Source organism: Onychostruthus taczanowskii, unplaced genomic scaffold (assembly GCF_017590055.1).
Source record: "Onychostruthus taczanowskii isolate IOZ18803 unplaced genomic scaffold, ASM1759005v1 scaffold54, whole genome shotgun sequence".
Classification (NCBI taxonomy): Eukaryota; Metazoa; Chordata; class Aves; order Passeriformes; family Passeridae; genus Onychostruthus; species Onychostruthus taczanowskii.
Genome location: NW_024503013.1, coordinates 1,284,226 through 1,356,314, shown reverse-complemented (window position 1 = coordinate 1,356,314; position 72,089 = coordinate 1,284,226). Strand labels below are relative to the sequence as shown.

At 37.7% G+C, this 72,089-nt stretch overlaps 2 protein-coding genes across 3 annotated transcripts in view; one reads left to right on the top strand and one right to left on the bottom strand.

Annotated features, from left to right (window-relative positions):
• The window catches only part of SMCO4 (single-pass membrane protein with coiled-coil domains 4), a 28,556-nt gene extending 12,785 nt beyond the window's left edge, over window positions 1-15,771 (top strand). Inside the window, exon 2 of one of the 2 annotated variants that reach the window (XM_041417092.1) lies at window positions 14,783-15,771. In XM_041417092.1, coding sequence (XP_041273026.1) covers window positions 14,822-15,001 — 180 coding nt within the window. In that variant the 5' untranslated portion in view covers window positions 14,783-14,821 and the 3' untranslated portion in view covers window positions 15,002-15,771. Of the gene's footprint in view, window positions 1-14,688 lie in introns of both variants that reach the window. The other variant, XM_041417091.1, reaches the window with a different exon arrangement.
• A 6,607-nt stretch (window positions 15,772-22,378) lies between these two features.
• On the bottom strand, window positions 22,379-63,789 carry DEUP1 (deuterosome assembly protein 1). Its single transcript, XM_041417053.1, has 15 exons — window positions 63,707-63,789; window positions 63,422-63,521; window positions 63,119-63,183; window positions 58,747-58,918; window positions 57,315-57,410; window positions 51,629-51,763; window positions 48,730-48,843; window positions 46,093-46,305; window positions 41,211-41,356; window positions 40,488-40,593; window positions 38,767-38,964; window positions 37,692-37,778; window positions 34,988-35,187; window positions 28,456-28,756; window positions 22,379-22,549 (listed from the first exon to the last, which is right to left on the bottom strand). The coding sequence occupies exons 1-15, from the start codon at window positions 63,787-63,789 to the stop codon at window positions 22,379-22,381; spliced, it is 2,187 nt and encodes a 728-aa protein (XP_041272987.1).
• Window positions 63,790-72,089: the final 8,300 nt, after the last annotated feature.

The window sequence follows — 72,089 nt, the reverse complement described above, 5'->3', positions numbered from 1 at the left end:
TTTCTTAGTCTTGTCTCTTCTTCCCCATTCAAATTAGTTGCAGTTTTGGAGGAAATGAACATTTTCCTTTTCTTTACACTTACACCAAAGATGCAAAGGACAAAATTCCTCTTCTTCGCTCTCAGGAGTGAAGTGCTGTTTTATAGTACCCTCAGTTTAAATATTGGGGGTTGCTAATCTACTCCTTGCACCACAGACAGTTCTTATATAGAGGAACAGCTTATTTGGAGCAGTATTTGCAGAACCATTTCAGTACATCTCACTCACTATTTCCATGTCAGTACTGCAACATTATATAAGCCAGTTTCCATCCACTTAACTCTAGGATAAATGTGGTGATTAATATTTATATAAAAGCTTTCATGTTTCCACAGTGAAATTGTCTCACTTTGAAAAGAAAAGGTGTCTTTTTCCCTGTTGACTTGGTGTGGAAAAAGCTTGCAAAGGCTTCCAGCAGCACTGCATCCGAGACAGGCATCAGCAGAAGAACTGAGGTCATCTTTAATTCGGTATTTCATTTTGTGAAATTGCCTACTCCAAGAGAAATAAAACATTTACATGTATATTAACCAGTCTTTGCCAGCTCTTGGAATAAAGCCAGTTCTCTCAGGGCCAAACAAACGCTCTGAGTGAATGAGTAATAATCTGCAATTGTCACTCCTAATTTATGGATGAGTAGATAGAGCAATGTTTGCCATTTTAAGTTGTCCTATTTGCTTGAAAGACTAGAAATCATGATTAGCTGTTGGCTTGGAGTATCAATAGCATGTCGGTTTATAGCTGATTTGCTCAGTATAGCTGTTGCAAAAGTTCAAGACCTCCACACATTGATAAGAAGCAATTGTGAAAGAAGATGAGAACACATGAAGGTTACAGATGTTTTGACACAGTAATTTGGAATCCACAGCCAGAAACTGAAGGATAAATGGCATCTCTTCTTTATAAATGACATGCAAAGTCTCCCTTGCCTCGTTTATTTTCTGAGGAAATCTGTATCGTTAAGAGAAAATTTAAAAATCCATGGATTCCCAAGATAATGTCTGTATTGGCTTGTGTTGTTGATAAGTAAGAGGAGAGCATACTACTGATTGTCTTACAATGATGTTTCCTGTCTCTGAGCCTTTCCATTTGCCTAATTTTCCAAAAAATGCAGTTAAAAGCAGTTTTGAAAACTTTGTTTTACATATTCATGAGCATGCTTTTGTCATGAAGTTAACAATAATCTTGCCATGATTGGGCTGAATAAAAACAGCAATCAGACTCTGTTTTGATGATAAAGAGGTGTGTTTTTAATGAGAATATTTAAAATCCTACCTTGTAAAGCCCATATTATATACTGCAGGGAGTCAAATAGCACAGCCTCTCTGGAGTAGGAGTTTATGGGAATGAGAGTCACTCTTGAGATTAAATTGTCTGCAGAGTATCCTGTGAAGTCTTCCATGAGGTCTCCCGACTGGTTGTGGAGGAGGCTGCTCCATCACACCTAAATATGTAGGCAGGAGATGGATGAGAAGTAGGAGCCTCAGCTGTCAGCCACTAAAAGCAAAGACACACAGTGCAGAAGTGAGACCCATCACTGATGTCGGTCTTCTTTGATGGATGCACTCTTCCATCCACTTCTTTCAGTCTTTATTTTACTTCCATGCAGCTTTTCTTCTGTGTGCTGGTTTGTCTTTATTTTAATTTTCTTTTTTTTTTTTTCCTGCACACTAAGGGGGCTGTCCTGCACTTTCTGTCTGGGCTTCATTATCTTGCTCACCTATTTGCACTGCATCATAACTTTTTTCTTCCTTTCCCCCCACTGCATTAAACTTCCTATCTGTCATCTTGTCAAATGAAATAACAGCAAGAGCAGGTGGTGTTGATGTTGTAGATACCAGGATGTCCACATTAATATTCTGTCTGTAAGCTATGGAAGACAGGCTCTGAAGAGGTGCCTAAGGACATGATTCCTCAGCCCCTCTTGAAAGGTCAGACACAGGACTTAACTTCTGCACTGTGTAGCCTTAGCTGTCACTTGGTGTTTGCAACCACTTGGATAAGATTAAAAACTAATATATCCCTCTTTTGAGAGAAGGTCAAATAATACGTGATTCAAGTCCTACACGTACTGGATCATGGCAGGAACCTTTAAACACCCATTCCCTGCACATGCACAGCTCCCAGAACCATCCATGAGCTCCAGTGCTGACTTGACTTCCACTGTTGGGGTTCCAGGAGTAACTTGGTTTGATTGTTGAGTGCCTGCTGTTAAATTGACAAGAAGGATCTACTGAGTACTCCAGCAAAATGATAAATATATATATAATACACATATCAAATGTGGCTGGTTTAAACAAGGAAGCAAAATGAGTTGTATTTTTAAGAGCTGGTCAGTAGTATCTTAATAAAAATAGGGGGCTACCACAATAGGAATAGGGTACTACAATATGAATAAAAAAAACCCCAAACAAAAAACACTGAAGGAAAAAAAAAAAAAAAAACCAAATGCCAAACCTAACAAAAAAGCAGCACCCCAAGAGAAAAAAACCCCACAACCAATCCACTGAGCAGCTTGGAGCAATATTTCTTGAAATTGCTTTAAAATAAGAAACTAGTTAAGATTAATCCAAATCAGTCAATGCACAGTAAGATAGATAAGTGCTTAGATCTCAGCAGCAGCAGGTGCTAGCAGTATTATAAATAGAAAGCAATATAAATTGAGGTGCTTATTAAATTTGCCTTTATGATGCTTTGAAGAATTGCCCTAGAACAGAAAAGAAAAATTACCATAGGCTCTGGATTAGAAAGATGACTTAAATAGCTGTGCTGCCAAAGGAAACAGAACATAAACTAGAATAAGTGATAGACTTGTTCAGAAAAGGTTATCTGACAGTGATTTGTCTCTAACATGGAGAGGTTGGCCAAGAGCTTTGGAGGGATGTGATTGAACACAGGAAGGCTTAATTTTTTTCATCAGTTTTAATACGGTATTGAGTTTTAATATATTTTCCAGGAGATTGCACTGTAATCCTTTCTAGCACTCACATTTCTCAGGTTTTTCCTTGTTTCCCTCTTCCTCTTCCCCCAGCTGACAAGACCTAATTCTACAGGAAATGTTCATGTTTGTGAAATGGACTAGTTCAGAATTTTTGCCGCTTTTTTGGATAAGACCATGGTGAGGAGCCTGTATCTTACTCAGAACTTTCTAATATTCTTGAAATACTGTAGGGCCTCTGCAGAGAAGTGGCTGAGCATAACAGCTAAGGAATCGCCAAGTAAACCAGATCAGAGCAACAAGCTCAACTGGCACACTAATAAAAATAGATCAAAATCTGCAATGGTTTTTTCTTTAACAAGATACTCAAATTGATTTCATTTGGCAGGGAGCATACCAGGAAATCTTAGCTTGGGAAAATAAGTGTGCTGGGGAGGAGTGAATTGCTCTGTGTAAGATCTGCTGTCCTACTTTTTAGTAACAAAACACAGGCATCCTTTATGGTCTGCAGTGTCACAGTTGCTCTTGCACCCTTCTGGTTGGGTCACTGTCTTGGAAAATGCCTGGCACAGAAACAGCAAGGGCATCTAGGCTGGAAATGGTGATGACAGAATGAGTCATTATCACTGAGTGAAGGGGGAAAGGGAACATGTGTGGATAACTGGACTTCTGGCACCCATACCCGCATCTCCCTGCCCTGCATGCATGGGCTTACGCAAAGAGATTGTGTGCCATACCAAGCATTCAGTATTTTAGATATCATTAGGAAATCATTGCAACCATGTCCTTAGGAGTTGCAGGAAAAGGACAACTAAGGCAGTGCACAATCATGACTACCCTTGGAACAATGCAGCAGGGAGAGCAGCTTAGTCTTGCACTGAGCTTACTGGGGTTAATGCAGTATCCTGTGTCACTGGTGACTCTGAGAGTGACGCTGTGAATGTAGCAGATTGCTTTAAAAACAGCCCGAGTGGAAAAGGAGGCTGTACAGGACTAAAAGAGAGGGGTGAATGTGACTAGTGTGCATAGGGGGAGGTGATGTTTTGGTCTTGGTAAGTGCTTTAAAAGGAGGTCACTTGTACTGTACTGTGTTGAACTGTGGTACTGATCAATAGTTGCTTGCTGAGTGTTGTAGAGGAACTTCTGAGACATCCTTCTCTGACTACCTGGGATTGTTCATAATGGACTGTGTTACACACATGGCTCCACAGCATTTGCTTTTGCTTCCAGGTTTTTGAGCTGGGGGAAAGTCTTGGCAGTAGAACTGTAAGTAAGAATATATAAATAAATAGGTGGTGCAAGAATCAGTGTTGCAGAGCTGATCAGGCAAAACAGGTTTGTGTTTATAGGGTGGCTTTGCTGAGCAATTCCCTTTGGTTAGAATGTGCAAAACCTTCTTTCTGTTTGTAATTTTATTAAGTCTTAATTAAACTTTCTGCATTTAAATTAGTTTACATTAATGTCACACTGTCTTATTATGTGTATATTGACAGACACTAACAGGGATTTGATCAGCCTAATCCAGCTGTATGTAATTATGTGCCTTCCCCTTAAATAATTGCGAAGAGTCTATCAATCATGGCAGGAAAGCCTACTGCTTTATTATAATGTGGGATTGTTTAGTGAAATGTAATAAGACTTCAGGTTTAAGCTGGGGAGTAAACAGAATGAGATTTTACTGAGACCAGTAGTAGGAAGAAAAACTTCCCCACCCATCCTGTGTTGCAAATCTCAGTTCTTATCTTTCCTCCACCCACCCCTCTTCAAAAAAAAAAAGGTGTTCTGATTGCATTGTTTTCACACTGATGTTGAGAACGTTTCTGTAACTGAAAGGAATTTGGGAAAGGTGTGGATTTCTGGCTGCTGGAGGAAGAGCTCTAGCCTAAAACTGTAGTGCTCGTCCAGTGTAAGGTGGAGGCTTTTATTTCATTCATTGATCACTTGATGATATCATTGATATCCAGATGAAATGAGTGTGTAGAAAGCAGCAGAGGTGGGAATGAAATCTGCCAAATGGCAGCACTGCATAAGCTCTAAAATAAAGCTTAGAAAGCAAGTAAGGAGAGGAGTAACAGGTACCCACTTCATAGATTGTATTTGGGTTGATTTCTGTGTGATTTAGTTACTCTCTAGTGTCATGCAGTCTGTCCCTGTCACATGTGGAAGCAGGGAGAGACAGGCATGTTGCCAGCAGTCTTTCCTCAGCCTCCTACTGAAAAACTATCCGTGCCAAGAAAAGCTTGAAAAACCAGAACTTCAGACAAGCCCCAAAGGGGATGATGAGTTTGAGATCTGAATCTCTCATTCAGTGTGTTCTGACATTGCATCAGGCTTGCTTTAAATCTGTGAATACCTCTAAGGTACTGTATAGAATAAAATGGTAAGTGCTTTTGTCAGTGCAGTGCTGTCCATTTTCCGCTGTGGGACTGTCTGGAGGATTTCAGGAGCCCATGTGCATGCACATCCATCTTGCACATTCCTGTGCCAGATAGTTCTGTATGTTTGAGCTGTAAGAGCGAGATTTCCCTTTGTGCCTTCTGAAGAAATAAACTGTTTCACAAATAGTTCTGATCCAGCATACACAGATTGTCTTGTGGTCAGGAAGTACACATTTCTGGATGCTCTAGATTTGTGCTATCTCGGACAGTTCTTCTAGCTTTTCTCTGCTGTCAGTCACGCTGCATCCTTCCCCTCTCCAGTGCGCACACAGGTGCACACACACACACACACCTGCCGCCCAGGCTCAGCTCTTGCCTCTGTGGTTTCTGTGGATTTAGATTTAACATTCCATCCTTGCTTGCTGTGGACATGGATTTTTCTGCCTGCTAATCTTTAGCCTGCACTGAATTTTCGGTGCCAAAGTTTTAAAGACAGTAGAATTGTAATGAAAAGCAGCGACAGTCCCTCAGCTCTCCTGTTTGCATTGCAGAACTGTAAGATCAGGCTTCGGACTTGCTGCCATTGTGCCTGGCACACGCCTTGGGGCTCTGTCTCAAAGGCGTTTAGAGTGGTGCTCTCACAGAGTGACTGTGTTGGGAGCCCCTTAGTTTGAACAGGGGAAGCACCAACCAGACCTCATGTAGGAAAAGTGTGTTTCCCATCCAGGTCGTCGTCATGTCAGAAGATGAGCGCTGCTACCCTCTGGTGACAGTTCAGCTTGAGGTGTGGGCAGTGACACTCGGGTGGGCTGACACAGCTGAACTGGAAAACAGAAACATTGCTTTCACACCAGACTCCTGTTGCTGCCCCTTCTGGAAGATGCCAAAGGTTGGTCTGGGAAAGCAACACTTAAATTTTGAGGAGCTCTGACACAGTGACTAGGTTATTATTTATTTAGTGTAGCTGTTTACAAACTGACTGAATTTATGTAAATACACTGGAAAGATAAATGTTTTGTATCCAAAGGAGACTTGTCAGGAACAGCTGAGAAAATTACCTTTTATGAAAACAGCTGAGCAAACACATAATACCAAGTCATATGCTAGATGTTGTGGTTTACTGCATTTATGTGCAAGATCATCTGTAGCTGTGGAGATGCAGAATGCCAAACTCTTCTTTTACAGCCCCCACTAGGAATTTAATTCATGCAGTGGCAGAAATTATGTGTTTATTTTTCTTGTGTTTTCAGTAAACATTAGTTGTGTTTCTTCATTGGACTGCCTGTTGGAAAAGTTGGCTAGATGTTGGTTCTCTACCAGGAAAAATACGGGTTATTTATCCACCTGTTCATGGTACAAAAGAACTCGCCTATTTATTTATTTCGTTTTAATTGCATTCTGCTCCGTTTCTTTGCTGCATTCAGGGCAGATAGGATGGCACTGCAGGTCACCTGGCCTCTGTTTAACAATGCCTCCCAAATGCAGAAATCCACAGCTCTTTGTTTCTAATGGAGATTGCTTGCTCTACCCAAGTCCTTAGAATGGTGTGAATCATACAGAAATAGCTTTCTGCTTCGGCGGCCTTGCTCTCTCTGACTTTCTGGCAGCATTCAGTGATGGCTTTCATTTTCCAAATGCTGTGAATAGTTTGGAGACTCTCAAAGCTGCATTTACAGAAATGTGATGTTGCAGTAATGATGGGTCAATTCAGCTTTAGAAAAAAAGCCACCACCTCTCACTAAAAAATAATGTTAAACTGACTTCAAACAGAATCGTAATAGTTCCATATTGCTTGGTGTATAATTAAAAGCTTTCACCCTTGAAAACAGGGTTCTTTTTATTTGCTAATTGTAATTCCTTGCTACAGTCAAATAGACTGAGGTAAATTTTTATGATATTAAGAATTGGCCTCATGCTGTAATGTGAAAATCCATTTTTCACAGAGCAAAAATTTTTCTCTTAATGCTTTTCTTCATTTTTAGCAGACTTTGAAATCATGACAGTGTCACTGAAAGACAGGATCCAAAATTTAGCATTTCAAGCATTATCTTCAGGTATGCATCAATTCTGCCGTGCAGCTTCAGTTTAGAAGGAATGCCTGACCCAGAGCATTTTGATCATGGAGAAGGAAAGTTTTTTTATTTTTTTGGCTGTTGCTGCAGTCATTGCTTGCTTTATTAGGGGATGGCTTGTACAAATTGAAAATTGGGGTTTTTTAAAATTCCCCCCTTTAGTGGTTGCACAGAACTGTGTTCCAGCACCATAAGAAGCTCTCCTGTAGCTGGAATATTCACTTTGTCATGGAATCACTTTTGTGTTGCTCAGAGTGCGTTGTCTGGGGAGGTTTGGGAGAGGGATGGAGGATGTGACTAGGATTGAAGGATTTTACTAATCCTTTGGGCAGGCCCAGTCTTTAGGGTTCAGAACTCATAGTCAAATTGGCAAATCTTTGCTCTGTCACTCACAAAAGTGATTACATAAAACAAGATTTTAAAAAAAATGTATAATTTTACTTTCAGTGTTAAAAATGAAGTGTAATAATTGTGCTTGAGTGTGATGGAAATACTGCTGGACATTTACCACTGCAGTTGCCTAAAAACTGTTAAAGTCAAGCTTTTTTGCCTTTTATTCTCCCCAAAATGCTTCCTCCAAAGAGTCAAGCTTGCAAGGCACCAGGTGCCTAATGGGTCTGACACAGGTGTAAACCTGGGCAGGTTTAGCTTCTGTCTCTGTGTGGGAGATGAATTCCAAACTGCTCCAACTGCTGCTGCAAGTTCTACCCAGGTAACAGCCACACTGGGTGATGAACATGTTCTCCAGAGAAGATGGAAGGGTTGTTACTTTTTACATACCTGCCAGAACTAAAATGTGAAGTAAAATAGAGTTGGACCTTGGTGGATGGAAAGGCTGTGTACAGAATTGTACTCTCTGGAGACCTCATCTAGAGATCCATGCACCAGTATTCCTCCTTGTACATCTGTTCCAGACTCCTATTGAAATAGTTTTCAAAATTCCCATTTAGCTGCATGTCTAATCTGGCCAAATCACCTTAGAAAGTGATGCTTTCCTGCAATGGCCAGACCTTAGAGTTTCAGGAAGGAAAATTCCCCATCCAAAATGTGGTATGTCACCTCAAGGTAGTAGTATTCTCTCAGACGACCAGTGACAGGACAAGAGGACATCAGGGGAGGTTCAGGTTGGACAGTAGGAAGAGTTTCTTCACAGAAAGGGTGATTAGACATTAGAATGGGCTGCCCAGGGAGGTGGAGTCAGTGTCTCTGGAGGTATTTAAGACTGGATGTGGCACTTAGTGCTATGGTCTATTTGACACGGTGATGTCTGATCACTGGTTGGACTTGATCATCTCAGAGGCTTTTTCCAATCCAGCTGATTGTGTGATTCTGTGATTCTGTGGGGTAGCCTAAAATAAGACTTGTCCTTTAGTAAATAGGACAAGTTTGTGTAACAGTATTACATGCAGTTCAGTCATTCATTAAAAAACCCCAAAACATTTGCCTGCTTTCAAAGCTAGGAAATAAAGCATCTCTATTGCTTAGACCCCACTTTTGTTAAGGATGGAAAAAAGAATGATATTACTTCAGCTAACTTGTGGGGTTTGGGCTCCCCATGCTGGGTGGGGCAGCACATCAGGGTTCCTTCTGCTCTGTCAGAAGCTGCTGTCCCTTTGCAGTGGTCACCACCTCCACTGCAGGGAGCTGACGTTCCATAGGCAAGGTGGATTAAAGCTTTGTGTGGCCCTGCACTGCTGCTCTGGCTGCACAGAGCCCCTGTGTCCGTTCTGCTGGGATTGTGCAAGGAGAGGAGCTGTGCCATGGCCTGGGGCTGCGGCAGCACTCAAGGAACGATTCTGTTTCTCTGGTGGGAGGGATGTCTCTGTCATGAGGATAGGGAGTGCTCTTGTTTTAGTGACCACACAGTGCTGAGCAGTGGTTCCCTGCTGGCCAGGCTTCCTCTTGCCCTTGGTGCAGGGTCCCTACCTCCTCTTTCCAGCTCTTGGGCCCAATGGTTCTTCCAGCCTCCATGTGGCAGCTCTGGTTGCATGACCCTGGAAGTAAACAGCCCAGCAGCAAACATAAGTAACAAGCTGATAAGTCTGTTGATTTGGCTTCTTCTCAACTCTGATGCTGGTGTGTCTTGGTGATTGGGAGCTACTGGTCTGGGGGCTTTTTAATGCTCAAATAATCTGAACAGTATTGTCTGCTTAGATGTCTTGTGTCCTTTTTTCCAGCTGCTGGCAGATAGTCTGAATACTGTGTGTCCATATCGTCTGCTGGTTTGTTGTTTGATTTTATTTTTAATGTCTCAGTAAGATCCATACCCCTAAGGGAAAATTTAAATTATAAAAATTAATTCCTGTCAGATTATTTTTTTGAATTTCAAGTTGTTCTGCTGTTCCAGGAATGTTGCAGTGTTGGTAGCAGGATCATGAAGCCAGGTTGAGCCAAACTGGCTTGCATACACTTGGGATTTTGGATTTTGAGAAAAATTAGTCAGTTTAACATGGTTAATACACTCATGCTGTAAGGTTGGTGATAATAAGTTCTTTAGACATCGAGACATGCAATTACTCCAAGTGCGGATAAACAAAATCTTCTGTGCATGTGTTGCATATGCAAATTTGGAATACTTCAGAAGCAGTGGTCTAGCCTGAGTTGAGGCTGCCATTCAAGACTTGCAGGAATAGCCTTGTGTGGTGTGAGGAGCTTTTAACTGCAGATTACTGAAGCTCAGGGTTAATTTTACCAAAAAAAGGAGATGACAGACTGGCATAGATGTGGTTGGAAGATTGTTGGTATATTTTGAAGGATATCAGTCAGGTTCCACTACAGCGTTCTGGTATAAAATTGTCCCTCCTTAGCCACGATTTACTTGGTCTAAGAAGCTGTCAAATACTCCAGCATTGGTATGAGTGACTTCAGTGACTCAGTCCAGCAGTTCATGTTTTTAGGTTTTGACATTAGCTCTGCGGAGACAGTGCAGAGTAACTTAACCCAGATGACAGAATGAAGAACACTTTTGTATATAAAAAGCAATGCTGATGATGGGCAAAGAGGCATGTAATTGCTCTAGTAGGCAACCCAGAATACTAAGTTAGTGAATTTGTATTACATTGAAGAATGAGGAACAATGAAGAATGTTGTCTTTAGGTTTCTCCTCAGTAATTCAGTAGCCTGATTTTTTTTACTGTTTTTTCTCCTGGAAACCTTAGCTCTTCAGTGTCAAGCTGGGGTAGGCTTTGTGAGATAGGCATTTCAAACAACTTTACCAACTCAACACTCATTTTCTTGACGTGGCAATAGGATTGTTTCTTTCTAGCCAGCAGGTTTCTGCTTTTGGGGGAAACTTTGCTATAGTGAACTTAAAAATAATCTCATCACTCCATGCAATTTTATTATTGAATTTTAAATTTCAAAATTGATAGAAATAAGGTGAAGTTACCATGTCTGACTAGTGGCAGGCTGCTGTCTTAGTGTTGTGGACTACAGGTATGCCACTTTTGCTAGAGTGTTAATCCCTTCTGTTGATGTTCTGCTTGTGTCCCAGCTGAGGGAGTTGCTAGGTTTCCAATTAAGGCAGTAATTGAACCAGTTTGGTGATCACTTTCCCCTTTGCCAGATGTTTGGGCCAGTTGAGCAGTTAATACTGATGGGAAGTAGCCTTAGGAGGATGGGATGTGTGCAGCCTGTGGCAGAGAGCCCTCCCCTGTTCCGGGGAGACTGGCGTGGAAAGGAGACTCAGCTTCTGTCTGAGGAGGAAAGGTGAGCTTCCAGTTCTTCTGCAGCAAGGTTCCAGTTTGCACGAGCCTGTAGTACCTGTGGGACAACACTTTCTCATTGACCTTTTGATAGTGGCTTGCTCTGAGATGTTTTAAATGAGCAGTGCTAATGAGACTGTTAATTACACCCATCCCAATGCTGTATTACTTCCTCCCTCTCTTCACTGGCATTCAGCCTTCGCAGAGCGCAAGCAGGGTGGTTGCTGGGTGAGGGAGGATGTAGCTCAGTAATGTCAGATAATTTGTTCTCATGGACTGTGCACGCCACAGGGACCAAGACCCTAATGTTGTAATCCTGCCCCTGTCACTGTGTTGATGTGCTTTATGGATCTGTTTCTTTCTTCCCATAATTTTTAGTAGTCAGTGAAGGCCCTGGGGGCTGGTGAGAGGCTTGACAGTGTAAAGCACTCAGAATGTGCTTGTACAACATGGGCTGTAGAGTTAATTCGTATCCAGCTGAGCACTGTTTTTTCAGGGCTGTTTCATTCCAGGATGAACATAACAGAATTTACAACATCTTGGACTTTTCCTGTGGGAAAGTGTTGTCTCTTGCAGCAAATGTCCAATCCTGGCGGTCATGGCTGGGCACCTGGTGGCAGCAGGACCCTGGCAGCAACTTGCAGAGATTCACCACTTCCATTTTATGGTTCACTTAAGATGACCCCTAAGGCTCATTTCTCTGAAAACTCTGGGTCAGTTTCTCTATGAGTCCATCTCTGCCAGTAGCAAAGACAAGTAACACAGCCTACTGGATATGTATTTGGAGATTGATGCCAGCTTCCCAAACTGGAGAGTGTCAGCTTGCAATTCAAGTGGTGCTGACGTTTGCGGGAAGGTTTTCTGTTCTAAGCTGTCAGATGTTATCCAGTGTATGTAATTAACTTGGTGTAATTCTGCTTCAGAATGAAATATTCATTCAAAAGAGACTTAAAAAAAACCATCCTGATGTTTTTAGTGTCGGGGTTGTAAGTGATGCTGCACAGAGCAAGGCATACATTTATCATTAGAGAGATTGGTTTCATGGCAATTCCTCTTTGTTACTGTGGTACACAGAAAGTTCCAGAGGCTTTTACTGTCCATCACTTCTTAGGTCTTGTGGGTAATCCAGATACAAAACCCACAGACATACATTAACAGTGGAACCAGAAAATAATACCAAAATACAGCCTGAAATGCTCTGGTTGGCTAATTATCCCAAAGGACAAATGTAAAACTTTATTTTGAGTAGTAATTTTTCTGGAGTTTGGTAATAAATCTTGTGAGCAGAGCAGGAGAGGGAATGGAAATGGAAGGGGTGAAAAATCTGTGTTGCCCCAGAGGACATTCAGAAGTTAGTCAGGGAAGTGATAAAAACACTACCAAACTAGAAACTCATGGCTTACAGGTGGTGTATATCAAAAGTTCCTCTCTGAGTCAGGGAGTGTTGAAGATTTGCTGAGAAGAAATTTATGGAAGTTTAGAAATTTCATAGCCCATTTGATTAAAAGATGGGAACAGAGTGTTGTGTGTAGTTGCTCCATCCAATTCCTGCTTCCTTCCCCATCGTGAAGTTCATTGACCACTTCTGGTCTCTAAATCTGTTACGTATTTTCATTCTAATGCTGTATCGTGCAGAAGGAATTGATTCTTTTTAAGACTTGAATTTTATTGTTTCCTCTTTTGAAAAATATCCTAAGCACCAAAATTCCCCTTCTGTGCTCTATCAAAATTGAAATGAAGGGTTTGCCTCAGACTGCAAGCTGAATTTGCTAAGGTTATGATCAGAAAACAACTAACTGAAAGATGTATAGGCAGGGGATATAGAATTGGTGAATCCAGCTGAACACTGAGATCTCGTCATGCTGGAGCCTTTTTTTTTTTTGTTGGGAATGGAATTTTTATGGTTGTGTTGGTTTTGTTTATTTGTTTGGATTGCATCCAGGAAGGACCATATAAAGCTTGAAGTATTGATTCTTTGCCTTGTTGCTGGTTTTCTAGTACTAGTCTGGTTACTTCTATGAGTCCAAGTTTAGCAGAGTTATTCCACATTGTACCTTAAATGATGCAAAGTAGTTGCCTGGATGAGATTCACAGCAGGCAGGTTGTTACCTGTGTGGAAGGATAAAAAGTCCTTTGTAGCTGCACATAACCTCTAGGTCAGGATTCTTGTTTTGTGAGTGTTTTTAGTTCCGTTTTGCTTTTGTGATGAGGCTGATGAATGAGATTGAGTGGCAACACCAAAAGAAAGGATCTCACTCTCAGTGAAACCTCTTGTTTTTTGAAAAAGTAGTCATAAGACAAGTTGTAGCATCAACCAGAGATGACACATCAAGAGGAAATCGTGTCTGGGGTGAACTGAGCTTTGCACCTTTGCTTGTTGACATATGCTACTCACCTACAGCAGCAACTTAAAATCATCTTTACATTTTGATATAAAAAAGAGGGAAAGAAAAGAGGAAGTTGCAGTAACCCGCTAATTTCTACATACGTTTTATTCTGAGTATATTAGAGTGATGGAAAAACCTGAGTTCATAATTTGCTTCAATTCAACTCAGTATATGATACCAGTAATTATTACCCTCCAAATCTGTGTTTATTTATGTGTGGCCTGTGTCCAGCTGTTGTGCCATGGCAGAACTGGGGGATGTGGTGGAGAAGAATATAATGAATGGCTGGCATCCACCCTCACTGTGCAGCCTGGGAACTGCAAGCTCCAGGCAGCTCAGGGGCAAAAAAAAAATTGGGCATGGAAATACTAAGCCCCTACTAAGTCTCATTTCAGAGAGGCTTTCATACCATGCTGTGTTTTTGTTAATCTCACTTTGTAGATACTACTGTATTTAAAAATTGTCTAGGAGATACTTCAGAATACCTACCTTCTACTTTATTGATGACTGCTTGTCTACACCAGTGGTTAGCAGACTTGTTATGCCTTGGGCTTCTTTTCCGTTGTCAATGACAGCTGCAATAAGAGTGACAGCACTGAGTCACGTTATGATTTAGACTTTGTTGTGTGGCAGCAGAACCAGAAGTATTAAATTAAGCAGCTTTTTCTCCCCATTTCTTCCTGTTGGAGTACCCTTTATGCCAATAAATACCTGTTGTGGATGATGAATGCTTGTGGCAGGGTGCGTGCTTGCCCCTCCTTGTTCTGCAGGTTTGTGGGAGCCACAGTCCCTGAGCAGGGAGCCTCCTCCAAGGGCAGCTGGAACCCTGTGTTGATGCAAGACTAATTCAGATTATTTTCATTAAGTCTTTAGCTGTATTACCTTGTTTGCCTTGGAGGATAAAATATATGGTGCTGGGCTTTGTTTCTGGCTTAACAGAATACAATATAAGTTCAGGGTTCTTGGACTGATACACACCATGATGAACTGCTCTGGTTTTTATGGGGAAAGAGTTGTGTGGATGAGCTGAACTCCATGATCCTGTTTCCTTGAAAGAAACTGCATTGGTGTCCATTGGATGAAAGACTTACCAAGTGGAGGTGCAAATGTTTTTAATGACTGGAATATGTGTAGATCTTGCTCAAAAGAATTGTTTTCTTTCTTTTGCAGTTTCTTGCACAGCCAGCCGCTCAGCAGAAAAGGAATTCTTCAGCCTCTTGTTTCAAAAGACCTTGAACAATCTTCTGCTGTTCCACTCCCTTAGGTCCCACATTTCAGCAAGAAAAAAGATCCAAAGAGGAGAATGAGGCAGCTTAGAGGAAAACCCAAAAAAGAGACCTCCAAAGATAAAAAGGAGAGAAAACAGGCAATGCAAGAGGCCCGGCAACAGATCACCACCGTGGTGCTTCCCACACTGGCTGTCGTAGTACTGCTGATTGTTGTGTTTGTTTATGTAGCGACTCGGCCCAATACAACCGAATGATGCAGCTTTTCAGACTCTCTAGCTTTGGGATATTAATTTTACCAAGATCGAAAAGAAACTCTCTGCGACTCTTTTAGTACTTTGCAAAGGATCTTGCTGGTATTTTCAGTCTTTCTCTTGGCTAGAGTCCCACAGATTCTCTTTAGGAATGTAACATAAAACGTATTAGTGAATGTGCCAGTACGTTTTATGGTCCAGTTATGTGCCTTTCAGACTTTTAAAAATGGTGTTTTTCTTAAAGCTGTTTGAAGCTCTATATTGTAAAAGGAAATCGTGTTCTGCTATAAATTTGTAAAAATCAGCTTTCAGCTTTTATCACTGTTACAGATAATGTTGCTCCCATGAGCTCTTGTATGTCTATTTCAGAATTTCCAAAGAAGTACATTTCTTCTTTGTACTTAATGTCATATGAAGTGCTTTGATTCAGAAAGGATATATTTATTTTTTGAATAAAAGAAGTCTTACTTGGAATCTTCAAATTATTTTGCAAAAAAAAATGTGACATTGTGAGAGCCTACATTGTGTAATAATTTTTTCATCAACCACTATATAGTTCACTCAAAAAGAATTTCTTTTTGGTGTGAGATGCCAACATGCAAAGTGAATACTTCAGGACCTGCTGGATGGAATCTTACAGAATTTGGGCAGGAAGATTCTGCCAGGTTATGGTGAAGTAACTAATAACAAACTACATAAACACAGATAGTTGCTTATCTGAATGTTTAATATTTGAAGCTGTGTAAGTGGCAATAAAAAGGTGGTTTTGCATACAAAATGTTGATTATTTCTTTTATTAAGAAGGGACAAGTAACAGTGTAACTTTGGTCTCTGACCTGTTTGCTGAAGTGAGCTGCTGTCCTGTGGCATGCCCCTATCCCCTCATTGGAAGGAACCTGTGAGCGCAGCTTGGGCAGTCTAATTTTAGGAAATTAAGCTACAAATTCTCATCAAAATGCCTCAGTGACCCTGTATTCTACTACAGCCCTTTCTCATCCAAGTATTTTAAGGCACTCAATAGGCATTAACCTTCAGAAGAATTTGGGGAAGGAGATTGAGAACTCTTCACTGCTGCTTAAATGCAGGCCAAGCAAGGAAGAATGTTGATGCTACGGTGCACTGGTGCATGGCAGGAAATATTTCTATGCTGAAAGTTAAAGATCCCTTGAGTCTTTCCCTCGTGTAGTCTTTTGGCTCAGGCATAGTCCCAGTAAACTCAGTCGGACTCTTCACTGAGGTGCCAATGAAAGAGGGGGCTGTGTTTCCTGCATCACCCCCATGAACTGCTCCTGTGCAGAATGCTGCTGCCAGCCAAAGTTGCTTTACAAAAAAAAAAACACTTCAGGTGAGCAAATCCAGGTCCTTGCAGTGTACTTTTCCCTAAGGCCCATGTTCCCACAGCAGGGTGAGCCTATGGCTGGCTATAAACCGTCTCCACTGGGAATGATGCAGATACCTGATGGTGCGAGGGTGGCTGTGGCTCCTGACGCGGTGCTACTGCTGTTGGGAGTGTCTGGAATAAAACTGGCCCTGAAGACCGAGATGTTTCTGAAATACAAAGTTTGCTAGAACCTAAAGAAAGAGTTTGGAGGTACTGTGAGGTTGTTCCCCCCCGCAGCTTGCATCATAGCTGGGATATGTGCACCACGAACAGCGCAGACAGCGTGGCCGGCGTGGTCTGACTGCAAGAGCGTTTACCCACAGAGCGGCCAGCGGGAAGTCTGCTGGCAAACCCCTGTGCTCAGCGGGCCGTGTGCTGACGCTGAAATTATCTGTGCTTTGCACTGACAACCATTTCCTTCAACTGGGGAGCTCTGAAATGATGAATCTGTAATGGTAATTGCTTAGTCTGTCGTCTCCCAGCTGTTTCTGTTCTCCTAGGCACCAAATCCTTGTCCTATTTTTATTTTATCCTCAGTCAGGGATGGCTGCAGTGGAGCTCTGGTAGTTTGCACCTTTTTTAACTGAGCTGTTCAGCTTGAATAAAATTTGTGCCTGAGCAAGTGACCAAAAGTGTGTGCAATTTAAATATGCATGTCCTGCAGGGTACTTGGTGTCTTGGGTGTCTAGAATAGAAGTGCAGTTTTTGATAACCTCTTGCACAGATTCCTCCTCATTGTCCTCTTCCATAGATTCTTAACCAGGGATTTCTGACCCTTCTTGTTCTGTAATACTTTGTGATGGCTCCAGTGAAGTTCTTGTGACTTTCCCATCTCTGACTGGTGGCTTATTTCAGTTCCTTCTACCTGCAGGGCTTTTTTATGAGCCCAGGCAATGATTTTATAATTCAGAGAGCCTTCCCTGAAATTGTTCAGAGTCCTTGTGCGGTTTTGCCCCACCTTCATTTTCTGCAAGAGTTGAGTCTGTGACATAAGAGCAATGAACTGATGAACTGGCTGATAACAAGTAAACAGGTAAAAGGTCAGTTGGGTTAGACAACATTTATGATTACTCTTCTAATGAGATGTTACATTTCTGCTGTTTTTTTCTTACGCCCTTTATCTCTTGTCATCTGTAAACTCTTCAGGTCACAATAATAATATTTTCAGAGAAAAATGTCTATTAATATGAACCTATAGCTAATTAAAGATGTGTATTTCAATTCTCTGAAATGTGCAGTTCTCTGAGTGCTAATTGAGAGGAAAATAGTGTTATACTTTCTGAATGGTTCCTTATGTAGAAGCTGGAATTGATTTCACAGTTCAACTTCAAAAAACCAAACTATTTTTTTCTCTAGTAAACAATAAGGTTGGATTCTGACATTTTCTACCAAATTCCCTTTTACTAGTACTGAATATGAGAATGTGGATTTGGAAAAAAGGTATGAAGCCTCTGCAGACAGAAGCTGTCAAAAATCACTGAGTAATAATGGGGAAATAAATAAATGGTGGTTGCTCAAATGTCAACTTGTGTGAGCGTCTCAGCCAAAGGTGTAACTGTGCCTCTGTTTTTTTAACTGTATGTGTTGCTCCAACTGTCAGTTGCCTTCAAAAATGTCTTAGAAATAGGGTTTCAAACCTTTTCCCAGCATACAGTAGCTTGTGGGCAAAATTGAATGATTTATTACAAGCATTTTCCAGAAAATTCATGCTGAGACACTTCTACAGCAGTGTCTTATGATTTCCAAGAGTGCTCATTATCAGGTGAAGTCATTAAAAACCTGCCATTTCCTTCTGATAAATCAAGTTATAGAAGCAGTTTTTAAAACCTGATTTTTCAAAGCATAAATCAAATCTGAGTCAAATACTTAAACATCAAGGTTTGAATGGAGTTTTATAAGTGCCTGTGAAGTGCTAAAAAAACAAAGCGATCGTGTCAAGTATTCTTGCAGTGGGAGAATGCCCAGCTGTGTTACACATGGCCCCAGCTCCCCAAAGCCAGGTGACAGAAGCCGGTGGCACTGCCTGGGGTCTGAAGGAAGAGCTACACGTATTTTAAGAGCTCGGAGAGATTGGCTCCTGGTCTCATGTTTCAATCCATCTACAAGAAAATATTTACTTATTCACTGGTGTTCAGTTTAAATGCACACACCAGAGAAGATGCACTGATCTTTTTCAGACCGCTTACGTTCAGTGCCCAGATGGTTCATGTACAGCTTTGAACACTCCTGTAGCTGTGGAAGAGGTGAAAGAAACAGATTGATCTGTTGGTTCAGGAAGGGACACAGGAATGCAGCATATCATAGTCTAGGGCATTGCTCAATCCACTAGCAGAAACTTAGATGCAGTACATTAAATTACAGCCTATTTATGGATTTGAAGGTGTCCATGTGATTAAAGAGTAACTCCAACACAGAGAACTTTGAGATCTGATCCCCGCAGCGAGGGAAAAAACAACACACAGTTCCCACATTGGTTTACTCAACTCCAATGAACTCTGCTTAACCTAGCATTTTCTCAGCAGAAGCTGTGTGTGAGGAGAAAAAACCCACATTTTCCTAGCACAAGGCAGTTTGTAAAATCTAGTGGATAGCTGTTTTGAATGGAATTAAACTGAGAAAAGAAAAGATTGTGAATGACGTGACTGGCTGTTGTAGGTTGTAAAGCCAGAGGGGAATGATACAAGCTAAGGACCTTCTCCCCAGCACACTCTGCCAGCTGTTGAGTCTGTGGGAGATGCAGGAGCAGAGAGCAGCAGGAGTGAGAGGAGTTCAGCACATACCTGAGCCGGCTGTGTAATCCAGGCTTTGATGGCTGGCAGGACAGACTGTAGATGTGAAGTCACCTGGGGCTCATGCATTCAGCAGTCTCTGTTGACAGCTTCCTTCTCATCCCACCAGTGGTGTTTAGTTGAGCTTTGAATTATTAAGTGCTGGTGGGCTTGATTCTGTGTGCTGTTGTAGCGCTGTTAAACCAGGAATTAGAACCAGTTCCACTACAATGAAGCCAGAACAGTGACACTGGGGGGTTCAGCACTTCCTGTACTGTCTCTGATCACAACAGATCAGATTTATTGGCTGTTGTTTAAGTCTTACCCATCGGAAAAGCCAGAGAGCCGTGCCCGTGATTGTTTGTTGGTTTTTGGGTTCATCTGGCACTGTGTTTTACTGCTGCAGTTTGCATTCCTCTCTTCACTGGCTCAGAGTACCCACTGTCTGACACTCTTCCATTCTTATACTCCTAATTTCCCATACATAAAAGGAGAGAGTAAGAAATGGAAGAAAATGCGCTAAATATTCAGCTTTCATGTGAGCCACTTTTAAATGGCTATTTAGTATTCAGTAACTGCTGTTTCAGCCCCCTCTGAGAAAGTTTTGGGAAGTGAATTGGACAGCAATGCTCTGGCAGTTCTTATGCCACCAACTATTTCAAAATTACATCTTGATGAAACATGTTGGCAACTGCGTGCATTTGACCTGTGTTTTTCCTTCAGCCAAAAAAATAAAAAAAGCTGGTGGCAGCCTGAACCATTGTTCTTTGTATTTAAAACAAATCTTTCAACTGGGAGCCAAAAAATTGCTTTTCAGTACAGCTTTGAAAAATCATCAAAGTCCAGCAGCTTACAAAAATTTTCCATTGCCTTGCCATTCAAAAAGTAGAAAAGACATTTTCTGTATTTTTGGGCAATATGCAGCTCCCGAAGATTGCACCTTGTCCTGTCAAATGAGCCCAATGATTAATATTTTTTTTTCCAGTTTTATTGGTGTTTTGAGGAATTTATAGCCTTGGACCCTTCTGATTATTCCTTTTTTAACAATATACATCCATGTCCAACCCCTGCCCAGAAATGAGTAATATCTCAGTCTTTATTAGTTCTGATCTCCATTCTTTGAAAAGTTTTTCTGGCATGATAACATCAGGAAGATGTATCTTCCTTCAGAAGCCTCTCATCTGTTCAGCTGAGCTTCTGCCTTTTAATGCAACTGAAGTATTCAAACCAGTGGCGTGGCTCCAGCTATACTATGGTAGCAACGGGCTCATTTAAATAGGGGATTGTCAGATGAGCAACTTTTGCTGTTTGATTGAGAAAGAGAAGGACAACCTTTCTGGTCAGAAGGTATTTAAAAAATGGCACCCTTGACCCATCACATCTCAGCACATTTGTGGCACAATGCTCTCTGAGCAGGCAATAACAGTAACAAGTAGGCTGTTCAGATACAGGTACTTCACAGTTTTCAGTGCTCCTCACAGGCAGTTTATTATGTGGCATTGCACAAAAGCCAGGCTGAAACTAACTCTGGTATTTTATTAGCCAAAATTAGTAGCTTGCCCAGATCTTAAAAAGCTTTAGGAAAAAAAACCAAAAAAACCAAAAAAACAAACATCCTACCCATTTTTTTATGATTTTGTTCACTCATTCTGCATCATCTCACAGATCTATACCTTGAGTGGTGTCCTCATGTCTGAACAGGAGGCAGACACATACATTTCTTTAAAGATCTGGAGCAGACTGTCATCTTGTATGTTTGAATCTGAGAGGCAAAAGACTGGCTAACTGGCTATTTATTTTGCTCTTCTGAAAGGCAGTATTTTGCTGTCTTCTTGCTTATACAGATCTTTCCCAGCTTAAAATTCAGCTTTATTTTCAGAGGTTTCTGAATTTCTTCATTAATTCTTTTAAGACTGCATCTCCCCCTAAGCTGATGGTATGTATATATTTAGTTTATTCAGATGTCCTTCCATCATCTTTTTATTCAGTCCTTGCTCCTCCAGCTGAGTCTAGTAATTTTCCTGAATTTTCCTGTAAAAGGTTCTTTGATGTCCTCATCTTCATTGCTCATTTTACTGCAAGCTGAGCCAAACTGGTGTTTAAAATCTTGGTATTTTGTGTAAGTATGATGTAGTGTATTTTGTCTTAGTGGAAATATAGCATCGAAAAACAATTTACATTTTAGCCATGGTCCTGAATATTAATGAGACTTCTTTTACTCACAAACTGGAGCAGTTTGACAGCCTGGTATTATTTTTATCCAGATTTTCCCAGGAAGTTGGCAACAGTATATGGTGGAAAGCAGTTCTTCAGTATCTCATTCACTGAAATTGGTGGTTCATCAACAGTGTCTGTAATTTCTGTTTCGCTTGCACAGCAATAGAATTCAGTGTGAATTGCAAATAAAAGGAATCTCAATATTATGCAGATTTTCGGCACATGTAGTTGAATTAACTCTGCTTGGTTATATAATGTTGTCCTATGGTGTAGGAAAATGTAAAGAATTTAGAGCCTTACCTAAGACTGATCACACGTTGTCTGAAGTAAGTTTTTCCTCACTGTTCCAATACAATTAAACAACGAGCCAACATAGTAACAAAACTTCAATCCAAAACAGGAACTTTTAAACACAGATTTTAAAAATTGTAGAGTGCCTGAGATCAGGTTCTGCCCCTGGTGAAGTCTATAGGTCTGGTGAAAGGGGAAATATGGGTGGCTTCAAAACATGTGCTTGGTCTTTTAATGTTCTTCTCACGGAGCAGCATTTCCAGAGGCCCAGGGCAGCCAAGAATCACCAGAGCATAGATAAGCTTTTCATGCCAGGAGCTGACACATGGTTAAAGGCCTTTATTATTTTTCTGTACAATCTAGAGAATTTCTCTTAGATGATTCCAATTTCAAGGGAATAATTCAATTTATTAGTCCTCTGTACATTACAGAATATTAAGTATCTTAATTTACAGTGCTGCAACAGGGTCTCTGCTGCACACAGTTTAACTGTGCAAAACCCACCTGTATATTTTAGAATATGTTCAGAGTTTATTTTGTCAGATAGTCAAGTTACAATATACTTAAATCTGTAGGAGAATGATGATTTTCTTGAAAACTTGGTGTTACAAATACATGCTATTGGCAATGCGCCTAAATACATTAAGCAGCTAGTTACAGATTTTAGTTCTGAGAAACTCATGGGTAATCACTTGGTTTGCTTTTCTTAATTGTGTGACTGACTTAAGTATGTCTGCTTTGCTGCATCCTGGCATATTTTTTAATAGTATTTTCAGAATATCTTTGCAGCTCTTCAAGGTGTGAATTTAAATGTTCTTCAAATTCTCTTGCGTGTTTCTCTTCCTCTTGAAGGAACTTTTCTGTTGTTGCAAAGAAGGACATCTCAGGGGGAGACTGAGCAATGAATAGAAAATCATGGTTAGGAAAAACCAGCAAGTACTACAATGTGTTTGCATTATCAAATTCTAGATGTGAAAAACATCTTGACCTACAGCAGCTAATGACACTATAATGCTTTACACTGCTTCAAGAAAGCACCATTTTTAAAGGCATCCATTTTTAAAGGCATCCATTTTTAAAGGCATCCATGTGCCTAAATGACATGAACTGAACATCGTGTTTGATTATCTCTGATATCCATAGCATTAGGATGTAGCTTGGCCATTAAAAATTTAAATATCCCACTAGACAGAATTAAGCTGCTGCAGAACCTCCAAAATCTATCAACTACAGGTTATGTTAGTTATTTGTGTAATGTAGACGAAGGCAGAGGACAATAATCTTTTTTTGGAATGACAGAGTATAATTATGTTGGATACTGCTGATTGTCTCCTGTAATTTTAGCTCTCTGCTTCTGTGGTATGGTGCTTTCTGAGGAAAGGAAGAAAACTTGTGCTCATTTCAGTACCATTAACTCCAAGTCCTGACATTCTGGAGAATGTACTAAATTTTTGTTCACTGCAAGTAATTCACTGAAAAAAATCTTCTTTCCATTTAATGAGCATTTAGTAGACTCAGACACAAACCATACCAATAATCAGCCTTTAGATGGTTGTCATGGGATGCAGAGTTGTATAAAGCAAAGGATTTGTGTGAATCTTTGCTGGAACAAGTTCTAAATTTTTAAGCACCAATTTCTGTTAATTTTCTTGCTAATACCTAAGATGCATTCATTGGAATATCTTTATCAACAGAAATATGAAATAATTTTTCTTTTACTGATGATACTATGCCTGTTTAAATACATTCAATGCTTTTTTTGTAGAGATAAATGCAATTTTATGACATGAATTTTTAAGATTTGACTGAGGAAAAAACTTAGTATAGGGGCTTTAATATAAAAAGAGAGGTAATCTTCTATTTTTATATTATCATATATTGGGAAAAATTATTGACATCTTTAATCTTAGTTAAACCACATCTTTAATAGTTTTCGTTACTAATTAAGTTATTAGTCTAGAATTTCCAGGGTTTTTTCTAAAATTTAAAAATGCTTGAAGTTTATGTGTTAGCACATCAAATAGGAATTCAAATATTCAGATGGTCTGCGGAGAAGGCCAATTGTATTATATCCATAAATTTTTGCTCCAGGCTCCACTGTATCAGAGTGGGGTATTCCCTATTTCCACAGCAACTAGAGACAGATTTGGACCTTGTTTTCAACTTCATTGAAAACTGCTCTTTAGCAGCTTTTAAGGCTAAAAGATACTGATTAGAAAAATGCTCTAAAGCACCAATCCATTCAAACTCTTTGCAGCAGACTCTGAGATGAAATTTAGAGACTTCCTATAGGAAACCCCTTTTCTTTTCAAAGTAGAGAAGTGAGTGATAGCTGGAAATAAATTCTGAGTTTAATACCATCCTTCTTGAGTGACAGAGGCTTCCTGATGTATAGGGCTCCTAAAATGAAATTCACAGAAAAAGCATAATCTTCCTTTTCTCAATCCCTCCACCAAATGAATGTTTTAAATTATGGGCAAGATAAAGTGACTTAATTTGACATGTATGAATTAGAAACCTAAAAGCATTGGATCACTTCTTACCTTAACACCCCTGTCTCAATAGCAAGAATAAAAAAGAACACCAATCCTCTAAAGTTTAAGAAAATGGAGGGACATCACCTGTCTTTGATTTTCTTCCTAAACACGTGCATGATTTCCCATTCATAAACGATCAGTGTTCCCATATGAGGAGTTTTTCCTGACATTCTGAATGCCATGGCTACATGCCATTTATTCCTTCATGGGCTAGGTCACAAATACATCTCCTTGTGATGTCAAGATTCAGTGACAGAATTGTTAGTACTATTTTAAATTATTTGAAGAAGGCTTTTGTATTATGAAGAATACATTGAATTTGGAGGCTTTACTTAAAGAATCACTACGTGTTTCCCTTTCATACCAGAAACGAAATCATTAATTCAATGCTGAGCAAATAAAACACTTTCAGTGAGAAGCATGAGAAACTGGGAAAATCTGAATCTGAAATACAAATTTAATAGATGTCATCACCTAGAGAAAACTGTCATGTTAGACTCTTCCTTATGGACTGCAGATTTACACAGGTGCCAGTCTCAGAAACTTTACATCAAAATAGAAAGGATTCTCAGAGATTCAAGATAACAACGTTTAGTATTACTGACTTCTCATTGGAAACAGACTGGCCTCACAATAAAGCTGTCTTCCCAAACTGTTGAGTGTCTTTTGCTTCAACTGGCACTTTGATGTGTTTCTTCTTGAAATACACTGTAAACTCTGAATGAGACATTTCTGAATTTCCTCAGAGTTGAGAGAAGAATGTTTATCACTTAGAATAAGCAGGTCATGGCTCCCCACAGCTCCTTACCCGAGGGTTAACATCAAAGACTATGATTTTAGATAGGTCCCTAATGCATTGTTTTTCATGCACTTTGAGAGGAGGTTTTATCTAAGCAAGTCTAAAAGACAACATTCCTTGTTAGCAGCATTTTGTGTTCCAAGCCTCTGGTATGTTCTTTCATTATGTTCTTTATTGTCTTTACTTTTGGCCTCTGAGGAAGAAAAACCACAAAGAAAGTGATTTAATGTCTCAGATAAGATTCATGGTCCTTGGTTTTGAATTTCTTTTTCTCAGATATTTCTGCTTTTATGTCTTTTGGTTTTCTAACTGTAACTGGATAGGGATGGGTTCATCATAAGCTTTCCATCTAACTTGTTTGGGTAATAAGGCAAGAAGGACTCTATTTTTTCATTTCTACAGTGCCAGCTGATCTCATATTTCTTTGGTGTACACCAGTAATGAGAAACACCTTTCTGCCTCATCATTTGCTGGAAATGAAGGAATGCACCTGACAGAGATGCATATTTCTATAGATGAAATATGTGCTAAGTATGTCTTCTCCTTAAATAAAAACTACCCAAAGTGGTTAAGAATACATTCTAGATTGCTGGGGAGGAGCCCTTCAGGAAGCTAGCTCTCTCAAAGAGATGCTTCTACTTTCCAGGAAATATTATGTAATACCAAGAGTAGAAATTGGTCTGGCTGATTTTAGTCTCATAGTGACTAAATTTGGGATGTCTGGGGAGCAGTTTCTTCTAACCCTACACTGCAATACTTCTTAGGCAGGAGGTGCTGTCTTAAACGTGCTTCTGCTCACATATGAAAATTAAGTTTGAGACACCTAGAAAATTGCTGAGTGACATAGGAAGATTTTTAGAGGGTCTACGTAGCTAGGAAATAGTAATACCTAGGAGTGAGAGGCATGGACTATAGCATGCCTCGGGGTAGGATCAAAACTGTCAAAATAATGCCTATGATGTCCAGTGGTAGAATTTCCACAACTTTCCATTGCAATCCATTTATTAAGCAAGTTCCTATACTAATGTTAGAAAATTTCCTAATGCCTAATTTAAATTTTAATTATTACAGCTTTAGTCTTGTATTTCCAAACCTTAAAGCCAGAACAACTGTCTGTCATCTGAAGAGAAACTTGAGAAACTATTTATGACTAAAAGATCAACCAATCATTTTCTGAAGTTTTTCATTTCAGAAAGAGAGCACAGCTTAAAGTACTGTTTCAAGGAAAAAGTATTTCCCTAGATCTGGAAACCCATGAAACAAGAATTTTTGGGGTTATAGGAATTTCCAGTGAATTCCAGCTGAGCTTTCTAGTTTATTGTAAGGCAAGAATGACTCTTTCTATACATGTCACCTCTATGTAAGAATGTGAAAGGGCAGAGGTTCCAGTGGAACGTTTATTAATCTTTCTCTGAAGATTCTTTTGCAGGAGGAGAGATGTAAGTCACTGTCTAAAGCCCTGCAGACTATTTTCTCTCTTCCCTCAACACCAAGAGAGTTATTTTGGTAGGTATCAGCATATCACCCGGAAATTTGATGTTTTCAAATCGTGCTACAAATATTCTTCAGAAAACTAGTGCCTTATAAGAGTTTCTGAAGTTTTGAACATACTGGAGATTTCACATCGGTCCTGTCCCTGTGTTCTATGGTTCTATGCCCCTGAAGACCTCAGAACTCTGTCAAAGAACTCTGGTTTAACATATTCTGTATCTTCTTCCCTCCTCCTCCTCCATGGAACAGCTTTACATTTGAACACAGAACTCTGGAGTAACAGACTGTTGAATGATTTCTGCACTAAAACTGTGGTATCCAATGTCAGCCTGAGTGATGATTTAATTTCAGTGGTCTGAACTTGTACCTGCTTCAATGCCACTGATTTGGACCTAGACTCTGCATGAGAAATATCTCTTGCTTAATATTTTTGTTCTGCGTTTGCCCACACGCCAGCTGGAAAGCCTTGGCATTGACCCTGGCCTGAGTGCCAGCTGGGAAATAGTTTCCCTGCAGTTTACAGAAGTGTCTCAGAAAGGACATTTTTCCTAGGCTGTCTGGAAACAGAAGCTTTGTGATTTGGTGTCTTTGTCTGACACTTCTGACAGAAGAGAGAACTGGTGTTTTCAGACTTATCTGGAAAAGTCCAAATGATTATTTTCATGATTAGCAGTTTAAAGAGGAAAAGTCTCAAGCCATAAGAAACCAAAAGGTGTTTACTCTAAGTTCCTGTGAAACATAAGAATATAAAATGGAAGTGAGATCAAGCACCTGGGACTACATGGACGTCACTGTTCTCAGACTACTGACGAGGACAAAGCTGATGGGAACACAGTCAGTGAAAGGCTGCACTGCAATCCCTGCTTCCCAAGCACACCATCATTATGGTTCCTCCTATCAACAGTGAGATTCTGGACTATGGAGATAGCCCTGCAGCAGACACATCTGTGATAGCAAAGATTGTGCATCTGTTTCTGAAGTGGACAGCAGAACCGGGGTACAACAACCACGAGTACTACTGCCTGTCAACGCCCCTAGTAAATGCTGAAGCCTTCCCTCTTCTGCCTCTATATGTTCAGCCAGAGCCCTGCAGCTGGGAATCTCCTGGTTACAAAGATCCATGTATCACAGCTGGACAGAGGAAGTCCTGTAGTTCATTCCTCACTGACATTATTAGTCTCACTGCTTACTGATGGTATGGTTTCATGGTTTGAGGTCAGGAAAGTGCTAATTGTCAAGTGCAAAACAACAGTGGCCTGTAGTGGAGGCCTAAGGAAGAAGATACTAAGGAAGATGAAAAATCTCAAATTTAAAGGTTGCTCTAAAGCCACATAATTATGGAAATATTTTCTTAAGTTGTCCTAGACAAAGTGGGATTTGTTCCACTTGTCATGGAGGATGATAATATCCAGACTATGAAGACAAAAATTAAGAATGCTGTCCTATTATTCTTTCACTTCAAGAAAAATAAGGATCACAACACTTATAATTTCTGTTTCTTTTCAAATACAATAGCTAACATATGGAAAATAGTTGCTATGATTTTTCTGATTTCATCCATCAATCAAAGAAGTAGATCAAATAGGAACTTGATTTGTCTAACAGCACTTAAGGCAGTAAGTTTGCAGGTATTATGGAAATACACTTGAAGCAGAGTGCTCTTATATAGGCAATGCAAAGCAAAGTGCCCCAATATAGAAGTCAATAAAATGTAGAAATCTTTCTCACAGTCACATAATGGCAGGTAATTATCACCACTGTTATTAGAACAGAGGTATGGCTCAGTAGGGGATGTCTAATCTCCAGAAAAACAGCATTTCTGTTAGGATAAGGTATTTCTATTTTTGCTGGGCTGGCACTGTATAAATAATAATGACAACAAGAGTGATCTAATTTTTGGCTCCTCCAAGGCTGCATTTGGTCCACAGATGGATTTTTGAGAACATACGTGTAATAGGAAAATAGTTACTTACCGATAATTTGATTTCTTCTGCATTGTAAGCAGTGCTCTGAAAGCTGCATGTTCTGCCCACTTCAGGAAATGGCCCAGGCAGGCCCAAAGGATACCCCGCTGGTGGTAATGGTGATTTATAATCTATTTTCTTTTCATGGCCTCTGTGAAGTGGATGAGAAGATAAAGTGCTATCACTTTTTGAACCAGTGATATTGCCTTGGCCATACAAAGCGGGACTGCAGTTTCTGTGGTATCCACCAGCCGTGAGCATAGCAGTCTGTTGACATTCCACTTCCCATGAATCTTCATTTTGGAAGGATCTAAAAGAAAAAAAACAAAACCTACATATGAAGCCCAGTTAAAACTCTTAAGCTATCACAGCAAAGCCAAGGCTTTTTCATTTTACTTGTTTACACAGTTTTGATTGCTTAGCTGTTCAAACTGCTTCATGCATGAAGTTATAAGATTCAGCATTACCAAATTGCAGCAATTTAGCAATTCCCACCTAGGTTACTTTAAAACTCTCAGTGTGCTTTCTGTGTCTGCTTTAGCTGTGAATTAAACCACCCTGATTTAAGCCCTTTCACTGGAGCTTAGGTTGAGGAACCTTGCCTTGGTTGGTATAACTGTGGCAGAACGAGCTAAAACACAAACTCCCCTCAGATATTGAAGATGCCAGTACTCCTTAAATGTTTGTTACCTATCCTTTGCTAATGGCTGCCATTCCTTTTTTCAGTGGGAAAAGCTATGAAAGCACTCATTGGCCGTGTCTAGGAACCAGAGTGAATTCAGCCACACAAATAGAGGAAATGAAATGTGAAAATGCAAGAGGAGAGAAAAAACCTATTATTAGTGATTGGATCATTAGTCAATTTTGATCTAATAGTATCTTAAACAACTGTGTTCAAGTGGCTAGAATCTAGAATAAATGCTTAAACAAAAATAGTACAGGAATCTTTAATTCTGCATTTTTACTGCAATGATAGTTTTGCCACTGATTTAATGGTAATACTTTGGAGATTGATATTAAAAAATTATTACATTTTTAAAATGCACTCTCTAAAAAATGTACAATAACATGCTTTTGTAACAATAAATGACATCTTCAGGCTTAAAAAATAATTTTAAGCATATTATTATGATTTTCCAAAACTCTTGTATCTCAGTGATCAGAATTGATGTGCAAGTACATATTTCTAATCATTTGTATTTCTGTAAAGCAAAAACTATCAGGGTTAACAGCAACTTAAAAAAAAAAGAAAGCCATTTTCCTCCCATTCCCAAAATAGTGTACTGAACAATTCTCATACTGTATTGATAAAAGCAGACAATTTTGAAACTCACTTTCCCAGATGTCTGCAAAATTACACTCATTTTCAATTGCATCATTCCTTGTATTATATACCAAACATGCAAAAAACCTTATTTTAGATTCTATTAATTTCATGTTACAGTATTTCTAGCTGAGATAAAAATTTCCATTGTATTGAGGTATGTGCTTATGTTGAAATTTTAATCTTGGGAGGTAACTACTAAAACATGATAGCAGTTTGAACAGATTCTATCATTGCAAACATCCTAAAACACTCTAGTAATTTGAAATGCAGCTACAAAAGCTTTTCAAGAGCATGTTCTCTGCCACTAAAATATAATTTAATAAATATTAAAGAGTATGCAGTGCTATTCAGTACTTTTTTTTTCTTTTCAAATAAAAAGAACTCGCCAAGTGCAGGGAAAAGACAGTGTTTTCTGCAGAAAGATCACACCATCATTTTCTAATCTTAATTAAATATTTGGTCTTGGGAGACAGTGGCTGTGGAGCCTTGATGCACCTGCTTTTACAGAAGCCCTTCTGCTGGTTTTCAAAGGGACAGAGTTGATTTTCTTCACAGTAGTTTGTATGGGGCTGTTTTGGATTTGTGCTGGAAACAGTGTTGGTAACACAGGGATGTTTTAGTCACTGCTGAGCAGAGCTTACACAGGGCCAAGGCCTCTTCTGCTCCTCATCCCACTCACCAGAGAGGAGGCTGGGGGTGCACAAGGAGTCAGGAGGGCACACCGCTGGGACAGGTGATTCCTGCTGACCACAGGGATATTCCAGACCATATGGGAGCATGACCAGCAATAAAAAGCTGGGAGAAGGTTGCCTGGGCATCACATGACAGGTGGTGAGCAACTGCACTGTTATCACTTGGCATCACTTGTTTAATATATTATAATTATAGCATTATTATTATTATTATTATTATTATTATTGTCATTTTTATCATTACTATTACCTTCTTTTTATGTCCTATTAAACCATATTTCAACACATGAATGTTACTTTTTTTTAAATTCCAATTATTTTCTTGTGAGTGGGGGAGTGAGCAAGTGACTGTGCGCTGTTTACCTGCCAGGTTAAATCACAACAGCCCTAAAGCAGGAAACTGAGTATTCAGCACATGGACTGTGCGGAACAACTCAGTTCTAATGAACTAATGAAGAACATATTTTTTTTCTCTGATTATAAAAGAAGCTGTGATTAAGATAATCTGAATGCTACAGCAAAGCAAATTATAAGCATGATACTGTATTATTATTTGTTACTATAATTTTACTTTAACTCTAATAATAATAGTATTATTATACATGATAACATCCTCAGATATACATGATAACTTTCTTAGACTATTCACCAAACCTTCCAGTTTTCTAAATCACCTAAAATGTTTACCTTTATGGACTCAGAGTTTTCTCCTTTCATTCATGCTTTTCTTTACATAAATACACTCTGCTCTTTGGGCACAGGAGAATACTTTTTTATTTTTCTCCCTATTTTAAAGTCCATTCCATCAATGGTTTGGATGAAGGGCACAGTGAAAAAAAGCCTGCCACAACTGAAAATAGATGGCATGAATAATAAAATCACAGGTTTTTGGTTTTTTTTTTAAATCTTGTGCACTGACCTTTTTGGAAGTAATTTTCTCTCTAAACCCACAGTAAAGTCTATGTGATCTGTGTTCTTTTTTTCCTCCAGAACTGCTTCTTTATGTATTTAATAAAAATTATTACTGTTGTGTTATAATTCCTCTAAGAATTTTCAGACTTGAGTGCCTACTTGACATGGGTTACGGTAGCCTTTAGATAATAAAACCAGATACTGCAAAAAAAAAGTGGGACTGATTTTTTTAAAAGGAACTCCCATTCTCCCATTTCTAGTGTAATCCATAGGATTGCTGGGGCTGCTTGGTATTTTGGAAAAACCTAACACCTACATTGAGGTGCTTTGATAGGGATACTAGGCCTTTACTTTGGATGGTTTCCACAGTTGTGGTCTAAACTTGTATCAGTTCGTGTGCAAACCAGTATCTAAGAACATAGATCTACTTTAAATGCAATCTGCAAATTTGTGAAAAGCTGTCCATTTGTTAACACTACCAATGCAAATACACTATTACTGCAGCTGAACAACTTATGCTTTAGGTGGGATTAGTCATAGAGTATTTAACATGTACACATGCCACACAAATAATATCACTGTTGACATGGTGACATGGGGGACAAGCAGTGAAAGAACAGTGTTCTCACAAAGGGAATTTAAACAGGATCTATTTTTCCTGACTCATACTTAAAATCTGCCTGGTCCCTGTGTGGTCAATGACTTCAGTGATGCAAAATCCCCAAATTCTTCACTCAGCTTTGCTGGTTAACATAACCAGTCTTGAGAAAGAAAACTACAGATCTTTAATGGCCAGAATGTCTTCAAGAATTTGTGTTGTTGCTTTTGCCTGGCAAGTATAACAGCTAGCTTGATTTTAAAATGGATAAAAAGCCTTTTCCTGAAGAATTGTGTTCACTGCTTCACTTTATCTATTGCAGTAACTGATACAGTGGTGTGACTAAGAGTTGTATGATCTCCAAAAACCTCCTGAACACAGATACTCACTGCAAACAAACAACCATTCAGCAATCCCCAGCTACCTTAGCAGGCATTAAGTCTTAGAATTTACCTTTCACTTTCCCCACATGATGAAAGTGCACTTTGGCTTGATCAGTTACCTATTTTGTGCATATTTTCGTGGTAAATAAATAGCTTTTCATTTTGGAAATCACAGGCATGTTTCAATTTTGGAAGAAACAAGCTGAGCAGATCAGATCTCTGATCTCTACATCAGAGAGTCCTCTAAGACCATGCTCAAATTTAAATCAACTGCATATAGTCAAGGTCTAAGTAAAGGACTGAAACCTTGAGAGTGGGGAAAGCTTATATAAATGTCAATAAGAAGTAAGATAATTACATAAGAAAACAATAATTAATTAAGGTGGTTATAGGTAGAATGTGGGCACAGTCCTTTTTTAACAAAAAGCTGCTATTTCTGCATATCTTACTTTGTAATATTTAGAAATTCACTGTATACTGAAATAAAGAAGAAATCGTGCTGCTTTTTGGATTGCCAGTATAACTTCCTGCAATTTCCTGTGTTTTCTCTAGAGGTCTCCTCTCTATGACATGATGGTGCCTGTGCCCAGAATTCCAGTACTGACTGAGAGACACAACTGAAAAATATTGTAGAATATACACCCATCACTTGCACAAACACCATGCTATCTAATTTTTTATGATATAAAAAAGTCTTTTATGACCTTTCTCCAGTGCCATAATTGCCATGGAAACAGAACTGCAAATTAAACTGGAAATAACAGGGTTTATGCTCAGAATAAAATAAACATACCCCAGATTTTAACTTAACCAACATCAATTTCCTAGTTGATCTGCTGGTTGAAAATTTAATTTTAGTTTTCTGGAAAAATCCTGAAGTAGTTTCCTGCTTGGGAACAGATAACTGATAGTAGAGAGAGGGCCCACTCATAAAAACACTGGCTAGGTGATGTGCATACACAGTACACGTCAAATTTGCATGCTTTAAAATCTGTGTATTTATTTATCTGAATAGCTTTACATTTAGGAATTCTAATGAATTATTTAGACCCCTAAATCTAGGTTCAATATATCTGTTTCATCATATTAACTGCAATAATAATAATAATTTATACTGTGTTCAGTAGTCTGGCTGAGATTTCTATTATGAGAAAGGTCAACTCTCACAGGTGTCTCTCTCACAGTTTTGATTGATCTTCCAACAGCTATGAAATCACAGTCCTGCAAATTACATGCATAATTCTATTGTATCAAATATTTATGTTCTCATAAATTAAATTTCACAGTCTCTTATGTACAGCAAGTGTAAATCCTGAGAAAATGGAAAAAAATATTATTTTTTCTTCACTTTAGAGGAGTTGAAGCATGAGCAAAAATGGCACTGATCAATTTTGTGAAGTTATGAGACCTACTGGTGCAGAATAATCTGTATCTTGATTTACAAGTATTTGTTTCAGCAACATCTTCAACATAATTTCAAACTTCATAGGAAATTAGCCATACCTGCCACTTCCAAAGATAGGTGTATCTGTGTGTATATATATATTCATCCATTATGTATATGCATATATATAAAAATACATATATCTATTTTTTTATATACACATGAATGCTATCTCCAATACAAAACAACACTCTTTAAAAAGAGATTTTAGGCAAAAAATGGAGCTACATTTACTGGGATGCTGCTCTGTTTTGCAGAAAGAAAATATTTTTAAATTTTGCCAAAACCTAAATATATGAGTTTGAAATCTTAACGTGTTCAATTTTGGCTCCAACTATTTCAACTTCACAGAACTATTTCCTGTTAATGCTATCATGTCAGTTCTTTATTACAAATAATCAATACATTTAGCTTCCTATTAATTTTATTTTCCTGTACTGTGAAATACTGTTTAGCAGCGTGTTTATTTTCTTTCTTTTTTTTTTTTTAATTTCAATGCTATGATTATAATATGTTTGAAGGTAATTCAATGGCTCACTGAATACAGGGAAATAAGAAGAAAGTCATCACTACATTGCTTTCTATGAGTCTGAATATTCTCAAGTCTCATTATTTTTCCCTAAAAAGGAGTTTATTGTAGTAATGACTTACTCAGGGCATCTGAAATTATGTTTCTCTTAAAAATCAGGTCACCCAAGAACACTGAAACCAGACAAGGCATTAAAATACATTTAATGAAACTTCCAGCAAATGAAACTGGAGGACACAAAGCTTTTCAGCAGGGCCTATAGTTCAAACTGCTTATTAAGAAAACCTCCTGTTGAGAAGTTTACCTCTCATGTTGATTTCTCTAGCCTTTCCTTGTCTTGTTTTTATTTGGTAGTAAAAATACAGTCTGCTCTATCTTGCAAAACCTGCAACTATGAATAGCTTGAGCAGCACATTTCATGTGCTAAATACTAAAACAGATATTAAACATTTCTGGGGCTTTATTTATTGCCAATTTCCATTAGCCATCCAGAAAAATGTAGGAAGTCCTTACAAATATACTAATTAGGTCTGATATTTATATTGGTGGGAGTTCTGAATGAACAGAAATAGCAGAAAACTTGACAGTTTGGCCTAGTCAGACCTTCCAAAACACTTACAAGAAGTTTCATAAATGTGTACAATCTAGATTATTACCTCTCTTCCTTTTCTTGCATCTTTGAATGGGTTTGGCAGCTGTGCTCTGTTTCTCTATATGCATCCGTGCGAACCAGTATCGATGTTTCTGTGTCATTTTGTGGTTTAACAAGGCTATTTTGTAGTCTTAAATTCTCATGTTTCATTTTGTGAACAGAAGCTGTGAAATTTCCATGTTCTTTGTTACATAAATCTATACACTGTGAAAGGAGATAATACCATCATTAAGTAGTTATTTTTTCCACAGTAAATGGGTATATTTTTAACAAGCAAACACAAAACAATGTTCTATGCTAAAGAAAAGACCTAGCTACCATATATAATCATGCAACATTTAGGGCAAACCAAGAGAATTGCCTCCAGAAAAAAAAAAATCACAGTAGATAAATGGAAAAGAAGGGATAACAGCCTCTATATCACAATAAAACAAATTAAAATTTCTCAGCAAACACGCATTCCAAATATTATTGTTGTAAATTTATCACTTGCTTTGTAAAACTGATGGCATAAAAGCAACCATAATAGCTATAGCTGCAGACTGTATTGCTCCCTCCAGTAACAATTCCTCCAAAAATAACAAGCAAAATTATAGGAGTTCATTACTACACTAGATACAGAGTATGTGTACAGGCACAGTTTAATATGTTTGTTGAGACAGTCACCTTCAGTTTCAGAAGCAGTGAGTAAAGCCATATCAGCACAGTCCTCTCTGTCACTAAACCCTGCTTCTCAGCTGGGTTAGCCCACACGGTGTGCAAGGCAAAATACTGAAAGTGCAAGCCACAGGTGCACTGTGATCAGGGGCTAAAGAGCCCCATCCACTAGGATATCAAGAAGGGACGACAGAGATTAGCTCTGCAAGTTGTCTAGCCAGGATACTCTGTTCCTTTTTTTCTATCACTTATTCCATGAAGCCTGTGCTGCACACCTGAGCCAGCTATTTTGGAACTATCTCTCTGCAGTGTACTGCACTGCATTGTGTAATATATTTGCAATAACAGTATACTGTCATCACCAGGAAATTTTCAAAAGGTTTATCAGATTACAGACAAAAGACTAAAACCCTTTGCATTTCATTAAGTTGTGCTTTCATATATTCCTAGATTTACCTTATTCTCTTGGAACTCAGGAACTCATTACAGATTTGGTTCTTTGTACACTGCTGGCACAACTGTGCTTTTGAAAGCTTGTCTATTCCTTGCACCGATTTGATACCTTCTCTTCCTGTGAACCTCGCCTTCCTCAGTTTTAGGGTGAATTTATGAGTGAAGATGGCATGGAAATGCCAGAAGGTATAATAAAATTTAATATTTTGTACAACTATGGAAGAGCAGGGGCTCAGCTACATCTCACATGTGGGAGGAGTGTAAGAACCGAGGGAGAAGGAGAGCATTAAGTCATCCTACCACTAATAGCTCTAGAATCAGCAGTAAAGTTATAATGGCATGAACCCCAAAACTGAGCTGGCCTAGCTACATTGCTTTTGAAATCCAAACCCTGAAAGTAACCCTGCCTGATGATGCATTACACCACACTGACTTAGGCTGGCACTGGTCTCAGAGGTCTGTGTAGTGCTCCACTGTACAGCACAAATATGTTCATAAAATCTCGCCAATCCCTGGAATCTTAATATCAAATATATCACAATCTCTAATGTTTAGATCCTCACAATACATTAGTGAAGAAGCAAAGACTTCTGAAGTCCACAAATCTACTGAAACATGTATTGACCTTGGTATATGTAGTAACTGGATTTTACTGTTAAAATATAACAAACATGGGATGTCTCCAAAGACCCTTGTCAGACCGCTCTTCTCAATCTTCAAGAAAAGTGTCACTGCAGAGAAGAGTTAGACATGCATACACACATCCATCTATGCTTCCAGAATAATATATCAAATATACACACACAGATATCCATAATAGTGTACATGCGTGTGTAGGTAAGACGTCACTGATGGACATCCATGCTGTTTTAAGGGTGTGGATAAATGTAACATTCTTTCATGACAATTCACAGGCTACAAATCCCCCCAAAATGTATTTACATCAGTATTTCCAAACAACATTCCAGTGGGATTTTTTTCAGTGATACAGTAACTGCAGATGTTCTGCAAGCAGGAGATGTTTCGAAGCTTTTTGTGGAAAACAGCATATATACGATTTATTATACCTACATAAACCATAGTTCTAGATAATCTTATGGCACACTTTTTATCAATCAAATTTTAAGGCTCCGCTGTTTGGAGAGATATAAATACTAAACTCTGAAAATAAGCTGGGTGGGAGCAAAATGTGTCAGTTTTTTACACTGCTATTTAAATACCATGTGAACAAAGGGGTAAGATATTAAAAAGGGGCATATTTTTGTCTGTGAGAATGAAGACTGTTTAAACTTAAATAAGTGATATCACTTACAAAAAAAAGTAAGCTCCCAGAAATTGTTCAGTGTCTAGACAGTTACTGAAAAATTTATCTTACTTGTAGTTTAATACAATCAAGGTAAAAATTACTCTTAGCTATACTCATCTTCAGGCTGTGTGTGAACCACTTGGTTTTGATTATGTTGTACGCCTTATTTTTATTTATTTAATTTATGAAAGCTAGAAATCTCAATTTCTGCCATGATCTTAATCTACATTTACAATAAATATAAGTAACTATTCTTGCATACTATGCATACTTCATAGGTTAAAAAAGTTACCATGCAACTTTCACACTCCTGGTTTTCCACCATTTCTTTGAGATGTGTGTTTTCAGATTTGATAACTTGGTAATGGAATTCCAACAACTAGGAAAAGATTAAGTTCTTAGTTAAATACCAGAATCTTACTCTCAACTGAAATAACACTGAGTATAGATACATTTAAGCTTAATTTTACAAAATGTACATTAGTAACTGCAAAACTTACTATAATATTTTTAAATATAGCAATACCAAAGTAGGAAGAAGATATTAAATAATCTATAAAAGATATATAAATACAATGCCTCTGAATTTATTTACTGATTTGAAAGAAGTAATGACTTAGGAAAACAAGTTCACATGCAGTTACTACATAGAAAGAGGACAGATTTTACAGGCCACTGAAATTAGATTAAATCCTATTAATGACATCTAGAAATTATATCTATTCATTTAGTGATATGGAAATACTTGGTAAAGAGCACCACACAGCAGGAGATATCTCTCATATTCCCCAAACACTAACTTTACTATTGTCAAAAGTAAAGTATTCCTTCAATTACAGTTTTCCACATGTTGTGACCCTCTCAGAAAACACAGAGATACCAAGAAACCTCTAAATATGATGGTTCTTTTGTTTTACAAACTAAGTAATGAAGCTGGCAATTTTTTTTTAACATAAATTTGCGATTGAAATCCCCACTGGTATCTTACATTTCCAGCTATAAAATTACTAGAATTTTCTATGCAGATTTGTACCATTCTTCAAAAAGCTTTGGAAAACACTGAAAATTTAGAAACTTAAAGCATTTGTAATAACCACAAACTGGAAGTTTTCAAGATCTTTTGCATGTTAAAATGATAACTAGATGTGATGGTCAGAATGAATTTCTATTTAGAGGTGCAGTTGACATTTACTGGTGATTTCTTGTTCCAGTATCAATTTGGCTGCTTTTGTAATACTTCACAGATATTACAGCACCACTGATAAAAACTACAGGAAGAAATGTGATGTCTTTTTTTCTACAGATAAGGAATGTCATTATCAGTAGTGAAGTAAAATGATGTGGGCTGCTTTTGCCTACTTGCATACCTGCTGTTTTGTTAACAATTTGTGTTTTGTCTCTAACTCCATTTTTAACTGTCTTTCCAGAAGACTAGCTTTCTCCATGATAGTTGCTATAGTGATCTCTTTCTGATGAAGCTCCTCTGTCAGGTCAGAGATTTCTGTCTTCATTCTTTCCTGCTCAGACCAATGGGACTGCTCCTCTCGATAAATATGGTTTCTTATCTGTAGCAAATACATTTCAAAAAGAAAAAATGCTGTGCAGTAAATACGATTGCATCACTTGCTACTTATCAGTGACTTTTTCTGCTGTTGCTTCCAAGACACCAACTCTTCTAACTGAACCAGAGATTCTGAAATTCTAAAATAAAATGTCTTTGGAAGTCAGTGTACAGAGCTTTGTTTATTTTTACATACTTTTTGACCTCTCTTGTATTTTTGTTTGCCTATGTAATACTAGAAATGAACAAAGTACAATACATTTCAATTAACCTTTTAAAAGAAAGCAATAAAAATCATATAGAGAATTAGAATTCATGGTAAAGAATATCCAAGGAAATATCTATTCAACAATAAATTTAACTATGATTTATTTATACTGCACTATACAGCTTTAAAAAAAAAGTTTGATGAAGCTTAAATTAACTTAGGAGCAATATAAATAAACCAATCTAGAGGTTCTTTAATACGAAACTATTTTAGAAATAAAAGGTATATATGGAAAATCATTTAATGAGAATTTTTCCTGTCATTACATTAAAAAATTTAAGGTCAAACTTTCATCAATACCTCTTCTGCAGAGTTCTGCAAAGTATCAACAGAAAAAATTGTTTTCCTAATCTTTCTACTATAACCAAAAATTTAGTACTGACAGATTTTTTATTGTATAAGAAACAGAACAACAAAACCCAGCATAACAACCTTTGAAGCCATTTTACCAACTTTTTGCAGTACTACAGACAATGAGTAACAAATGGCATTCCATTTCTATTTATGCAAACAACACAGAAATATTAGAATTATAAAGAAATAGACATAAATGCAAAAACCTAAGAGCTAGATCAAGACTGTAACGCCAAAATTGATGAATCCAAGTCAGATGCATGCAAACAGAGACATTCAAAACCCACTTGGCAAGCACTCCTTTAACCTGCTCTAGGTGGCAGAGTGACTGGACCCTTCCAACCTAACAATTCTGTGATTTTGCTTACATTGCTACTTGGCAAAACCACAACATGCTTGCAAGACAGTTCTGAGCATCCTCTACTTCCAAAGTATTTCAGCCTGCCAAGCCATACACCGTTCCACAGTGCCATGCCACTGCTGCTTGCTCACTTCAGCACTTCTGAAATGTGCAATGCAATGTGATGTGTAGTTCCAACCAGAGAGCTCTGCCCTAGACAGTGCAGCAGGTACTGGGTTAAGCTCAGCCTTGTGTGAGTTACCAATTGATCAGAGCTTTGGAGGCTTTCTTAGTTGCATGGTGTTATCTGAACCACAATAATGTGTAGTCATGCTCTCTTCCATTATTTCAGTGAAGTAGGTAGGCAAAGAATCAGAATGTCAGTTTTACAGCTACACAACTAAATGCAACCATATAGGGAATAATTTTCCTATGAAAAACTTTATGCTCTTCTGAACCTACAATGCATCCTCCTGCTCTCTACAGTACATGCACATACCCTAGGTCAGTACTCTTTCTTAAAAATCCTATACTGCAGTTAAGATCTGGAAATGATATAAAATACCTTGTTCAGCTCTTCTTCTTGGTGTTCTTGACTTTCTGCAAATAGCAATAACTCAGGGTTTTTATTTTCTAGTTGCTCAGTAAGCTGAACACGAGACGATTGATGCCTTTAAGTAAGAAATAAACAAAAAATGAAACAACCAGAACATTCAGTACTGTTTACCTTGTAGAATCCTTTCCACAGTGTAAAACTGTAGAACACCTGCTTGCTGATGAAAAAATACCCCCAAACATAACCAACATTTGGCCTAAATCAGGCTGGATTTTGGGAGATGTCTAGGAATCAAGGACAATACAGCCATGTGCAGAAAGACTCCTGAAAGCTCTTATAGACTGGTATTTCATAATTTGAAATGGCTACAGATTAGATAAGCCATAAAACCATGATGATTTTATTCAAAGGAGGTTAGGGAGAATCCTAGTTACATTGTTTCCAAGTGTTTTAATGCTGAGAAAATGAAAGACTGTAAAGATATAGGTAGAAATATCTGAAATGTATTGATTTGTAAAAATCTAGCCATCATTAAAGCCTTTTAACAGAGCCTGCATCTATTGCCTGAAATTGTCTGATATTATTTTCAATGAAAATATCCAGTCTAAAATTTAGAAGCTGACATTTGAATCCAGAGTATCTTTTCAAGCAAACTTAATTTACAATAAATGTAAGAAAAAAATATTAGCTCAGAACTACTTGTTAATTTAAATAGGTCTTCACCATCCATACTTTATTTGAATTTCCTGCATATCTTTATACTCTTTGATTTTCAATAATTCTGTATACAACTTTTGGCATTCCAGTTGTATCCTTCTCCAGAGACCATCCCTTGACTGAAGCTCATTTCTCATGTCTGAGATGTCTGCCTCCATGTTCTAAAGAAACAAGCAAATGCACAAACAATTAAATAAAACTAGACAGCTTAAAATGCTGATTTTTAACACATCATATTCAATACCTGTACATACATAATTTTAATTTCTGAAAAACATATTTCTTCCATGTCAGTTCCTCTCATCTAAAAATCAGATTCTGAATATTCTTTAGCCCTTGCAATGTTCCAATGTATCTGCCTCTGAAATTATCATAGGAAACATAATTCAGAAGTTCTTTATTGTACTAAATGCATCTAGATTATATAGCTTGCTTGTTTTAGCAGGTTCTGCATCCTGGAACATGTTTCACATGCCAGAACTGGTGCCATAAGTGGCTTCCATTCTTCATTTCCAAATTTATAAACTTTAGAAACTACAAGGCTGCACAAATCTTCTTAAAAACCAGTTCCATCTGCATGGAGTTAATTGCTTATTTAAATGAACATCACAAAATTTTCAAACAATCAAAAAGACATTTCTTAGGGACTTGACGAACCTTATTCTGTTTTATCTTTTATTTCTGATTGATAGTGTGTTAGACAACCTGAAGACACATATTACATTTGGCATGATAAAACATGAATTCCAAAAAAATACCAGAATTTCACAAAAATATACTGAAAACATATTAAATATGAAATTGGAAATAGAACCCACAAATAACAAAAGTAACAATAACAATCAGTGCTTGCAATATCCAGAGAATATGAATTGCTTCTCACCTAAGATCCAAAAGCATGTTTCAGATTAAAAAAAAATAATATTTTTCCAAGGATATTGATCCTTTAACTTTCAAACTATTACACTAAAAGCATTTACATTTTTCATTATTTCTTTATTTTATTTGAATGTAGCTTCCATCTTTAAGAGCAAAAATAAAACCTTTAAAATTTGAAAAGAGAACTGGATTCCAGAAACGGCACTGCAAGAAGGAACTTCAAAGGTTTATTTCCCTTGGAGGCTCCTATGAGAATGACCCTCCTCCCAAGAAGCCTGTTGTCTTCCTCTGGCTGAAAGGGTTGCTGAAGACAGATATGAAGTGCTTTTGCTTTTTTTTTTGGTTTTTTTTTTAGTGGGAGGCTGCATATGTGGACTCATCATCTTATCCTTTGTTACATGAAGAACAAGAGAGCTTTTTTAAACACCAAAATGCAATTCTGGGTCTATTCAAGTGAAATAAAGCTTAATAAACTGTTAAAGTTGTTGCTAAGACTTGCTTATTCTCATCTTCATGACTTCAACATTCAAGAAAGAGCCACAAATGTTTTATAACATATGAACTTGGGTGATGGTTACTCCTTTGACTTCATTCTGGGTGGATAAAGGAAATGAATTCCGCACAATTGTGTGGCAGAAATCATATTTTCTGTGATAGACTGCAGTCAGCACACATATTTACATAAATTGTATTTTCTTGTGAATTAAAATAGTAACAGGAACAACAGCAGCCACAGCAGCAGCTGCAATATAATTGAAACAGAACTTCAGGTCAAGAGTTTCACAGTTTCAGATATCATTTTAAAAAATTAGATATGCATCACTTATTATTTCAGAAAATATCTATTGCATCTGGTTAACATGAAAATCAATTTTGAAGCAGAAAACTTTAGGATTTGTTTAGAAAATATCTCATATAAAGAGTCTATTTCAAGTTGAAAAAATCATTAAATCTTTTCTTTCTTTCTTTCTTTCTTTCTTTCTTTCTTTCTTTCTTTCTTTCTTTCTTGGTTTTGCTTCTACTAGCTTGCCAATCAAAACAAAGTCCAAAAAATTTCCTGATTAGGTCTTGTTCTAATTCTACTCAAAGCTGTTTGTGGTGGGTTGACCCTGAGTGGATGCCAGATATCCACCACAGCCACACTGTCACTGCCTTTCCCAGCTGGACAGGGCAGAGAAACAAGAGAAATGCTCTTTGTTTTTTTCTGGAAACAATGACAGAGAGAGATCACTCACCAGTTACTGCCAAGGGCAGAACAGACTCACCTCACAGAAATTAACTCATTGCTAATCAAATTAGACCAGGTTAATGAGAAATAAAAACTAAATCTTAGAACACCTTCTCCTCATGCCTCCTTTCTTCCCAGGCTCAACTTCACTCCTCAGTTCTCTACCTCCTCCCCTGCAGTGCTGTAGGGGTATGAGGAATGGGGGCTGCAGCCAGTTCATCACACCTTGTCTCTAATGCTCCTTCCTTCTCGGCTGGGCTCATCACACTCTTCCCCAGCTCCAGTGTAGGTCCCCTCCAAGGAAGATGGTCCTCCATGAACTTACTCATGGCGACTCCTTCCCATAGGCTGAAGTTCTTCATTACCTCCTCCAGCGTGGCTTCATTCTATGGAGTGCAGTCCTTCAGGAAAGGCTGCTCCAGTGTGGGTCCCCAGTGGGGTCACAAGTCCTGCCAGCAAACCTGCCCCAGCGTGGGCTCCCCCCTCCACAGGGCCACAGGTCTTGCCATGAGCTTGCTTCCAGCATAGGCTTCCCACAGCCTCCTTCAGACATCCTCCTGCTCTGGAGTGGGTCCCTTCAGGAGCTGCAGGTGGAGCTCTGCTCCACCATGGTCCTCCATGGGCTGCAGGGGAAATCTCAGCCCTGGTGCCTGGAGACCTCCTGCCCCTCCTTCTGCACTGACCTTGGTGTTTGCAGGGCTGTACCTGTGACATGTTCTCACTCTTCTCTCCCCACTGCACAGGGCTTTTTCCCCCCCCCCTCCTGTTAAATACATTAACCCCAAGGTGTCACCATCACAGCTGTGTGTGTCACCATCACACTTAGCCTTGCCTAGCAGTGGGCCCATCATGGAACTGGCTGGCATTGGCTCTGTCAGACATGGGGGAAGCTTCCAGTACCTTCTCACAGAGGCCATCCCTTGAGTGCCCCCATTGCCAAAAACTTCCTAACACTAACCCAATACACTACTCAACCTTTGAAATACAATTATATGGTGTATTTTTACATAAATTAGTATCCAGTAGCTGACCTAATGCTGACTTTTCAAGAACCAAGCCCCTTGTGTGATGTTTTCAGGTTACCTCTCATGTTATGGCTGCAGATAAGTTTGTCAGATAATTCACATGGTAGAGAAATAGACTGCAGTCTCCATTTAGATCTTTTAAACTTTGCATTTTCTGTAAAGTCAACAAACTGCTCTTCCATTCATTTCACTTTTTTATTTGCTAATTAATAGTGTAAGTGAAATAATTAGAAGCACACTGAAATGATCATAGGCATAAAGGAATATACGAGGCACAACAATTCTTGCTTTCATTGCCAACAGAGTTCTCCACACCAAGATACCCACCTACTCCTTCCTTCTTTACCCATATCATGTCCAACTATCCTCCACCTAATTCTCCTTCAAGCAAACCTGCTTACTTTTTCTGGCTGACAACAGGCCTTGTACTTTCTTCTTTTCTCATACAGACATTCCTAAAAAAATATTTTCCTTGAGCTACCCCTTTTCACCAAACATTGACATCAGTGTTTCCCTTATGCAGCTATTTCCAAATGCAGCTTTTCTAACTAACACAACAGCATTCCACACCACCAACACAGTTATTCCGCAACTTTCTGCCCTTCAGATGACACTGTTATGTACATCCAGCTCCACTTCTACTTAAAGTGTCTTCAAGCTTCCTACAGCTCCTGTATTCTCCTGAATACATGATTCCAAAATTCTTCCTGCTTGAAGATTTTCTCTAAGGTGACAGCACAATCTCTCTGTCATACAGCTTGTATCCACTTGCTCCGACTGCCATGATTGGTTCCACTGCATATTCTAGTCCCACTGCTTTTGATGGCAGCCTTTTTAACAGGCCCCAAAACAGAAGTTTTGCTTGCACACTGATAACTTGTATACAGGCAAAAGACAGTGAACTAATGTGCAAATGGCGTGTATAAACTTGGCTCTTCTAACAATACCTGACAACACATACTGAAATTAACCTCTGCCACATATATGCTATTTCCTATGAAGTATATTGCATATGCTGTTAGCACTCTGCAAGACTATCTGTAAACAGAAACAAATTTTTCTCCAAAAAGACTTGAAGTTACTATAAACCATTCAGTATATTACTGAACCTAGAAGTGCTTAAATAAATAAGCAAAAAGATAACTGGTATATGTCACCAGAAAAAACCATCAACAAGAATCTCATTCCTGATATGTTTCAAACACAGATAATAAAAAAGGTTGTAAAGATCTTGTATTATCTCAATCTTGTCAAAACTCATATACCATGACCAAAAGAAGAGGAGCAAATGGTCAGTGCTACACTGAAAAACAGCGAACCAGGGACAAAAACTGATGGTTATTTACAATAGCCAGAAACTTAAAAATTTTTCAAAATTGACTGCATAATCTCCTTTCAAAACAAACAAAATACACCATACATGTTTGTATATACTTATTTACTAGCTATATGGCACAATGAACAAAGTGTAAATCAGATAAAGAAATTTCACAGAAGTCATTTATATACAAGGAACCAAACTAGGGGAAGTTCATGTAGATGCTATGGATATAGAAGAGTTATAAAACCCTAGATACACAGACAAGAGAAAAAATATACTGCTACTATTCAAACTTATTTCTGTTTTGCTAAAAAAAACCAACCCATACTGCTCCCAGATTATTCTGTGTTCATGCACAGAATACACCTACTGTATATTTATGTAGGCATCTCATCTTGATTTTCCAACATTAATTCCACAGTCATCATAAAAAAACATTACTACCTGGCATTGATTTTGGTACATTTTTAGATCCTCATGGAGTTTCATATTTTCCTCTACCAGTTTATTCTTGTTTCTTGCTATTTCATTCACAATTGCCTTTAGCTTTTCAATAATCAAATCATCCTTTCCACTTTTGGGCTGGGTATAGGTAATTAGCTCTTCTTTGTTTTGTTTCTTATTGCATATTTGGAGTTGATAATTCTGGATCTGCTTCTATAAAACAAGAAAATATTTTGAATTAAACTCAATAATTGTATGTAAATTGCTAGGACCAAATCATTACTACTAAAATCATAAGGCTATTTCTGTCTTCACCTGGATTTGCTTAGAAAAGATGGCACAATTCATACAGTTTGAATTACTTGCCCTCAGTAAAAAAAAAAAAAAAAAAAAAAAAAAAAAAAAAGTTTCAAGAACCTTCAAGGGCACAGGAGTTTTTCAAGGATTTTTTTCCTCCGGTGCTGTGTATTTTCCTAGTACTTAATGCTAATGAGCCTCAAATGTGAAAAAGGTGATTATGATGACCTACTCAAAGCAGTTACCTGTGAGAAATAATTTGAGAGAAACGTTCCTCTTTGATTCATTGGACCCAGTAGGAGCTGTGTGTGTGTGTGCCTCAGGATAGATATTAACCTTTGACTGGAGGGCTACCATTACATAGGTCGTGTACAAACAGCTCAGTTACTACAGGAACTGCACTTCTTTGAGATCATTATCCTTAAACTTGGGGAAGAGTCATTTGTATACCTGGCAGAGTCCTACACCCCATGCAGCTTCTTGTACTAATTAAAATCCTAACCACAAAACTTCAGAAAATTGGTATTGCCAGTATTTCTGAATCCACAGGCATTGTGAAGAAGCATCATTACTATGGCAACTGTTTTTGCTGTTTAAAAAATTATCCACATGAATCCCACTACTGGGAGATTAACAAGCAGCACAAATCTTTCAGAAAACTGAGAATTACTTGAAAAATGACAACAAAGTATGACCTGGAAATCATATATCATGTGCAGAGAACAAGTTGGGCAAGAAAATATAAAGTAAAAATAAATAGGGTTAAAAATACCATATTTCAATGACAAGGACTGCAAAAAGTAATACTTTAGACAGTTTTTGATGTTATTGACTATGTCCCTGTAATTTGTGTTGGCTGAGAACCTAAGTAGAATATACCACTAGCTGCATATCAAATAAAAAGCCAAAAAAAATGTGCAGGTTAAGTTTCATTTCTATAGATAAAAAATGTAGGCCCCTTTGACATCCAAGTTATGGACTCGGATATACCAAAGTGTCAATACATTCTGTGAAAATATAGTGCAAGACTGCAACTGGAAATCAAAGATCTCATGAAAGACAAATTTGAGGCAAAGATGCAGGAAAAATTAACACTTCTGAAACAGCTAAGAGTAACAGTCCATCAAATTGGATTTTAAAAAATAGTTGGTGTTATGTTACAGTTGTGAAGGAAATTGTCTTCAAAGCAAGTTCACTGATGGCAATTAAAGCTTCAACAGAAAAATGTGAATGATCACCCTGAGTACTCTATTTTGACTTGTCTAACTGTACAACATCAGTCAATGGTTTTGTCTAGTCAAATGTGCTTTTTTAACATATTTGTATGAAAGTTCAATTGCTGGAATGTAATGCTTTCAGCAGCTAAACCCAAAACATAACTGTCATCCTTGGAAACTCTGGATATGTGTAAAGAGTCTCATAGGAATTGTTAAGAAAGTGTTTCACTAGATTAAGATCCAATGAGCTTAGTAACAGTGGAAAAGGGAATTACCAGTGAGCAACATAATTGGCTTGCCCTTACTTAATTTTCAAGCTGTCTTGTGGCACAGTCAATTTGTGAGTTATTTTCTGGGTTTGTTTTTTTTTTAGAGAAGGATAGGTCATCACAGTATCATTAAATAACATTTTTTTTTTCTGGATTAGAAGGAATTAAAAAAATAAAAATATGTAGTATCAATAGTCTATATACAAAAAAAGTTGTAAGCAAATTGGCAAGTAAAAAATAATCATAAAGTCAACCAAGGAACTGCATGATAACCAGAAGGCAGAAAATATGAAGAAAAAAAGGGCTAAGTGATCCAACAAACAACTCCAAGAGTGATTCTGGAGTAGCATATGAAAATTAATTTTTTTCTGCATAAATAATACTAATTTATATTTATGATCTTAAAAAAAATGAAGGCTATTAGATTTGAAGGAACTTTATACTTGTGCCAACACCTTAATGGCATGCACTATTTACTTGGTAAGGTACTTATTAATAACTTGTCACAAGTAATTGCATATTAGTGAATAGCATGGAAAAGTATATCCATAATATGCTTAAAAAGTAAAAAGGAATATTCACTGGTTTTTGTAATTGTTTGGGTTTTTTTTAAAGAAATGTTATCATTTTAATCATGATCCTTATTAATTTTCTCATTTTCCTGAGAAAAACTAAATTAAAAAAACCTGCTTGTATTATTAGGTCTTCCAATATGGTTCTGCCTTACCATATATCACTATCAATATAGACATGCATTGTAAAAGTCACTGTAAGCTTAGTTTTAAAAAATTTTAAGTTAAAGTAAGTTCTAGTTGAGCAAAGAATTAATTTTCTTCCTAGAGTAGGAATTTTACCTGAAATAAATTACATTTCTCGGGCAATAATTTGGGCTGCATATCTACATAAACAGGGTTATTTACACAGGTTGTCCCATTCTTCTCCCATTCTTGTGATTTTGCCTTAAATTCCTGAAAGACAGCAAAACAAGGCTAGTAAACATAGAGAAAATATCTATTTTCCTCAATCTAAAGAATTTTGTAATTTGTATCATTCTAAGAAATACCTGGTTTTTTAATTAACACATAATTTTTTCCTTAATTTTGGAAAGAAGTTAAAAAAAAGAACAATTCTATAAACCAGCTGTCCAGTCATCCCCACCAGAGAAAGACCAGTCTTAAGGGCTATTGATCTGAGAACAATGAGTGTAAACATAATAATTGAATAAAAACAATAAAATCAAGTTATTACTATGATGCACAAATTGTACTGGATAGCAGTTCCTGTGACTTTAAAGCTGTATCAGTGTTGAGCAGGGTAATCAGCAGGGAATCAAACCCTTAATATTCAGACACAAAGTGCTCACTTTTCACCTTGGTTTTTAATGGGACAACAGCTACATTGAATAAATTTTACTTCTTGCTCTCTAAAATTGCTGCTTCAGGTTCTGAGTTCATCCAGTTTAAACAAAAAGCTGTTAACAAATATTTTTATGCTAGATTATCTAATATTGGGTTTGTATTTGCACTTACATTCATATTTATAGTGTATTTGAATATGCTTTAAACTCATGCCAAACTTTATATGTTCACAAATATATTTTAAAGGCAGTATCCTAAAAATAAGCAAAATTTCAGTTACTAAAGCTGTTGCTCTTTTAGTTTGAAAATTCAGCAAAATAACAGTACACTGATTTATATATTGAAAACTAATGGAAATGTTGTTCTAAAAAGACAGATGATATTTTATAATTAAGCTAAACTGGCATATTCCCCAAATTTAAAACAATAAGGGCTTTTTTTTTGCTACTGAAAAAACCTGACTATTTCTCAACACATATTGATACAAATCTTCTTTCATAGCTTTCCTGATATCTGCTTTGGCATTTATAACAGTAAACATCTCCCTATTTTATAAAACATGATACAAATGGAGTTTCAGTCTACTAAATAAGGACTGAAGGTTCAAGGCCTTACTAAAGCACTGCTGAGCTTAGTAGATTTTCACCACAGTAATTATTTCCTGAATACTCAAATTTGCTGAATATATTCCAAGCACTCATTTTTCATACTGCATAATTAATTAAATTATAGCATTGTCTTACATTATTTTCACATTTTAATCTCGAGTAAGGTTATTCTCAAATTAGCTGACAGTAGTGATATATCAATGATAGATGTACAACCCATTTATTATTCTTGTAGTAGCTGATGTTGGCAGCTATGCTGCAGTCCAAAGCATTGTAGCTTTTCTGACTGTGAGAACTTCCATGTGGAGGAGACAGCCAACATCATATAGAGTTGGGATGTGTCTATGTGGATACAGGAACCTGGATGTCACAGAAGTTAGTCCCGTATCTTACAAAATAACATAAAAGGCAAGTCCAAAATACAGATACTAAGACCCTGCTTGATTTGGGTTAAAAGCAGGAAATTAAAATCTACTAGTGCTGAATTGATTGCAAAGTCCTCAAAGTGTCCAAATCATCTACATTGTAAATCTGCATCATAAACGTGTAAGTCCTCCCAATGCTTAGCGCTGGACAAGCAGCTCCCACATCAGCTGGTACCACTCTCCTTGCTTTTCCTACAGCACCCAGCCCAGTAAGCATGTGGAGCACACACTACTTTATTATGCTCTTCACAAAGGATGGACAGAGAAAACATGGATTTTTTGACCATCCTATGCTTCATCAAATTACTGCTTAGACTGTTCTTCCCATAAGTGGAGGACTCGGTGTAAAAATCTTTCAAGACAGAATCTGAAGTATAATCTTCCCATGTTAGTTTTCTACCTAACAGACAAATGTTATTTTTCAACAGGCTCCAAAATTCTTCCTTTTGAAGTTGTTTCACTTAGCTCAGGATATCAGGAAATTTATTGGATAGGTAAAAAAGAAGCAGCAAAAATTACCATACCTAGAGATGATATTGCTCAGTTAGAAGCAATACTGGATATCAATTTCTGCCCCACTGAATGCAGCCAGAGGAGTATTTGGAGAGAAGACACCCCTTGCGGGCACACTCTCTACAAGCTCTCTATCTTGCCTAACTTTCCTGTTGGTCCAATAAATACCTGATTATTCCACAAATCATAAAGTAACCTCTGAGAAGTCAAGGTTGGGAATTATGAACAAAAATCAGTGTATTCCTGTATTCAAGAATAAGTCCACTAAAATCCAGCCCGTGTCCAAAGGGATATGGAGTATGACTGAATCCTGTCCTCAGTATCTATTATCTAGTCCCCCAGCCACTATGCTGGATTCTGCAGGATGTATTTTTAAGTGCCCAATCCTTCCTCATACATTGCCTAGGGAAATTAGGCACTGAGGTCAAGGTTACAGATTGCTTCAGGCATATGGGTGCTGACAGGATATAGGTTTAACAAGCAGTTTTCCAGTCCTAAATCCTTTTTTCTATGTAGCCCAAAGTGGTCAAGGCTGTCCTGAGGTCTATAAAACTTGAATTAATGATAGGTATTATGTGACAGTATCCTGCATATGCACAAGCTGTCATGCCTCAAGAGATTGTGTTATACAGTACACATCTATTCATCAGGAAAAAAGTAAAACTTATTTATAGTTACATTTACAAAAATTTTGCTATTAAATAATAATAAAACTAAGAACCATTCTTGCCAAAGCAAAACAATTATATAAGTTTTGTAGAACTATGAGCAAAATAAAGCTTATGATTTTAATCAAAGATTAGTTCTAGAAGCATATTAAAATGAAAATATAATGACAAGTCTTCTTACCTCAAGTTTCACATATAAATTCCTTGGGTTAGATGATGTGTCCAGGTTTTCCCCACATTTTTCTCTACTTTCGATCTTTTTTTGTTTTAACTGATGTGACTGTAGCTTTTCATAACTATGTATCAACTTTGAGAACTAAAATCAAAAGAGTTGAATATGCAGAATCTATCAAGAAGGACAACATGACCAAAGTTTTCTTTAAACTAGAATCACCAACTGCAGCTTTAGTATTCTAAATGTTTAATCAATGTAACAAAAAATCAAGGAATAAAGTTAAAATCAATTAATCACAAGATCATCTATCACAGATGAACAAGACTAAGCTCTCATATAAATGTTAACTAACTGTTCAAATGGGTTCATTTGACTGCTACTTAATTCTGCTGCAGCTCTCCATGGCATTGCTACCCACAGAGTCATTTCCTCTACAGTGTTCATATGGAATGTTCTATACTTGTTTACTGCCATCTTGTGTTGACATTTTTAAAGGGTGCTTCACTAGTCAGAACGAAAGATTATCATTAATGTACTCTAAACTTGAGTGTTTCTTTCTTGTGATGAAAATTGTTGAAATGTTATGTGTGTGATGATTGCACTCTTCTGGTACCACTGTGTGTGTCTCAGAATTAGACACTAAATAGACAACAGACACTGTCTACTGATGTCACCATGAAAGGCTTAGGAGTCAGAGGCACAGAAGAAAAGGTGCCAGGAGAAGGACCAGCCTCTCCAGAAAAACAGCCAGTTTTCACATCAGTTCACTACACTGAACAAAACAAAGGGTCTGTCGAGTGCCTGTTAACAGATTTCATACAGAAATGTGATATTGTTTGGTAGGAATATGTACATTTGATTTTGAAAAAAAACAGAAAAGCAAACCCAAGGATATTGATAAAGGAAACACCAAAAATACAATCTTGAGGAAAGCTGAGTGAAAGAACTTTGGGAAGAATATTATGCAGAAAAGCTTCCAATAAATACTGATCATGTGTCTTGCTGTTTAGCTCCTTTACATTTAAATATATATGACTTAAAAAAAACCTGACTCTTACATAAAATTCTTTCTATACTCAAACAAAATCCTTAAAATCTCATATAATTGTTAACAGCTCAAAGTGAACTACTGCTTGGAAATGAAATGGAATCTTGTTGAGTCTACACTGAATGTGGTCTGTTCAGATAACAAACATGGCCATAAGAAGTCCAGAAAAGATACATAACAGAAACAAATTAAAAAATAATCCGGAAACTTCTGAGACACATTTGAGATGAACTTGAGAATCATAATATGAGAGCACACAAACTAATGAGAAGACAGATTGTCCCAGACTAGAAAGTTTCATTATATGAAGAGGCCCAGGCACAGATTTCACCAGCTTGGAATGTCTGAATAATTATGTAATGTGGGCATAACAGAGCTGAGTTATCACCTTTAAACCCAATTCAAAAGTCTTGCAGTGAAGCTGCCTATATTTGAAATTGACTTTGTCAGAGAACAGAGTTATGATAAAATATTTAAAATGAGTCAGAGTATCCAGGCTGAAACAACATGGAACTCATTGACCTTGGAAGAAAGATATCCTTTTCCAAATAAGAGTTTTGCTCTTGAATATATTATGGCATATGTGTGTAGCTATGATATTTTATTAAAAATCCTTTCCTAGGATTTTTTCCCTCCTGAGATCTGAAGGCCTCAGGAAAGAAATGTAAACAATAACTATCTGCTGCTGTGGAATGCAACAGGTGCATCTTCCATTGCTCCATGTAGATTGTTTTCCATTGATGACCAATCACAGCCACCTGTGCCAAGGCTGTGAGCAGTCACAGGATTTTGTTATGCTTTCTATTCTATTCTTGTTCTATGTAGCCTTCTGATCTTTCTTTTCTCTCTGTTCTTTTAGTATAGTTTTAATGTAGTATTTTAGTATAATATATAACATAATAAATCAGCCTTCATGAGAAAATGGAGTCAAGCCTTGCGTCTCCACACATGGCGTGTTCGCCTCAACATATGTGAACTGCCTGGGAAGACTCAATTCAGATAAGACAGGTATTGGAATGCTTATGCTAAAAAGGCTGGGAAATACAGGATCCAACAATTCACTAAATTGGTCCAAAATGGAACAGAGTGGCCAAAATGAGAAAATTTACTTTGAATCTTAGATATTTAATGACAGTAGGATATTAAAGGCAAATTATTGTCTGGATGTTATCATGACTGGAAACTAAACTGAAAGACAAAAATCCTTCCATTTAAGGCCAGATACTTGCTTTAAAAGTTCCAAGTTGCTCTGTTCACATGTTGTGCATGTCAAAAAAAAAAAAAAAAAAAAAAAAAAAAAGATGCATTTTTGTGAGTTCTGGGGTAGAATCCATCTTAGTTTAGATTTCTGAAAGTTAGACATACAAGCCTGAGATATTCTGCATCAGAAAAATCTTCCTGTAAATGCTTAGTCATTTCAGCTATCTTAAATTCTTGTCATACACTAAGATGAATTGTATTCTGGGGGTGTCCATTTCTTTCTGTTGATTCTAAAGGGAGTCTGGGATAGCTCAGATGTAGCTTTTACGTTTCTAAGTGGGGAAATTAGTTGCAAAGTTCTTAGAGCAAGAAACAATCCTTGTTCTTTTGCTGAGAGATTTCCATCACTTTCTAAGTGAGAATAACTACTAGACATTAATATAAAAAAAAAAGAAAAAAAAGAAAAAGAAGGATCAAAGTAATGCAGATGAACCTCAGAAGATTTTGCTGTTTAGTTATGACAAAATGCTTCATGTTTGAACGAATACAACAGTGTGTAGGAGTTTCAGGTTACATACTAGGAATTATTTCCCTAATACAAGAAAAATATAGGTTTTACTGCATTCAACAGGCACACAATCAATTCACAGGGAATACTGCTCATTAAACAGAAGAGAAATTCGTTCTGAATAGCCTACCATTCTGACAGCTAGAAAAAGCCACCCTTACTATTTCTATCAAGATTAGGAAGGAAGAAATCTTGGGTGGGATTTTAAGAATACATCTGTAGAAAAAGATACAATGCTATTGGTAAATGGTAACACACAATTTGTGCAAAACTAAATTGTAACTCATAAGATTCTACAGTTTAGAAGGTGGTGCAACTTCCAAGTGAGAATAAAAACTGAAAGAAGGGACTTAAAGGAGATAAGGCAAAGATTAATATTGTCACAGAAGGTCTATATTTTAGATATGAGTTTGTGTAGCTCAGAGCTGGGGACATTAGAGCCATTCCTTTGCAGAAAATACAGCACTGTTATTCAGGAAAGAAAAGCCATAAGGAGATGTGGCAAAAGCTAGAGGAGCAGCGTGGGACAGTCCTATTGTCTAGCATAGGTGCTAGGAATTGTTCTGACAGGCAGACTTCTGTTTATCACATCAAGGAGGCTTCTTACAACAGGCATTTAACAGTTTTATTCTTCAATTAAGGTGAATGAGGTGGATAGTCCATGAAAAAATATGGTTTGGTCAAAGGAGAGGAATGGGGACTGGAAAATAAAATGCAAACAGCATCACTGCTGGAACCTTTAGAAAAAAGGAATAGGATGATTGAGAGAATGAAATGTTTGGAGACGTAGATTGGGAAACTGATGTATATTCGTAAGAGGTAGAATTCCAAGGTTCTACCAAGTTTATCTTGCATAATATAGAAGAAGAAGCAATCAAGAAACCCAAAGAAAGGTTAAGTGGTCTGAGTGGTAACTAAAAAGGAGAATTTGGGGAAGAAATATAACCAGGTTTAAAGAGAAAAGCTTGTAGGTTAGAAAATGTCAGGTTTTTAAAAAAAAAACAAAAGAGAAAACAGGGTGCATTTGCCCACGGAAAGGACTTGTTGGGTAATTAAACACTCCAAAATAAAAATCTTTACGGAAAATTGACTGGACTTTCAATTTCAGAAGGTTCAATTTCAGTGAAGATATTAGCAACATGTAACATAAACCCAAGCATCTTTAGCATGGGATAAAGAAATAATTAAGAAGTGAAAAATATTGCACTAAATGTTATAAAGAAAAAAGAGCTTTATTTTTGAGAATAGTTCTGCACTGCTAAAAGATACCTTACTACTTATGCATAAAATGTCACACTCCTTTTCATTGTGTGATGTTTATCTTCTCAACAATCATGCTAAGATGATATTTTTCTGTAATTTGTGTAAATTATAAACCAGCTTTTATTTTTACCTACTTTCCCAAATGATTAGAAGTGTTAATTACAAAACAGCCGAAGCATTCACCGCCTATTTACAGAATTGTTTTCCATATCCGTTTTCAATTGTAAAAGAAAAGATAAATTAAAGACAACATAACATTAAAAATAAGTAATACATTTATTAATTTGATGGGCTCAGGTGCACTCTCACTTCTAAATGAAAATAATGATACCCAATTTATGCAATCTGACATCACTATATACTAAGCATGGTGACTGGAAATTCTGAATTATTACACTACATCTCTGGTAGAGGAATCCAGTGAAGGGAACAGAAAAGTAGCAGGAAAAACAATGCAGAATTGTGTACCTTAGTTGTTAAAATCTGAGAAACAGAATCAACTCAATTTTGCTACAAATTCATATGCATGATTGAAGTAGAAAATACTGAAGAAACAAAAAGACAGGTGCAGAGCAAACACAGCCAAACTGCATCATAAAACCATAGAATGGTTTGAGTTCAAAGGGACCTTTAAAAGACCATCTAGTCCAACTACCCTGCCATAAACAGGGACACCTTGCATTAGACCAGCTTGCTTTAAGCCCCATCTAGTCTGGCCTTGAACACTTCCAGGAATGGGGCATCCACAACTCCTCTGGGCAACCCGTTCCAATGTCTCATCACCCTCACTGAAAAAAATAATAAATTGTTCCTCAGATACAGTCTAAACCTGCACTCATTCAGTTTCAAACCCTTGGCCTTTCTCTCAGCCTGTCTTCACCAGAGAGATGGTCCAGACCCCTCTGATCTTCTTCATGGCCTCCTCTTGACTTGCTCCAACAGGTCCAAATCTTTCTTGTACTGAGGACCCCAGAGCTGGACACAGCATTGCAAGTGGGGCCTCACCAGAGCAGAAAAGGGGGAGAACAACTTCCCTCAATCTGTTGGCCACATTTCTTTTTATGCAGCCCAGGATACAACTGGCCTCCTGGGCTGCCTGAACACTCTGAAATAAATAAAGCCAGAACAAATTCCCAACATCATTAATGCGGGTTACTCCAGTTTTGATACAAACGAAATCTATACCTTATGGAAAGCTATCAGGCCACTTTAAGAGTTGAGTAAATCAGTGAAACTAAAACCAGAAAAAGATCTAGGAAAGACATGATAAGCACAGTATAAATCTTAAAATCCCTAGTGTGCATCAGACTCATATTAGCATGAATCCAATTACCTATTTTATTCATTCACCAAGGCTCTAGTTTATTAGTCTGAAGTTAGGAAATGAAGTATCTGTCTTCATAACAGATGTCACATCCACATCAAAAATCCATCCAAAGTTTCGACACGACAGTACATAAATTATAATGGAGCCTGCTAGGAAGCTGTAGTCATCATCATTTGTATGACATGATTCTTCTTTCCCAAATCCATGATGGCACATCTAAATAATTTGGCATGTGTAAGTTTTTTATACTGCAATCACAAAATAATGAAACCGACGTTTTTCTTACTTGAGATTTCAGTACTTGAAGCTGAGTTTCATAACTCTGAGCCATTTCATTTTTAGTTTTCTGTAAGTTTTCCAATTGTTTTTGAAGTAGTCCCACCTAAAGTTAAAATAAGCATTGAAATGTACCTTTTCTGACATTTTTCAAAATATGTAATTTGTGGGAAAGTAATTTGAAACTTTGAAAGAAGATCACTGCTTTAAGAAGAGGTATTAAAAATAAGTATTAAATCAGTAGCTTGATAATAGAACTGCATACTACAGACCTAGATTGTATCAACATCAAATTGGTGATTTTATAGTAAAAAATCTCATTACACGCTGATGTTATAATTTAGTCATAATATTGTACAAGTCTGTCATGAAAGACCATTCCTGAAAGCTTCTTAAACCCAACTATGCTGTTCCCCATTGTGAAAATTTTCCTTGCATGGCTCATAAAATGATACAAATTACCTTCCAGTATTTATGTACAAATTACCAGAAGACACTGTGGACTCATTTCAGCTCCCTAAGTGCAGTGCCATTTGTGATATCATAAATTATTACTGAGTTTCACAGAGACATGAGAAATATGACAGAGAGCATACATTGCACCCGTGCTTTTCTGGAGGGGCAGTTGGAAGCTTGGTAAAATATGCTGAAGTATTTCAGATAATGTCTCTGTACAGCAAATAAATTGATGCTTTCAGGATGGGCTACTTGAATTCTTCTCTTGGTTCCTCTGACTGCAGGGACTAAGGGCAAGTTCCTAATTGCTCATTAGGGAGAGTCACTCCATTTTCAAAACTCCCACGGGCAATTTAGCCACCTAGCTCACACAAGGATGCCCTCGTGCTAAATTCAGCTAGCTTGAACTAGAACTGAATGCTATGCAAGGATGTCGTGATGCTTCTGAATAATTATTCAGAAGAAAAGTATGTGAAATACAGGCAACATCAGGCACACTGGGGCTTTAAGTTTCATACGAAAGTTGAAGTAGTAATACATTTCAAGTCTTCACAATGAGTAAAATTATCATACAAAGACAGTATATAATGTAAAATGTTAAAAATCAGGAATAAACAGGAGTAACAAAGACATGATTTTGGAAACGTTTTTGAACTGCGTTCTTCCGTTTAAAATTTCTGATGAAATGAGAAGTGCTGGCATTTAGAAAAAAACATCAAACTATCTTTTTACAGCTAACCCAAGAATATTTGATGTAGACTTTAGGGAAATAGAAGAAATATGAGATTTTCAATGACATTTTTACAATCACTTTTCAGAGCAGAAGCACACTTTAAAACAAAACACTAAGGATAATTAGTGACCTTTAAGGGGTGTTTGGTATTTTTACGTGATAGAACAAATGGTCTTATGGAGAATTTAAAGCATACTAATAAGAAACTACAAGAATAAATACTTTCTTTATAGAATGTGATATTCTTAAATACCTCTTGACCTTTTTGATCCAGTTTGCTTTGGGCACTTGCTAATTCTTGATCCTGGATATCCATCTTTGCTTCCAAAGCTCTCATCTTTCTTTCCCATTCTACTTGCTTTCTGTTTACTATGATGTCAATTTGATGCACTAATTCCTGAAGTTCAACTTCACATGGAGAAGCTCTAAAAATATAAAGAGATTTATTTTTTCAAATAAAGAATAAGAGAGAAAACAAATTTTTATTTACATTGCTACAATTCTGTTTTAATTGTGACCAAACTAACCACTTTTCAACAACAAAAAGAAAGAAATGGGAAAGTTAAATGATGCCTTCAAATGTAGGTGGAACCTCACTTCATCAGTCTTGAGTTTGCCTGCATGCTCAACTTTTGACTGCACTAAACTGAAAAAACAGCTCCTTAATGTGGATATGGGTTTATCACAAATCTTTTATTTGGTGCTTAAATTGTGCACATCTCTTGTTTTGATAATTATTACTGGAAATCGGGGCAAATTTGTTTGATTTATAACATCATAACTAAAACTTAGCATGATTTTTTGAAGTTAAATTCTTTAAAACTTCTTTTGCATCCACAAATCCTTGAAACTGTAACAGTATCAGTGTTAAGCTTGGAAGGGCTTTTTAAATGCACACATAAATCTTAATGACTTTTTAATGTTAAAACTGTTGGTAATGCTGTTTTGAAATTTAATATGAATCATAGGATGACGATAACCAAAGTCCAAGCAAGTGATGTATATCTCTCAAAACAAAAATACCCCTCTCCTAAGTGCCTGGAACCCATCTCAAAAGTAGCATTAATGATGGGTAAACTCTGAGTGCCTCTGGGTGGAATATAGAATGCGATTTTGAAAACAGAAGATAAACTGATACTGCTTTAAAGACCTGTGCACTTCCAGCCTCCTCTAATGTCACATGGCAACACTTTGGTGAACCACCAGCAATGACTCAGCTGTATTATTTCAGCCTTCAGAAACAGGTGCTTGCCTTATTGTGTGTCACATCGATAATCTAAATATTGTTATGCAACTAAGAATGCAACTTCTAGCCTAGATCATCACATTACCCTTTCAATACACCATGGCTGACACCTTTCACTCTTAAATTTCACCTGCCTCTTTCAGATCTTCCTGCACATGGCAAATTCCGCATTTGTTGCTAAAAAAAAAATTCTCTTAACTGTTCTTGCATGCTTCTTGAATCTAGAGCAATCATTATATAAAAGGGAGCTGCTGAAAGAAAAATTCCTTCTGAAAGAGCTTCTCCACTTTCTCTAATTCCTTACCTGGATCCTCTAAGCACACTTTGAGCTGCAAAAGGAAATCTGTATGTGAAGTTGTAGATTACTGCTGCTGTTCTACTACCACAACTAATCTGTACCAAGGCTCTGGTATTGAAGACAGATCTGTAGTCATCCCCACCCATTAGCAGAGAGGTGCTACTTGCTGCAGTAACTATTGCTTTAGGCCACTAGTGTTTTGGAAAGAGTGCTGAATATGGCCAATTATTTGGCACCACAGTCACGAGAATTTATTTTCATCACTGGATGTGGAATCAATGGTTTCTTTTGTTTAGTAAGACATGTAACACACAATGTAACACACATGTAACACACAATGTAACACATGTAACACATGTGTAACACATGTAACACACAAATAACAAATCTTCATAAGCAAAGAAGTATGCACTGGCTTTTTAACCCATGTGGATTCAGCATTCCCAATTTGCTGAATGCATACATCAAATGGATTCGTCATACAGGGGAGTAATGACTTGTACTTCAGCAAGTGGCAGCTACTTTTTTTTTGGTTCATTTACTTTGAAACAGTTCAAAACACTTAAAGTTATCTCATTTTAAAGTGGTGTAGGCAAGCTCTTCGTCTTCTTTTATTCTGTCTCCATATAAGTGAAAATAGAGATGAGTCATATTCTACTGTCATTAATAACTATTTATCTTCATGTAAAACAAAATGTTTCCAAATTTAGGCAAAAATCCAGATAAAAAGATTTACCACCTGCCGCTTTGCTTTCCCCGGCTAGCTGATGTTGAGAGTGAGGGGCGGCAGTTTTCCCCCTGGAGCTCCTTGAATTCCAGTTGTCAGTTGTTTCGGCGCAGAATAAAACACAGGCAGCGCACAGGGGTCCCAGGGAAACTTTATTTGATGGTGTTTCTTCCCCTCTTTCTTCCTGGGCCCCCACTAAGGGGCCGACAAAGACTTATATCTCAGGGGAAAGGCAGGGGCAGACCCAACTTCCAACAAATCAGGAGAGCTGGGAGTAAAAACCCAGGCGGGGAATAACAGGAGCGAACCAATAAACTTCCAAGGAAGAAAAACAGTTTTAGGAAATGGGTAAAATTTGGAAAATAGAAGCTAGAAACTAGCTGACGACATTTCTGGGAAAAGGGTGGAGACAAAAGAAAAAACCAGCACCAAAGAAAAACACTAAATCACAAATCAAACCATAGACCCACTGATAAAACAAAAAGCACGATACAAGAACCACCTCCAGGCCTTTTTCTTTATCACAAAGGATTTTTGCACTGGTTAGACCTTTCTAGCTCCATTTATCCATCTTTTGCTTTGGAGTTCTGCACAGGTCTGATTGTTTCCAGACATAAAAATGAATGGTAGAAAGAATGGTATTGTCCATACACTCTAGAATAAAGTTATTTGAAAACAGATGATTTAAGAAATGTTTGGTTCATACTGTGTCTTGAATTTATACTTTCTTCCCATATTATTTACATTTGTTCACAAATAGGAAAATAAGTATGACCATATTTATGCAAACAAAAGTAAAACTATTCAACCTTACATAGTATATTCATTAGGTTTGGATATTTACCAAAGCTTCTACAGTCAATATTAATTAATTTAATTATTGCAAACATTGCTCTAAAAATAGGAAATATACAAACGAGTTGTAATAGAATCTTTTACCCCAAAGTTTTATTATAAGAACTACAACCAACTTATTTAACAACTTTCAGCCATACTGAATCATTCACACCTATGGACAGACAATTTGTGATTTATGAGTCCTTGCAGCTGGAATGTAATTGTCATGATTTTCACCACCATTACTCAGCCATTTTCCCAAGTTTAAAGGCACTCTATTATCCCTGGAATATGTCAGCATAGACTGAAATAGTTGCCTTTCAGTGAAGATGTATCCTAAACTACTCTTCCAGAATCTTTGTATAGTTAATGGAACTAACTAGCTAGCAAGAATTATGGCTTATGATGGGACGAATTCTACTAGATGCATCTGCAAATAGCCTGAAATTTCATATATTGATTAAAATAAAGGCAAGGCAGAATCCTGAATTTTTGAAATAGGCTTCTGACTTGTAGCCAAAGAATAGCAATACTTTTGGGATTTTATAATTCAAGTTTTTATATGGCTACCTTTACAAATTATGTAACTATGATATGAAAAAAGAATTCCCTCAAAGCACACTTTTAAATCCATAAAAAACTTTTTGGGCCAGAATAAGGTATGATAGATCATGCCTCTTTTATTTTAAGAAATACTTTTACACTTAATATGCGTCATATTGCATTGTGCTGTTTCTTGGTAATCATGGCACAATAAACTGGTTTATTTGAAAAGTAGTTAGTAAGTTTACTTACAAAATTATGATGGATAAATATTCTGTTTTAAGTCATTAAGTGGGGAAGTACTTCTTATATTTGTATGTTCCTTGAAGATGCTGAATGGGATGAGGTGCTACATAACTCTTACTCATGTTCTCATTTCTTTAGAAAGACTTTGCTAACATATTTTTTAGATTAACTACATACTAACATATTTTTTAGATTAACACTAAAAGAACTAAACTTGGACTATGTAAAAATAAAAAATGATTATGTGTTCTTATGAAAAGTGCATTTAATACTTGGGGACAACAGTTGTAGTTATTATCTGTGCAAAATAAGGCTAGGACTTTAGCAATGAATCTTGTTTTCAAGATTCTTACTGTTTTAAGAGCTGTGATATGTAAGTTTATAGTGCTGTAGCCTAGCAACTTCAAGTACTTTAAAAAAAAGTTTGAAAAAACGTTTCTTAACATCTTAATAAAACCCTACATAACTTTCATTTTCCCTCCACCTCTGTTTCAGGTATGAATATTTAAACATTAAAATAACTAACAGAAACAGTTAGTAGAGCACTAGCCAAAGCAATATCTTGTCTTAATTATCAGCAACTTCTCCAGTTTGCATGGAAAGCAGAAGAAATACAGAATCAAGTTTGCCTCCAAAATAATTAATATTTTGTGTTTCACATTTCTAATAACATACATTATTCAATTCCATCATATATTCAACTTCCAAGAGAGTAAGTCATTACGTACTTAGTCACAGCTTGTTCCTGGAACATTTCTAAGTCCTCCTCCATAATACTGATTGTCGTTTTAACCTGTTAAAACACCAAAAATCAAATAATTCAGATTCTTAAATGCATTCATTTGTACAGCCAAGTAGTGCAAACTGGATAGTTCTGTGCTTTCCTTTCATATTACGCAATTTTCTCATTAAAAACAAGAAGGACAGGAGAGTGCAGCTCTAATTACAGGCTGGAATGGGTGAGACAAAAACTTCCAGAGTAAGCTCAGCTCTCTGACAGCAATTCTCACACTTTGGTATCTCTGAGATACCAGAGGTGGTGCTGAGCTTGAACCTAGCCCTGGGTCTCCATACCGAAATCTGTTTTGGATCATTCCGTGTTGTGTGACTTCAATGACTTGCAAAGACACTCTGAAGGACATGAATCTTAATTTGCCATAGATCCATGGCTGCACTCATCAAACACCTGCACCCTTGCACACCGTGATGAACCTCTACCCTGGCTGTAACTGCGCTCAAACACGATTTCGGACTCCTATTGCCTGGCCACTGCCTTGCCCGGCAGATGCAGTCTGAGACACGCAGCCCTCAAATACCTCGGCAGGACGACCAGAACAATGCTATTGCGGAGACCAGCCCGGTTCCGTGGGTCCAGCAGGGCACAAGGATGCGGGGGCATGCCTGCCTGCATGCCAGAACATTATGGGTGACGGGGGAGCGTGAAACAGCCCTAATTCCAAATTCCTGGCGGGAGAGAGCAGTGGGGCTCTCAGGGGCACGGGTACCAGTACCCACAGTCGTGCGGGCAATGACACATGGCACTGCAGCCTTGGCTGCACAGGGAGCAGGCACTTGAGGGGACCAGCCATAGGAGACCGACACCTGAGGTGACACCAGCACAGGGACCGCCTTGGCTGTGCCGGGCACCTGAGGAAACCGGGGTACGGACAGCACCCCCCGGGCTTCCGCGGCCGCGCCCTCCCCTCCCGTTACCTGCCGTGCTCCCCGCTCCGCTCCTGCCGCCCCCGCTGCCGCTGTGGCCGCGGTACGAGCCCCGCAGCCCGGCCAGCCCCGGAGCCCGGCCCGCCGCAGCTCCCGCCCGTCGCCGCGGTAACGCGGAGGGCGGCGGGCGAGGCGGGAAGGCGGCCGGGACCGGGCCGGGGCAGGGCCGGGGCAGGGACGGGCACCGGTCCCGACTGCGTGGCCGTGCCGCGGTTACTCCCTGCGTCCCTCCTTCGATCCGAAGGAATCTGGAGTGACTTTCACCACAGGAAAATTTCACCCGGGGTGAAGAATATGTACTTCTCCATTAACATAATTTCAGAAATCAGTAGGCAAGGTGCTTTTAAAAACTTTTTTTTCTGATTTTTTTTTACCCCCTTTCCCTTAAAACTCTGTTATTACTAGATATGAAAAGGGTGAACTTTCCTTTCCTCCTTCAATGACTAGCTATGCTTTTGTCAGAGGGCATCAAACGATTTCCAGATTATTTTGCAAGTGACCTTGGCCTGATGCCTTTCCATTCTTGTGGCCTTCAGTCTGTCTTACTGAATGTTATGTTTGCCCAATTATTCAATCACAAATAAAAGGCCAAACAAAATTAAATGTAACAATAATTTTAATGAAATTTAAATGAAATAGTTTAAAATATATAAAATTGAATACATTCAATAAATGGGCAGTATAATTTGGTTACAATAAAATATAGTCTGGTTCGGGTAATGACGTATAAGCAAAATTACCGTGAGGTAGGGAGCTTACTGTTTCAATTTTATCAGCACGAATCACACTTATTTATCACACTGAACAACAAAATGCTTTTAGGAATCACAGCTATTTCAGCTCTTTGCAGTAATAATTTGAGGGACTTCGCATTTCTTCAAACGCCAGTGAGGTTTTCTACCAGGATGGTACCATTCACTTGGTATCTATTGTCCTGAAATTTCATGGAGCAGTATCAAGACCTGCTAGTCTATTTCCATGCAATACATGTCCAGCTTTGGCTTTGTTCTTCTTAATATGTTTACTGCAATTGACCAAGTGAACAGAAGCTTTAGTACCAGTTCTAGGGAATAATCTATCTCATTGGGTTCCTACATACTGTGCTGTGGCAGATGGTTTTTGTGTCAGCAGAAATGCTGTTTCAAGCTGTGAAAAATGGTTTTAATTTTTTTTTTTTTAATAGGAGACTAAAATAAAATTATTTGCAGAGTTTCAGGAAAGTCACAGAATGACAGAATTATTAGGACTGGAATGGACCTCTGGAGATCATCTCTCTGGAGACCATTTTGTCCAACTCTCTGGCCAAGTGAGGGTCACCTAGCACAGGTGTCAGGAACTCCCTGATGAGGTTTGCCTATTCATTCTAAAACATAAGAGTTTTCCCTTGTAGCCAGGCCGGTCAGGATGACAGGAGAAAGCTGTGGGACCAGTTGTGCACTCTGAGCCCTGAAAATGTTTTCTTCATTACACTTTTAATATATCATTACACTTTTCTTCATTATTTACTTACTGTAATAGAGTTAATGTTTCAAAAAAATTTCATATAATTGAAATAGTTTTGAGGTTTTTTTCTAAATAATAAAACTTGGGTTTATTTATTTTAAATACTTTGAGCTTTGAGATGATCTGAAGTATTATATACTAGATGTAACTTCTAATGCAACTGCCAGCAAATTTCCATTTTTTCATCTGCTCAGTTGAAATGAACTTTTCAGCCATATTCCCAGTGTATATACTTTAATTTCCTCCCTGTCTTACCCTCTCTAAGTGGTAATCAGTTATTCAGAAATTTAACTTCCATCTGTCATGGCTAAATGGAATTGGGAGGGGAGCAACTTAAAAAAATACAGAAAAATAATTTTAAAATTACTTTTCTACATTTTCAAAGCTTTTTAGAAGGACAATTCCATGCCACTAGCTGGAGTTGTGTTTCTAACTCTCTTAGGTATATCCAAATACCTCCCCCACTATATTAAAAAAGTCCCATATCAAATTTCTGTCCTTTTTTATTTGCTTTTGCTCATTCACATCATCTCTTGACTAGAGCTTGTCTTATGAGACTCAAAACTGTTATTTGTTGACTTTAAAGAACATGCCTTACAAATTGTGACAGCCAGCCAGCCAAAAAAAAAAGCTAATCTAAATCAGCTTTTAGATTAAAATTCATGGAAAACTATAAGTGCATTTCTGCAGGAAAAGAAGAAAGTAGATTTGGGCAGGTACGCAATGGAGTGTGAACAAATGCAAAACAAGACAAGGTGCAACACAGATCTATTTACAAAAACGAGGGGAACTAGGCATTACCTAGGGAGCTGCCTTGCAGAGGGATCTCAGATTGGGCAATGAGTAATGGGATGGAATTTGACAAGTCAAAATGCTGGATGCTGTACCTAGCAGGTGAGAGTTTCTAAAAATAAAGCAATAATATACAATTCAATATAGAATATTTTCAGAGCAGAATAAAAGTGGTGGCTTTATAATTTAGATATAATTTCCGTGATAAATTATTATATAACTACTAGTTATCCTTCCTAGGTCTTTGTCATTTGAATTCTTCAATATGTGTTGGGTTTGTAGTGCAATATGTAATAGCAGGTAAAACCTAAGTGCATTTGTGTATTTAACTTTAAATACAGATTGTATTTACAGGATATATTCACAACTTACTTTGCACTCTCAGATGACAGGTTTGATTGAACATTTTGTTCCAGTAAACTCAGTATAATTCTCATAAGAAACAGACTCATTTCTTTAGCATAGAAACCACATGATTTTAGTGATATTTATGTGATGGATTCATAGCAGCTCTATAAAAATTTATTAATTGCATTCTGCATGTTAGTTTGAGTGCATATGGACACCCCAACTTAATTTACAGAAAAGAAAAGGAATAGCTGTGTATAAGCCATCCATCAACAACTATGCAGGAGTCACTGAGAGACAATAAAATCTATGAAAAAGATCCTTAAGACGTAAGCAATAACAAGAATGACATTTAAAAAAGAATCTTTGCAAGAGAGATTTCTACTTGTGAAAATGAGACAGGCATAAAATGTGCCTGAAGATTTTGAAAGTGCCTAATTTACTGGCAGGAGCTGCTAAATCCTGACATAATACAGACATAGATGAAGGGTACTGTTTCTAAATATTTTGTTTCTAGTTTAAACTGAAAAATACTCTTTTCTTAAGCTGCTTATGAAATCACTGAAGGAAAGAACAGAAAGAGTTTGGATTTAGTAGGATTTGCCAGGTAAACCAATTGATATGTCACACTGTAGGCTGAAACCTTGGAGTGGAGAATTTTAAGAATTTATCCTGCAAGAAGAAACCTGAAAATTAAGGGTAGTGCTCTGGGAGAATGCAGACAGGAGATAAAGGTGCCATTAGGACTGTTTTTTTGACACTTACAAATTAGTCTTTCTGTGTCAGTCTCTAAGGATGAAAAAAATAATGGTAGAATCGTGTAGTCTGGAAAACACCCTTTAAGATCATGGAGTCCAGCCTCTAGCCCAGCACTGCCAAGTCCATCACTAAACCATGGCCCCAAGCACCACTTCTACACATTTCATACATACCTCCAGGGATGGTGACCCCACCACTTCCCTGGGCATCCTGTTCCAGTGCTTCACAAGCCTTTCAGTGAGGAAATTTTTCCTAATGTAGGATGTAAACCTCACCTGGTGCAACTTTGAGGTAATTTCCTCCTGTCCTACCCTTTGTTATTTGGGCAAAGAGGCTGAACCCTACCTGGCTACACTCAGATGGTTGCAGAGAGCAATAAAGTCCCGCCGGATCCTCCTTTTCTCCAGGCTAAACACCCTCAGGTCCCTCAGCTGTTCCTCACCAGACTTGTGCTCCAGACCCTTGCTCTGGACATGCTCCAGCTCCTCAATGTCCTTCTTGCAGTGTGGGGCCCAGAACTGAACACAGCACTCGAGGTGTGGCCTCATCAGTGCCCATTACAGGGGGATGGTCACTATCCAGGTCCTGCTGGCCACACCAGTGCTGATCCAGGCCAGGAAGCCACTGGCCTTGGCTACCTGGGCACTCTGCTGGCTCATGTTCACCCACTCATTGACCAGCACCCCCAGGTCCTTTTCCACTGGACAGCTTCCCAGCCATTCTGACCCTAGTCTGGAGCATTGCATGAGGTTGTTTTGACCTAAGATCTTTGTTGAATTTTATCTGTATAGTGCTAGATATTTTCCACACAAAATAACAGTTACTTGTTTAATACTTGCTGCTAATATTTTTCTGGAAGCTCATCATAGTGTTTAGCATTACTTCAGCAACTTTCAGTATGGCATAGTCTTTCCTTTGTAGTTATTCCTACTGAAGCATAAAAATATAAAAATATTTTATGGTTTGGCAGCATGTGGATGGTTTCTAGCTCTATAGACAAAAATACTTCTTGGTTAACTTGTTTTTACTTATCAAATGTTCTCTGTGATCTTGTCTGCAGTTAAAAAAAAAGACTGTTAAACTTGAGACTGTACATTTAATCTGTGGCTTTATATCCTGACACAGTTGCCTCAGCTTCTAAATTGTGCCACAGTGACATAAGAATTTATTAAAAATTATTCTGGCTAAGATAGGCAAGTTATCAAAAAAAAAAAAAATAAACACTCTAGAAGCATAAATTTGACTTCGTACTGTCTGAGGGGATTACAGGAAAAAACCTGGTTTGTTTTCATCCTGAATGTAAATTATTTTATGATAGTTTGACAGTTTTAGTTTTCAATGGCACAAATGTGCTAACAATTGTACAAGCTGCTTTTGGTCATATTGAAATTTAATGATGGAAGAGCAGATAATTGGAAGTTTTGTAATGTTGCATAGATTTAAGTTTTTATTTTTTGAATCAAGAACATTAAGTGAATATTCTGTAGAAATATCTTGTTGAGAAATAATTAACAGTGCTGACATTTAAGTTGTCATTTGAGTTTTCAGAGATAGCAATTGAGTAGCTGTCATGGGAGTTCACATTGCTCACTTGCATAAGAATGTATTCATATAGAATATAGTGCTACATTGGTTATATTAAGATGATATTTTCAGGTTATGCTTGGGTGATCAGGTGCTCTGCCTTAACTAATTTTATTTCTTTTATCTTTGGAGTCCCTGCTTAGTTTTCTAATTAACTGAATGTCATTATTTTCAGAATTAGTATTGGGGTACAGTGGTAGAGCAATTAAAAAGTGTTGCTGTGCTACCTTCTATTGAAGTGCATTATGAGGCCTGAGCTATTCAGCTTGCCTGGAAAAGTTAAGCCCTCAACTTTAACTTGACTGTAAAAAGGTATTTGGCTGGGGATTCAGAGGTATGCACATAGGATACTGGCTTTGTCATTATCTTGCTTTTCTCTAAAAACAGAGAAGCGCTTTTTATCAACCTAACATCTAAACTCACCCTTCTGACCTTGAGAGCCATAATTCTAATTAGAGTGCAAATAACAGTAGCACAGTATTTGCTTGCTGTCTCTGCTTTCTGCAGACACTTGCTCTGAGCATTTACATGCTCAAGGCTGAGACTGGGCTGAGCAAATACTGCATCTGCTTGAACATCCTGTTTTGCTTAACAGTTGTCAGCTCACAGTGATGAGACTTGGGTTAGTGTGAGTGCTCCTTAAAGGGCCAACTGAATCCAAATGTGTAACACCACCAGCAGCAATGGAAACTTTTCTTCACCTTCGTGGTAAAAAAAAAAAAACAAACAAAAAAACAAAAAAAAACAAAAGAAAGCAAAGCTTTCCTAGAAAATTAGAGCGAACAGAAATACTCTACATTTTCTACAAGCTGAAAATGAGTATTGTTCATCAGAGTAACCCAATTATTTCTAAGGGTGAAGCCTTAATCCTAGACTTTCCCTCCCCACCTGAAAACCACCATCTCATAAGACTACCTTGCAGGCATAACTAATTATTATATTATAAGCACTATGATATTATCCAAAAGGTTAACTGGCCAGACAGATGTAAGCCATGGTCAGTTTGTTTTTTATTTAGGGTAGCTAATCAAATTAGTGGGGAAAAATGTGCAGGACCCATGGAGAAAAGCACAGACACCTGGGTATGCAAGCATGCACAAACAGAGATGTCTGAATCTTACACTTGTTTTTTGTTTGACTGTCTAGAGCAAAAGTTTATTGGAGAGGCATTCTTGAAGTATTCCATCTTCCAGCACAGTAGGTGTGGCAAGAAAAATGCTACAGCTGACTCAGGCCTTTGCCCCTTCATGGCTTGAGGGTTGCTTGGCCAAGTTTCTGATTGACATTTCTGGGGCATAAGGCAGAGTTCTCCTCAGAGCAGCTGCTCTTGCTGACCTCCCTGCCCAACTAGGCTGAGCCAGCTGGGGAAGGGGCTGTGTTTTTCCTTACTAGTACAATTCAAATCTGCCTTCTTCGGCTACTTGCTAGCTTCAGCCTGACCTTCATCAGGTCTTAAGGCAAAGCAATGAAGATACCAACAGCAAAGTGTGTATCCAGGGGATGGTTTCCTCAGGCTACTGGACATTTTCAAATTTTATGTTTTTCTCATGAATAATTTGCCAGGGTTTGAGTCTGTTTTTGGAACAAGGAAACAGGAAACATCACTGTCAACAGTGTTCACCTTCAACCTCTAACATGTTAACTTTTCCATTGCTCTTTCTAGGAAATAGCAATTAGATCAGAATATTCTGTGTGTTTGTGTGTGTGTGTGCATACTTTAGACACTGCTACCATTGCTGTAAAGTGGTAATCAAGAAAGTAGGATAGAAATCAGCCCTGATTTTAATTGTGTCTCTGGCCTTTGAGCAATGAGATTTATCTTCTGCTTGCTTCCTCCTATTTGAAAGACAAGACTTGAGAATGAGGATAGTCCTTTAGCAGTCCTTACAAATATCAGTGTGGTGCGTGAGAAACACCAGGATTAAGGGAGGAGCTGAGAGAGGCTGAGGAAGGACTAGGTAGATGAAAGGCAAGGGAGGTGCAGAGCACATGAGGAAGGGAGTTGGACAATGTAGGTTTTAAAGTAAGAGGAATGAGATTCTGCCAGCAAGGACCTAAATCACCTTCGTGTATTGGGAGCTGTTTGGGATGCTAGTTGCTAGCTGTTCATACACTGAAGCTGGGCAAAGGAGAACTGGAAAGAGAAATTGTATCCATTATACTATGTTTATGCTTTTTTTGTGCAATTTTATGATGTACCTGTGTTACTTAGTCAGTAATAACATTAATGACAGTAATGCCAAGTCCATTGTGGGTATAAGCACACTGCTATTCATGGAGCACTGCCTTGCTACTGGAGCAGGAAAGGCTTACAGGTTATCTGAAACAGAGAACTGAACAAATACTTAATGAAGAATCAATCCTCCTCTCAAGCTTTTGCACCAGTTATGAAAGAACATTTGAATGGAATTTCCAGAACTTCATTAGCTACTCTCATGATGTTACTCTCATAATAAAACCAGATGTACTGTGGGCAAAGGTCTACAGAAAAGATCTTGTTTCATTAAGAGCTTAATTGTTTTCTAAATAGCTAAATAACATGGTTATTACTAATAACTAAATTATTATTAGTTATTAATTACTAATTACCTATTACCAACTACTAAATAACATGGTTATTACCTTGTTGTTAAATAATATGGTTATTTAGTAATGTTAGAGCCAACATAGATTTGTTCTATAGTGATCCTTTCACAATCTTGAATATTATTCCTCTGCCTTAAACCAATTCCAGTACCATCTCTTTGAAAATTTCCATATCCTCCACAGTTATCTTACACATCTTTGCACAAGTTTAGGAACATTGAGCTAAAAAATTACCTTTGACTAGAAATGCTGTATTCTGCATCCTCTACATCCCAGGAAAGGTTCAATTTTTATTTCCTTTCTGATGCTGCTTACTTTTCAAATTCAACTGTTGAATAATTAAGTTATTATCTTACAGGGTTGTCTAATCATGAGCTATAAGCACAGGGATTTGTGTGAGATCAG

What these genes read in the sequence shown, in the direction of transcription:
- DEUP1 (XM_041417053.1), bottom strand. Translation starts at nt 63,789, where the DNA reads ATGCCCCCGCATCCTTGTGCCCTGCTGGACCCACGGAACCGGGCTGGT. An exon ending in TGTACCAAAATCAATGCCAG is followed by an intron (nt 41,357 to 46,092) that starts GTAGTAATGTTT and finishes TTGTTTCTTTAG; the next exon opens with AACATGGAGGCAGACATCTC. An exon ending in AAGAAGAAGAGCTGAACAAG is followed by an intron (nt 38,965 to 40,487) that starts GTATTTTATATC and finishes TATTTGCTACAG; the next exon opens with ATAAGAAACCATATTTATCG.